This window comes from Melospiza melodia, chromosome 2 (genome assembly GCF_035770615.1).
Source record: "Melospiza melodia melodia isolate bMelMel2 chromosome 2, bMelMel2.pri, whole genome shotgun sequence".
NCBI classification, from domain to species: Eukaryota; Metazoa; Chordata; class Aves; order Passeriformes; family Passerellidae; genus Melospiza; species Melospiza melodia.
In genome coordinates this window covers 21,912,925-21,985,013 of record NC_086195.1, presented here as the reverse complement: position 1 = coordinate 21,985,013, position 72,089 = coordinate 21,912,925, and the positions used below count along the sequence as shown (strand labels likewise).

General features: G+C 36.2%; 1 protein-coding gene across 2 annotated transcripts; it reads right to left on the bottom strand.

The window, feature by feature from the left end:
* Positions 1–34,301: 34,301 nt before the first annotated feature.
* On the bottom strand, positions 34,302–53,780 carry PNPLA4 (patatin like phospholipase domain containing 4). 2 transcript variants are annotated; one of them, XM_063147920.1, is made up of 9 exons: positions 53,655–53,780; positions 52,474–52,760; positions 51,624–51,750; positions 45,962–46,146; positions 41,974–42,068; positions 41,670–41,805; positions 38,409–38,474; positions 37,023–37,175; positions 34,302–35,145 (listed from the first exon to the last, which is right to left on the bottom strand). In XM_063147920.1, exons 2-9 carry the CDS (start codon positions 52,630–52,632, stop codon positions 35,014–35,016), a joined length of 1,053 nt encoding a protein of 350 aa, XP_063003990.1. In that variant the 5' UTR covers positions 52,633–52,760; positions 53,655–53,780; the 3' UTR covers positions 34,302–35,013. The 2 variants fall into 2 exon arrangements, with proteins under 2 accessions (XP_063003990.1, XP_063003996.1); XM_063147926.1 differs by lacking the exons at positions 52,474–52,760; positions 53,655–53,780 and having other exon boundaries at positions 46,057–46,146; positions 51,624–51,672.
* Between the last annotated feature and the right edge of the window lie 18,309 nt (positions 53,781–72,089).

The following is a 72,089-nucleotide window of genomic DNA, read 5'->3' as shown; positions in this document are numbered from 1 at the left end:
GCATGTTCTAAGACTAGGAAGTTCTCTGAGACACCTGTGAGTTTTGCTGAGGAAATGAAGTCCAGTTCTAATCAATTTTTCAGAAATGTTTCTGGGTAATTTCCCTCAGAAACAATTCTGTCTGTGGATAGAGGAGCAACTCTGAGAAATGTAATCACAAAGAGCTATGATTTCTAATGCAGAATCATAAGTTTCCATATTGGCCAGATGGTTCTAAATACATCATTTTCCATGTGCTGCTTTCTAGGACAATTATTTCTCCCCTTACTGTGTAGAGAGAAATTAACTATTCATTTCATGCAATGTACTCCACTGGTCAAATTTCAAATCAATAGTTAAATATGGTATCATACAAGCTACAACATAGCATAAATATCCTCTCTTACTTTCAAGTTCTAATTCCTCTTAGGGAACTTCTATTTAAATGGAAGTTGCATTCTCTGTTTGATACAATAGTGTTGGCTGTGTGCGTAATGTGCATTTAAGTTTTAGGACTAGAGATAAGTATTTTATCCTTTATTTGAACAGGAAAGGAATGTAAATCTTACTATGATATCCCTGATGACCCCATGGTAGCAATTGTGACAAAAGAAAATCTTGATAAAATATACTAATGAAGAAAAAACCAAAATAAAAAGAAATAGAGTAAGAATCAGTTCTTGCAGGTAGTTAATGGATAGTAATGTGCAAAAACTGTGATCCCACCACCAGATGCAATGTTTATCAGCTAGCAAAACCAGACAAACACAAAGCTGTTTACTTAAAAATAAAATTAAACAAAAGGAAAGGAAAGGAAAGGAAAGGAAAGGAAAGGAAAGGAAAGGAAAGGAAAGGAAAGGAAAGGAAAGGAAAGGAAAGGAAAGGAAAGGAAAGGAAAGGAAAGGAAAGGAAAGGAAAGGAAAGGAAAGGAAAGGAAAGGAAAGGAAAGGAAATAAAAATTCGTAACAAACTTTACTGTTAGCTAAAGAAAGTACAGATATTCTGGAACACTTCTCTAATACTGCCTTTAGAGGAATGTTAAATAAGTCACAAGCATGTTATTTGACAAATAACTTGTTCAGTATACTTTTCAAATAGAATTTTCTTGTAACATTTTGTTTTCACCAATCCTTAGCACTGTTTATTAATTTTCTGACAAAAAAAAGCATCTCTGAACTCAAAACTAGTACTTATCACAGAGTATTTATCAGCTATTGACACAAAGGTTCCAGAATGTTATGTGGAAGAAAGGTAACAAACAAACCACCTGTTTGGCGCTCAACTCATGCAGTCAAGGGTGCAGTCAAGGATGTCTTCATCCCACTAATGGCAACGTGGATGTCTCCAGGGAGTGTACATGGATAGTGCAGCCTCAGATGACTGCTGCACCAAACGCAAGTAAATCTTCAAGACAGTATTGAGAACACTAAACCAGATTCCTTAATCTTTGTCTTCAACTATGGCTTAAGTTATCACATTCTTTAATGGTTTCTTCATTGCCAGTATTGCCCAGCACAATGAACAACAGCTGGGAATCTCTGAGATTCAGTATGCTCCTTGTCCTTCACCTGTTTCCTGCACTCCTTTCCCAAAAAAATGACATAGGACAGGGCCTTTATCAAAATATTTCCTGTAATGTAATGCTGAAGATACTTCAGATCTTTGTGGCTGGGAAAGGGGGGAGAAAAAAATCCACAACAGTGCAAACTCAGGAGTTTCCAGTTTGATCTAAATAAGTCAGCAAGTTCTTTAAATATTAAGAGCCACAGCTGTTTTCCAAACTAATTTCCTGCTGGTCACATTGCTTCTGTCAAAAAAAGTGTTTCCTGTGGACTCTCAAGAATTCAGAGTACTTACATGCTGTGTGTTTGTGAACTGAATTGCTGAGAGACATTCTTTTTTTCGGCAAGCAAGGGGAAATATAATCAAACCCTTTTAAAGCCAAAGGGCTAGCTACTGCAGTGAAATGAAAAACAGAGGGATTAATTAATTGTAACTCTTCCAATTTATCTTTTTTTTTGTTTTGTTTCCTAAACCATTTATTACATAACATTTAAAAGAATAAGCCTCTTCAGAGCATACGGAATATCACTTTCAGGATTAATGTTTTATATTTGCACATATTTACACTGAATTACCCATCCCCCCTGTAAAATATAAAGGTATGTTGGCCTCATTCTTTGAGACTTTTTCTCTTCATCTTGTTGTTTCTGTATATAAATTCCAGAATGTAGTTCAAAATGAAAGATGATTCATATAATCTGTGTATATCTGAGACATTCATTCCTGCCTGTAAAAATGCAAGAGAAAATCAATCTTCCAGTTATATTGCAGACAAATTATATATATAAGAGTGCAATAGTGAAACCAAGGCTAAGCATATGTTTGAAAATGACAAAAAAAATAAAAAGAAAGAATGACATGATATTCAGGGAAGAGAAGTGGCTGAGTAGAAAAAGTCTTTTGACAGTTGTTACATAATTAGCAGAACATCTCTTTAATGGTGCTAGTGGAAATATATTTAATAACTATAGTCTGTTCTACTTTTTCCTATGAAGCCTCCATTAAGTGGGTTCCTGGAAGATAAGGCTGAGATAAGAGAGTTTCTGAAAATGTAAAATTGGACATTTCAAAACTAGCAGCCTATTGTACTTTGGATATTTGTACCAAAGCGAAGGTTCAGTCTTTTCACATAACAGATACACTGGGATGGATTTTGTAACCTCCACAGGAGCAAGGAAAGTTTTGAAAACCTATTTCATTTCTTCACCTGCCTCTCTCTTGATTAAGAAAGAATGTGTAAAGGAACATTTTTTGTTTACCTGTTAATTTCCTTTGTCTTTTCCAGTTTGAGGTGCAAACTGGCATAATTCTTCCAGTATTTTTCCATTTTCTGCACAAAAGTAGTCGTAGTTTTGAAATTAACATAGGGAGACATATTTATTACAACTGTTCACATTTCTCCAATTTTTATAATCAGAAATAATAATGTTGTTTCTCATATTCTGATACCTACCAATCCAGGTAAGTTTATGGCATAACTCTCCTTAAAAGACACCCCATCTGACTGGGTTCTAATCTAACTCACAACATCTTTCTGCATCATATTTAAAGCTTTGATCTCAGCTCACTGCAAGACTTGAACATCAAAACCCAAACAGATTGCTACTGGAATAGTAACTGCAATTTATTTTCCATGGTACTACTTAAATGATTTTTTTTTGCTAAATTTAAAAGATTTTGCACCAGCTGAAGTAAAGGATTTAGTTATTTTTTCTGGTCCATGTCTTACCCAACTTTCACATGGATAATTAAATACTGGTATGCTTCTTCTCTCTACACTATGGAAATGTAGGTACCACTATAAATGAATCCTGACAAGGTGGAAAGAGAAGCAAACATCTTGAAATTCATAAGGCCCTGAGTGCATGAGTCGTCAAATCTTAATTTAAACTAACTCAAAAACCGTATGTCCAAAGATTAGAAAACTCTTTGCAGTATATTTTTTTTTTTAACCCTGGAACTCCTCTTTTTATACTAAGCAAAAAATACTCCAAAGGGGATCATTCACTTTAAAAAAAATCTATCCCATATCTGTGCTATAAGGGTACCAACACTTCTGGTCTCATTTCCTTATCAATGTCATTGAGAACTGTCTACTTGATAAATCAACATTGGTGTCATAAACTGATATTCTGGATGGGTAGAAAATAATTGTTATTTCCTGGTTTCCCTAGATGCAAGTGTGTGAACAGGAAGAGCTGTGGGTGTGGCAGTAAAAGATAACACAGTTTATGTGAAGTTTATGTTTTGATGTGGCATTTCGGAGCTGCTTTTCCTGCAAACCTCCTGTAAACACATGCGGTCTTTATCATCCTTGGGCCCAAAGCATGTTCATTACAACTGGTGAATAAAGAAATTGATTAACACTATTTTAAAAAAAGGTGATAATTCCTTGTGCTATTTTCAGTTAAGACAGAATTCAGTTCAGTGTGTAAGTCACAGCACTAGCACTTTCTTTGGGAGACAGATCTCCTTTTAAGTCACTAGTTCTCTGTTTAAGTTTTAAATGACTAGTTTAAGCCATTAGTTCTCTACTCTTCAGCATCATGATCTCATCAGATAAACACAAACACACACAGACAATAAAGTAAGTTCCAATGAACACAAAGGAACTTTGTATTCCTTGGATTATGTTAATATTTTCTATTAATATTCAATATTAATAGAAAAACTACTTGAAGGTTTATATTATTAATTTATTATTTTTTTAATTTTCTAAACAAATGAGAGTATACAATGTAACACAGAGAAATTCTTGTCTGTATCATTCAGTTGCAAGGCATATTATCATACTCAAAATTGAGGGAATGGACAGAAAAAATTACATATCCAAGTTTCCCTTAATAGGTAAAAATTAATGTAGACCTTTAATAACTTTGAGAAAAGACAAAGAACTATTTCCAGTTATATCTGTAAATTGTATCTGACTTAGGAGTAAAGTTTATGTTTCCTAAAATATTTCTGTGTCTTCAATTAGTTTTCTTTTGGTTTGTTCTATTTGTATTTTGTTGTTGTTCTTGTTGATGTTGCTTTTAATCAATCCTGTGTTGCTTTTCTTTTTTACTCCTTAGATTTTGCAATCCAGCTGTCAAATTCAGAACACAGCTTATAACTTAAACATATTTGAAAATAAGAAAAGAAAGCTTAAATGCATGATGATAGAAAAGTGCAAGAAAGGCCTCACATTTGCTGAACTTCAGTTTGTGAACTAAAGAGGCCTATAGGATATAACTGCTCATTCTCAGCAGTTACTCGTTTAGCATGTAAAGAAACTGAATTGCTAATGTTTTAAAATAAAAAACCCCAAAACATAACCAAAAACACCGAACAAAACAATACACAAAAAGAGAGAGAATACAAAGTTTCAGAAAATTTCAGTTTCACAAAGTTAAGGAATTTGTTAGATTGATTTCAAAAAGGTCTTTACTATTTCCTAAATACTACAAATTTATACATACAAAAACTGACTGGAAATTAAGGCTTAAGTCCTAGTCTTGTTGAAAGCAGAGGAAATACTTCTACTGATTAAGTCAGGGAGAAACCTGTCAGTTTTCTTAAAGTTTTCTGACAAAAGTGTTCTTCCACATGATGCAAAGTTCTTTGTAAGTGGACTTAAAAATTTGCATTCAGTACATACCTAATAGCAGAAAATAAAATATCCTCTGCCTCTGAGTAGGAAGGTGTGTCAGTTCAGGTTTTGTACATGTATAAGGAATAAGAATAATAACTGCATTTTTCTTTGTGTCACTTGAAAAATAGAAATCTGTTCAACAAGCATGCTGCATGATTGTATTTCTTTTATGAAACAGATAAGGAGGAAACTGTAATTGTAGGAGATCTGCATTTGAATTTAAGACATTGTGTGACTGAGAATAACAGACAAAACAATGAAGTGATAAATTTTCTATATTCACTTACCTACTGAATTGAAGTCTTAAAATTGAGATGTATTTTGTAAGGCAAACTGAAAAACAAGGGAAAAACGTCTTTCAGGGGCTAAAATGGAATAGCCAGGGGATTTAAGAATTGTGTCAATTTAGATATAGTTTTTGAATAATAAACTTGGCAAATATTTCATTGTCCTTGTTCTTCAATGGTGTTTGGTTAGTGAAGGATTTAGCTCGGCTAACTGGTACTAGATAAGGACCACTTCAAACTAAAAACTATGAAAAGAGAATGGACTTTACAAAATTATTTATGAGATCCCCGTTGGTACACTAAGACAGCAAGGACTGATGCTATCAGGTAAATTTTCTGTTCTTCCACTCAGTAGAAGACAGCAAAGATCTATTCCAGTAATTCAAAAAGACCACTGAGTAGTCTCGTTTAGGAGGATAACAAGCCCAAGAGAAAAAGTCTGGAGCGAGTTCTCACTGATGCTACTCCAAAGCCCACTGCTTGCTTTCCACTCTCTTTCCATTCATTGATTTTCCTCACAGCCTCGAGTCCTGGACAGGGCTTTCAGTGCCACCCAAAAATCTCAGTATTTGCAACCAGAGCAGAAGCAGTGAGTGCAAGCTGAGCAGGTTTTAATCAGAACTGGTGACCGTGAAATAATTTTCTGTACTAAATCTCTCCATCCCCTTCCCACTGGAAAATTGCTCATTTTTTCTTTTTTCTCTTTCTCCCTCTGCAGCCTCTGATCTTCTTTATTCATACACTCTAGCAAATACACAGTTCTATTGCAATGTTTGATATGATAGAGTTTTAGCCAGCTGAGGATTTTCTGCTTTCAAGATTACAGCACGATAGCTTCTAAAACACACAAAGGAGACAAACAGTGGTTCTCCATTGCTACTAATGAGCAGTCCACGGGGTTGTGTTATGCCACTGGCAAGCTTCTCACAATGCAGATAATCTGATTCACTTTAGGTTGACTTGACAGATTACTTTTATTTCATGTGCTGGGGTTTTTTGTTTGTTTGTTTGCTTGTTTGTTTTTTGCTTTCACAGATCTGACTTATACCAGGACATCATGTCTCATGAATATTTCCCCTTAACATCAGATAGCACAGGTAATATGTGTGAGTGAGGGGAAAGGAGGGAGACAGAGAAGTGGGGATGTTTTCAAGGATATATTTTTCTTTTCTGAGGCATGATATCTATTTTGTCTTTGCACCTACTGATTGCTATCAAACTTCAAATGCTACATCTTAGTTCCTTACCTACAGAATATTAAATTATGTAATATTAAGATTTAACTCCATTAGACTTTGGGACAGTCACTTTAATCCTTTGCAAAAGTAAGGCAAGGCATCCCAAAAGGAAACGCTTCCTTATCAAATTCTGCAATAATACATATATCACAGAAAAGCTATTTTAGGTACAGATTGTTCCATATGCTACAGGGTACTTTATTTTGAACTGTGTATTTCTATCACTTATTTCAAGGTAAAATTGGGAAAGATAACATGGAACTGTAATATTTCTGAGTGGTTTTTGTTGTTGGGTTTTTGGTGGTTTTTTTTGAGATGTAGAAAATGCTATTATTTGGTTTATTCTTCTTGGTGCATGCTCCCAAAATGAATCATTACCAAAGCACACGTGATTTAATGACTGATAACATATTCAAGGGTAATTCCCACTAGAATCAACACCTTTAAAATTGACTGCTTCACATTACATCTCTGCAGTGTGACAGTATTTAAATAGCAAAAAAATATGTACAGTAAGTATATACATACATGCATACATATATATATATTTAAAAATACAGGAAGGTTTTATTTTACATGTTATCTTTACATGCTTTTTAAAATTTATTCCAGTAATTGAATCTTTAAGTGCAAAAATGTTTTAGAATGAAATGCGGAGTGTTTCTTCCTGAAAATTTGATGCAACAATAAGAAATAAGATTCTTAAAGTTTTATTTAAAAATTCCTTGTGGCTAGTTCTCATTTCTAAATAAACTATCCAACCCATGGACAAGAGATATGAAGTCCTAACTTATACAGATCCTTCCACATTACAACACTTGAAAATTATAATTAGTCTATTTTCAGAATTAATCACATTTCAGACAAAATGCAGATTTTATTTAAAGATTTAAAGAATTTTGCATTTCCAAGGGGTTTTTGCCTAAATTATAATGACCATATCTCCTAGTGAAAGTGGTTATGTTTTTATGTACAGCCAGGAAGAACTTAGAATAAGTTTTCCACCTTCGTGGACAGAGTTCTATGTGTACTTCACACAATAAATAGCAAGCAAATTGCCTTTAGAGAAAGGCATAAAAGAAGAAAAGAGCAAAGTAACAATATGTCCTTGTTTTCCTCCATGTTTCAATAAACAGGGCTAGTCAGTCCAGGTAATCAATATTAAATTCTATTAATTAAAATGTTATTTAATCCCTAGTTATTTAAGTTGAATCTCTGTGGACAGACAATGAATTGTTATATGTCATACAAACTCCATGCACCTACTTTTGGGTCGGCTTCAGAAGAAGCAGATTGCACAAAAAGCAAAGCTTGTGCAAGAAAAAATAAATATTTATGAGGTTATCAGAAATTAATGGTAATAAAATGGTATAAATTTTATAGCATCAAAATGAACTTAAATAGTGAGAGAAAAATTCAGTCTTCCTGCTTCTTCTGCTTAAAAATATTTTATGACTTCGTGCATCATTGTCCTTTGTTGCTACAAAAAGTTGCATATAATGTCATTTCCTTCTCACACAACACAGCACAGGGAATATTAGCACTGGTGGGAAGGGAATACAGAGAGATGTGTGGGATGTGAAACTATCATTGTTGCAGACCCATGAAAAACATCCACGTTGCTCTTAGACAAGAAAGAGACTGTCATCATTGTGGAGTAATCAAACTGGTAATTAAAGCTCCTTTCATGTTTATATATCAAGAGGAGTAAGTGCTCTAGGAATATTAAATACTAATGTAAAATTAATCTTATTGAATATTAAGATTAAATGGGGGGTTTAGAAGCTTGAAAATGATCATTCTTCAGTTAAATTGCTGTAGCCATGGTATGGCACATTAGTAAACACAGAAAACAAATTTTTTGTTATAGTTCTTCTAGGTGAAAAACAACAATAAACAAACAACACCATTATCATCTAGTAATTAAATGATGACAGTACTCCCAAGGGTAGACAATTCTTCAAGATACAGGATTTCTGCCAAGAATGACTTTAGAGGCTTATATAGCTTGATAGGTGTTGTTTGCCAAGCTGCTGTGGTCTTTCACTGAACTTGTTTCATTAATTTGATGTGTGAGAAATAAATATTTGCTGTGCAATTAACTGGAGATTATTATGGTCTAATCGAACTTCCCCATAGAAACAAATGCTCAGACCTACACATACATAAAAAGGACAGCACTCTTGGTAGACAGATTGAAGCTGTGGGGAAAATAATGTGAAAGACATTTAATTGGGAAATAAAATTGATGCACAGGTAATAGTTTTTGCATTTGCTTAACTGAAGCAGCTATGACAAAAATAACAGCTATCTTGTGTGCAGGTATGATATATGTCAAAGTCATACTGGTACAGCCAGCAAAATTAACAAGCTTTTTTATAGAAACCACATGTCTGAAGTTTTATATTTATCTTATATATACAGTATTTTATAAAACTATTTGTGTCACTATATATTATGATAAATGAAAAGAAAGAAAGAACTGAAAAATATGTGCTGAAAATCATAGTACTTAATAGCCAAGCCTTTTTTTTTTTTTTTTTAATGACATAGCAAAATAAATCAATATATTCACTGTATTACCTAGACTGCAAACCACTGGAAAAAGGAGTTTGACTCTTGCACCAATACTTTTAGCCACTTGTCAACTGGGGGACTTCTGGTGATAGTACAATACAAACCCCATCATTTAAAGGATATGAAGTTTTAAACTAAAATAAGTAACTAAGTAAACAGATTAAAAAGTTTGCTACTTAGTAAGTAGTTAAGGGGGAGCCCTGGGTAGTAGCTTCTACTAACACTGCATTTCAGAACCAGTACATTTATAAGAAGACTAAGGCACCTTACTCAAAGTGAAAATGCATGAATAAAACTGAGAAAATGTCAAGGAGATTGATGTAATTAATTCTACCTCTAAAATATATAGAAATGTTCAGTCTACATCAAGGTACTTTAGGCATTCATTTAGGACCTGTGGTCACCTTTTAAATTCTCCACACATCATTCTGTATTTTACATTCATCTGGGTATTTATGCTCAGTGTGGATAAAGAAGGAGAAACTGTACACCCAATTCAAGCAAAATAAGGTCAGAACAAAAGTAGCATTGAATTTTCACAAATATTTTCCTTCAATAGTATGAAACACAAACATTTAAACCATAAATCCAAATATATGCATCTAAATACAAGTCTATATACATAAATAGACATAGATATTATATGTGTTATAATAAAATGTTTTGGAATATCTAACATTTGAAACTTTTCCAAATGTCTCCATCTTTTTTCAGGCCAGGCACCATCATAGGAAGTTCCCTGAAAGTCTTTAGATCCAACAACAAATAATCCTTACCATAGAAAGAAAGCTCAAACATCATAGTATAATGTAGCCAGAGAAGACATACAAAAGTACCAATCCCATAATTTTTGAAGATTATTTTTGTCTGAAGACTCCCTTGTTAGTGCTCTAGTCAAAGTTAAAATGCCAAGCTATGTTAAAACATCAGCCTTAATAGGTCTAGATCTGAACATCAGAGGTGACAAAATTAATAAAGCAATTAGAGGTGTCAGTTTTCTTCCTTCTATTTAAAACTTCTGGTAATATTGCAGCAAGACTTAGATTCCAGTTCTAAGGGCTTATAATCCTTTATTCCTGTTTTGTTTTGTTTTCTTTTTTTTTAAGTGAGGCCCTGCTGTTTTCCTGCTGTGGCATTGTAAGCAACATGCATGCCTTGGGATACATGTCCAGGTTTTCCTGGGAAGCAGCTCCTTTCCTGGCTTTAGCCTGTTTTATCCTCAGTCCTGAACTGAGGCCATCTGCAGGACCAAGGCTGGCTTTCAGCTACACAGAAAGTGAGAGGTGACAAAACAATGAAATCACCCCTCAAAACTAAATATTGAGGTAAGACATCCTCCAGACCTAGAGATGGGTAACAATAACCCAGCCAGTGTTTTATTGTCCCTGGGAGTGCCCATTCAGTTTTGTTGATATTTCTGAAACAAGTCAGGATTACCACACTAAACCTGAGTGCAGGGTAAGGTCCAGCAGTGAGCAGGAAAGTTATTGATTCCTGGGATTAGATCTCTGTGGACACACAAAAAGCCACACACACTGATTCACCCTGACATTAAAATAAAGCAGTAATATCTCTTTGTAGTTTCTGTAGTTCCTCCATAATCAGAATCTTACTCTGAAGTGCCTTGCAGAGCAAACAGCAACTTCACAGGAAAGCTCCATTATGCAAATTATGCAGCAGAGGTACAAGGATGTGCAAATCTTAGAGGGCACCTGTGTCTGAAACTATTCTTGCTAAAAAGGAGAAACAGAAGATTAATTTGCTATGGTATTTGCCACAAAATATTACAGTTTATGACTGATAACTGAACATCTTCACTGATAAAAGAGCTAATAGATAAAGTAAAGCAGATATTATATAGGTGTTAAGAAACATGACGATTCCCCTTAAAATAGTATTCTGCCACATGACACAATGAAAGCCTTTGTGATGTTACTCTTTATGATAAAGTAGCCCCAAAACCAATTCTGCCACTTAGGAAAGGAGTCATTCTTCTCCCTGGCTTTTTAAAAAAGCCTGTCCTGCCAACCATAAAAACAATTATCTTAGTGAATAGATCAAAGGAAGGCAGCCTCATTTAAGGCCCCATGAATGTCGTGGTTTCTTGGGTTAGATGTGTTATTTTTGAGGTTTCCCAGACAGGTCTATTTGCTTTCTGTTTACATTTGTTGCCACTGGGAACGACATACCTCTCATATCACAACTTCTATCATACAACAAAGGTGGGGGCAGGCTGCCAACTAAATAAGGCAGTGACAGGACTCATTAGAAAATTCTAGGGCAATTGTGGTGATGATCAAGAAGAAGAGGACTATCATCATAAAATTATTAAATAATCCTTGATGTTATTGATAACTAATGCCAATAACATTACAACAAAAAAGGTGACGGACAGAGGGTAGAGGGGTGAACTGAAATTATGGGAAGTGGACATTTCTTTAAAATACAGCTGTCTGGAAAATGTTGCCACCTTCTGAGTAGCTCTGGCAAGTCACCCTCATAAAACTCCTTGCACTGAGAAGGACAAGCTTGTCTTAAGACATGCCAGATTCTGACCAATTGGCTCTGCCTTTCTTTGAGAGCCAAATTCTAAAAGCCAGATAGATCTCTAATGAAAAATAAGACTCCATACCTAACTGTATTCGAAAAATTTGTTAACGCTTTTCCAGTTTTATTATTGCAGAGAAAGATGGAAAACATAAAAAGACACTTTAAAGCATTAAGCTTACCCTTATTACACTGCACAGACATTTAAAACTCACTTTGCTACTTCTTTCTTCAGCAGTGGGCTCTGGTAATTTCAAAATTTCCCATCAGCCTCCATCATGCATAACACACTTTACAATCCCCTCACTTTACTTTCTTTCTATTTCTCCTTTTCTAACTTTTTTATTTCCCTCTTCTCTCTACCTTTGCACCCTCTTCCTTTCTCCCTCTCTCTCTCTCCCTCATCTTCTCCTACTTCCTTTACCTTTACCTCCATAGACAAATACACTTTTTAAAGACAAGATCAGAAAAGTAAAGTAGGAATTTTTCACATAGATAAGTTTTTTGCACTTTAATTAAGCTTCTACTTTTGCAGCATACATGTATCTGCAATGAAGTCTAAAATTAAAGAATCTTGGGCAACAAACACCTTTTAACACTACAGAATATGATCATGTGGCAGGAAAAATGTTCAAGATTTTGTCATTCAGAAGTCACAGAGTCCATCTGTATTCACCATGCCTCTGAACCATTTTTTTTTAATATGAAAATCATACTGCCTTCCTTGACACTTTAACATACCTCTCATCAAATGATGCTGGGGCTTATACTATTTGACTAGAAATCAATAGTCTCATCCTGAGACTATCTGTAGTGGCTATCATTCTGCTGATAAAGATTTTTAGTCATTTACTTGAAGAAAACTATTATGAACAGTATCTGCAAATTGACTTCTAAATGCATAAACCAAACATAAATAAATTTTGGTGAATCACTTGTTATTTATCATCTTATATTTTCATTAAAAGACTCTTCCACACTGAACAAACAAAAGAACTAAATTAGATTTGTTTTATGTCATCAAGCTTGTAGAAATGCTGACAGATGCTGATCTGAACTCTGTTTATTAGGATCTGACAGGTGGGTTAGTTAACATCTGCCATCATTTAGGGATGTCACCTGAGAGTGCTGTTACTGATGCGTCACAAGGGCCAATGGCTGCTGTTTTAACAACACTTTTGTTTAAACAGCAAATGGAGGCAGAACAGGAATGAACAAATCCTTCAGCTACTGCCCCTGCTGCAGAAAACTTGGCTCCTAACGTGGATGGTTATATTAAGTAATAGTTCCTAAAATTCCTCACATTTCTCATGTGAGAAGAATATTTAATTCAAGTTTCAAATACAAAAAAAATAACTGTTTCATTTATCACCACAGCAACAAATTAAATACTGTGACTATAAAATAGCAACTTCTAAGGATTTCCTGTAACTCCTTTAACTTCCTAAAAGTACCAAGCTTTTTCCTTATGTTCAGTGCTCTGTCTTACAACATGGACATCTACATTTTTACTATTTCCTCTTTACTGCTATAAGTGAATGGGCTTTTATTAAATAGAGTTCCTGCAGCTCTCAGTGACGTTCTTTTAGGAGCTTAAACATTACAATGTAACTGTAATGTTAACATATTTAAACTTCCAACATATAATATGTTATAATTGCTAATTTAAGACTCTAAGAGTCTCCTCCCGGCCTACAAAAATAAAACCAGCAAAATCCAAACAAAACAGTTACATAAAACCAACAAACAAAAAAACTCTGAGAAATTTTACATAGCTAAAAGACTCGGTGACAGTGTTGGGGCTGCTGGAGAACTGGCTTTTGTAAAAAGCCAGACTTAGCCTGCTTCTACCTGAACACCTTTACAACTTTGTCCAAACAGAGGCTACCTATAATCTTCAGATGTCTTAGTAACACTAAAATGACAACACACCAAGAACATGAAAATGTTTCTCTCTGACATTGTATAAATAAACGAGAGGATGCAGTTGCTGGTCTGACACCCCTTGGAAATCTACAGAACAGAAAAAAAAAAATCATCCCTCCTACTTTACAAAAGGTAAATTGAGACTCAAAAGTTTAAATGGTTCTGTAAAGATTATGTACTAACTTGTGCATTAGTTATTTGCTTGTGATGAAAATGTTTTTATATACTCTCCACAGCTAATTATCCACATTTCTACAATACTAAACTGATTAAATTGTTGTAAATGAAGAAGAAAAAAAATTAGATGTTTCAGTAAATAGAAGCCTCTGGATCTAATTCAATACACATGGTCAATAAAAGAAATTAAACAATGCAATGTGCTTATCATAATCTAAATATGGTATAGGTGACAGAACTGTCTGAAAATGTGAATTGAAGTTGTATGTCATTAATACTTGGTTTGTTTATGTTTTCAAAAATCAATATAATTTAAAAGCTAATGATGTAAGAGACCAGAATAAGAGAACTATGTGCAATTCCATTACTTTTCTCACATTTGATTGCTCAAACATGACAAAATAATCATATAAAAAGTACAAAATGCAATTGAAACAGAGTGGAAAGATGAGAAACAGAAATTATAGGTTGTCTACATTCATCTTTTCCAATCTCCTCAATCATCCGTCACATGATTACCTTACTTTCTATTGAATAGATAACTCTACTATTAAATGCTATTGAAGAGAATTTCAATAATGCTCGAACTTCCTCTTCAAAAGCAGGATTTGAAAACATCAGAAGAATCTTTGCCTTATCTTCTGAAGCATAAAGAAAAAAAACCAGATGCTGACAGTGATTTTTACTTGTGGAAAATGTATTTGTACTCCTCATAGAACAGAGAGGTATTGCAACAGACATGTAAAACTTCATCATTACTTCTTCATTCCAGATTCACCGAGTGTGACTGCCCTCAAAGATTCAAAAATTGTATCAACTCTGATTCTGGAACTATCTGCCTACTCTAAAACTAGCCAAAATCACATCACAGAGTTTTGGATATTCAGATTTCTGATAGATGGAAAGCCCATTAGACTAGTAGTGGAAAGCATCCATTTTCCTGTTGATTTTTGCTAGCATTAAACAAACAAACAAACAAAACAATCAAAAAGAAAAAAAAACCCTAACCAATGAAAATCCCCTACACTAAGAGAGCAAATGAAAAATACCAAGCTTTATCTCTCCAGTCACTGTCAGTGGTTTAACACAGAGCATTTTCACTGTTTCAGTTTGACAGTGTAACACATAAAACAATTGCTGTGTAATGTAACAACCAACTACTCTGCAGTTCAATCTCGTGTGTGTATAAGAATTTGAATTACCACTCTTGCTATCCCATCTGTTTCTCTGATTGCAGCTGGCATCTCCACAGGGATAGAAAACAGTCATTTAGTTCCCTCACTGTTAACACCTGTGATTGCTGCTGGCTGAGTACAAATGTGCTGGGCTGCTGAAAAAGCCATACCAGCTTCAAAGTCCTTACTCTTAGATGATCCTTAATTGCTGGATGACGGTAAAAGGTGGCCAGCACTGTAACCTAGGTAAAGTTATTAAACTAAGAGACAAAGGCAGGCTGGGGATTGGAATTAGTTGATCTCTAAGGTCCCTTCCAACCTTAACCATTCTATGACTCTATAATATAAGCCTCTGTATATCACCCTGCCAATATAAAAAATATTGTTAGGAATCAGAGCCTTTATTCTCATACAGTAAAACAATTCTTATCAGGTGATTTTATTTGTGCATCTGTAAAGAACATTAATGACTTTTACAGGAAAAAGTCTTTTTTTCTGTCTGGGAGCTGTAGACTGGGGACCACTGATCTAAAGATACATAAATGCATTTGGGTTTTTACATATATCTTTTAGATGATAGATGATCTCTTCCTCTGTTTTAAAATGTAACATTTCATTCCTCTATCTCTCCTCTTTGCATGCTTTATTTCCATGCATGAAATATACTTTTTGTAGAGATAGAAACCCATGACATGATATACAAGTGGTAAAATATCTAAATATTGGTATAATGTGAGTGGAATTTGAAGTGCACAAACACAGGGCTAAGAGTGGTTGTCTTGTTATACAATCATCCATCAACACTGACATAAGCACTTAGAGAAACTATCAATACTTCAAGAACAGAGTTATATTTCAGACTTATATCCTGCACCTCAAGTATTTTTTGAAGTTAATGGCAATTAAAACAAAATTAAAACTGCTAGGGAATGCTAAGTAATGAAATGACTTTCAATTGAAAGGGGAAAATGATAATATTCTGTTAAAGGAATTGCTCAAAAGAGAGTTAATATGTCTCAAGGTGAAACCAATAAACAGAAAGATCTCATAGTATTTTTATTCTTCCGACCAACAGATGAAGAACACGTACATTAGGCTTGGTAAGTGTGTTGCTTACTTTTGATACGAGAAAGCAACTGTTGACTTGGCAGTGAACAGAGCTACTTCTGAAAAGGCTTCGTCTTTTCTGTTTCAAAGTTTCAAAGAACAGTTCTGATAAAAATGTCTTCTTTTGTATCTCATGTAAGCATTGACTTACTCTTCACTTAGTCTTTTCTCTGGCCAGTGGGACTGTGAAGAGTAAGAGCATCTGCTCCAGAGTTTTCACTGTGGTGGCAGCATTCATGAGACTGAGAGACTGTTACAAGGACTGTTACAGGAAACTTTCTGCAATTTGAAAGGGTAAATTAGACTTCCAGATCTGGGGATCTCTGTTTTAAATACAGATGAGACCCAAGGGAAAAAAGATGGAGAAAAAACAACAAAGGAAGGGTGTTTTGACTCTATAATAACTTGATTTTTACTGTGTTCTGATGCTTTATGAAATGCAAAATTTCACCTTGGTAATCTGAGGAGAGACTGTAGCTTTCATTTCTTAAGCAAGTGCTGTACAACATCAGGAAAAAACATGTTCATCACATATTTTTTGAAGCAGTTCAGAGCTGACCACGCACATTGAGAATACTCTGAACACATATCAGGGACTGGATCTCTACATGCAGTCTTAGATGATCATATATGATTAGTGAAACTATGGAATTATGAGTTTCAGGTATCTCCAGGATCAGAATGTTGAACATTATGCCAGTTTCAATAGAAATATTTTGATTCATGCAGCCTGGTAGAATTTAGTGCCACTATCCAGGTTGAGTGATTTGTTAGATTTAACAACTGTTTTGGATCTCTCTGTGCTGGATTCAAGAAAAGAACCTCCAGGACAACTAAGTCATCTTGATATATTGTGGACTCCTATGAGCTGGGCAGCTGAAGTGTCTCATAGTCTCCCTTACATGCAGTGGCAGGATCTCCAGTGACTGTGGTGGCTGCTCAAATACCCTGTACACACACAGATAGCCAAATGAAAGTGTTTTAGTCTAAGCCTGTTCCATGCCTACTCAGAGAATATGGAAGAAGCCTCCAGAATGTGGAAGCGTGCTTCATCTAGAGGGAAAAGCATGCAGATGTGTCCACAGAGAAATGGTGACAGGTTCTACATAGGTCTGTGTAGAAAGTATCATATTGCTTATGTCAAACTATTCTGATTAAACAAGCAGCCAAGATTCCACCCAGTAATGTTCATTAACAGTCAGTTTTCTTACTTGGATAACATTTCTTTTTAAAATTCAATCAAGGTATTTTCTTTTGATGATCTTTGTTTAAACAGTAGATACTTTAAAATTTATCAGTAACACATAACACTTCTGGGGTAGATGACTTCACAAGCAATTTACTCTAATTTCCAAGCTGCAGATCCACTACCCACATGCACTAGTGGCATCTCTATCCATACCTGCTCCTCACAGAATGGTCTGGGCTGGAAGGGACCTTAAAGTTCATCTAGTTCCAACTCCCTGTCATAGACAGTGACACCTTTCACTAGACCAGGCTGCTCAGAGCTCTGTCCAATCCAGGGATGGAGCAACTGAAGGGAACACTGCATAAATTTGGTCTGCAGATTGCAAATGAATAGGGGTAATTTTAATTCACAGTGGTTAGTAAAGAGATGTATACACATGGTAAATAGTCTGGTGTTCATGGCATACTCTCTCTTGGCTATAAAAATCAGAAATTGCTAAATAATTAAAATAAGCTTGCAAATTGGGTCAAATAAGACTACATTCCCTTTCACATCCCGTACGTGTTTTCATCCATTTCCTCTCCCAGTTTGAATGTAGGGTGCCATTAGAGTATTTGCTTCTCCCTTCTGAATTTCATTTATAGTCCTGTATTTTCCTGTTTTTCCTTGAAAAGGATTGTGTAGTGACTTCAACTTCTTACTAGGACAGAAAATGTGTTGTTATGGAGACACCCAGCAGGAGCTTACATCCTTCTCTTTAACTGGGGAACCTGCAGGTTTGCTCGGAAGTTTTCAAGAACAGTCCCTGGTCATAAAGCAGCTTTGAAGTTATGTAGGTTCTCTCAGTCTGTGCTATTGCTGCCACTCTCTCTCAGCTTGTACACCTGAGTAGAAAACACAGAGAAATCCTGAAGCCATACACACTCAGCAGAAACAAATCACATCCTCAATCATCAGACAGTGCTGGATCCACATAATCTGTGTCATTTTTATCTCATCTTTCTCAAATGTCTCCAGCCTCACCAGAGCAGCTATTCCAGAGGTCTTCTGTTTTTCACCATTAGGAAGATTTTATTGTGTTTGCCTGCTTTGTTGGACTCTATAATGAATAAATAATAAATTGAATGCAAGTTATGCTATTTGTTTAACATATGCTAAGGAGATACCTATTTTAAGCTGCTCTATATTGTAAAGAAGCTGTTTTGGGCTAGTTGTCAAACTACAAGGCAGTTTTATTTCATGAAGCCACATTCACCTCCACTTTTACAGACTTCATAAAATGCTTGATTATTTCTCATAGAAAAATACCTCCAAATGAGGATTGGTAAAGGATATTAGGATCTGAGACAGACTTATTCCTCATGTCTTGTTATCCTGTTTCACTGCATCAGCTGGAAATTAGCACAGCATTTATTTTCTCATCTCTTAGTGATACAGTTATCAAAACAAATTATGTATGTGTTTTTCATTTAGCCACTACCTAACTGTGCCACTCCTCCAGACTGCAACCACAGAGCAGTGAGCCACTCAATTACATCCTCAACTATCACATAAGTCTTGGCATAGTGGAAAATAATGCTGATAATGGAGGGGCTATAGTCTATTCATTACATGGATCCATGTTTTTCTCCAATCCTGTGGAAGAACAATAATCACATGCAAATTAAGGCCTTTTTAATATCTATTGACATTTTTATGAGTCTATATCTAATCCTTGTTTTAGTAGAAAATTAGAACTGTACTTTTCAGGTAATCTGACTCAAATTTCTAAATTTCCTAGAATTACAGTTGAAGCCAGAATAAGAAACCACACAAGGACATGACATAAAATCTAAATGTGATTGTATTTATATGTTAGCATGTCTTTAATATCATCATAGACCCAATTCTTATTTTCATCATTGTGAGATGGTCCTGAAATAGATCTATGTACTGATCCTTAGGTATCTCAAAGTTATGCATTTATTTTTTAAGATTACAATGTCATTGCCCCATTCCTAACATGTTGGAAGTTTCAAATCTTAAAATCTTGTCTGCCAGCCATTTAATGCACAGGAAAAATATAAAATATTTAAAGATTAATATCACTTCTGTGCTAGAGAGCAAAAGTACTTTTTTTCAAGGGCATTTTAATAGTTCCTCTTCTATGCCATAAAAGAGCTTTTTTATATTTCATCTTATTTAAACTCTTCTTTATTTCAAATCTATCATCATGTTTTCTCAGCCACAAATTTCCCTTGCATAGCAAAGTACAAAAGTGATCTGATTTCTCTTCCTGACAGTGCTTATGCCACATGCTTATCACTCCTATGGGACACAGCTTCTTCTCAAACATCTTTAATGAACAGAAAAAGAGACAAGCACAAGCTTGTCTGTATGAACACAGATCCTGGTGAGCCTTGAGGCTATGGCAGAATTTCAGCTCATTAGTAATTTTCTCTAGTATTTTAGAAAGATATTACCTACTTTTTGCCTTGTATACCAGTAAAACAGAAACTTCAAGCAATTAAAATAGAAATTTTTAATTATTTAGGTAGTCACAACTGTAGGTAAGCCTTTCTGTTTTCTGAATATTCAGCCAATAAACCAATGTTTATTTATAGTCTGAAATTCTACTCAGTAGTATAGTTCAACACTATTGCAATACATATTATTAAGACCATGTTAAACTTTATCACGACCAAATTAATTGAATCAAGATACCAAGATAAACAATGAAGCAACTTTGTTGCTGTATCAATAATTAAATTAATTTTCAGGAAAACAAAACAAAAATACCCCACCCCACTTGTTCTGATACTGAATAGCTGCTTAAATGCACATGTGAATCCCAGGCTGGCTTCATTAATTTATTTATGCTTGTCTTTGATCAATTTTCTCTTCTTTCCTATTCAAGTCAGTATCTTAAAGGGCTTTTGTCACTGTTTTCCAAAACGTTATAGATAAAAGTGGAGTGTTATCTGAGGAGTTACAGTCTAATAACAGGAAATTTGCTGGTTTGCACTTCCTTTTGTTTCTCTATTTTACCTGGTTAGTTTCAGATATGATGAATTAAAAGCATATCCAATTAGAAATTCTTATATTCAAATGTTGGTAAGAATAATTAAATACATGTGTTCATCTGCTGATAACAAAATGAGGTAACACAGTTGAGTTTTTTTTTTTTCCCTGGGATGTACCTTTGAATAAATGTAAATTGAAAGAATTTAATTCTTTAAGACATAAGTGAAAATTATTATTAGAGTATACAATCAGTAATAGAAGATCGGTTTAACAAAACAACTCTGAAAGTTACCACTGAGGAGACATCCTTACACAGCATCTGCTGGAAAACTGGAGGGTTTGATTGTAGCCTTAATTTTATTTAAGGAATTTGCGATATTCCCATACCACATAAGAAAGCAGTGACTCTGAAAAGATACATTCCAAATAGAAAATCAGTTTACAGGGAATTCCCAGTAGGGCTCTTTGGAGGAATATTCTTGTATCTGTAAACAAGAGATGGAGGGACAAAAAAATAGAAATTCAATTCTTAACCCTGAATAAAGGGGTTTTAAAGGAGTCCTGCTTTACATCACAACAGTTGCAAGACATTTTGGTTTTTTTTTGAAAAATTGTATCAGAAAATTATCCTATATAATGTATAAGTATCACCTTAAAAAAGGGGGGTGTGGGTAGTAAAGGGCTATAAAGGAGATGCAAAGCTATTTCAGTGATAAGAAGCTGAGGACAGAGCTCAGAATACAAATCAGGGCACATCCATTCCTGGTGACAGTGATTAGTCGTTGCAGCAGCTGACCATCAGCGTGTCGACTCTATCTCTCTATCTCTCAAAGCCTTCAGATCAAAGCTGGAGAGTCTCATGGAAGTTATCTCTTAGCCAAACTCAAACATTTAAATCTGTAGGCAGCAAGGCTGGGTAACAAGTTTTAACTAAGCTGAGGAATAACGTTTTTGGGTAAAATTTAATAGTCTATGTATGGAAGATGCTACAAGGACATTCACTAACCCAGTGGGCTCCTGTAAATCCAGAAGGTATATATTAGGAGGTTAAATATATTGCCCTCTTTGCCACCATATAGGTCTTGGCAGCCAATGTTCACATGTCCTGGACTGCAGGATGATAATTAGACATTCAGCATCACTTCAGCAAAGAGAAATAATGTTTCCTCTGAATCATTCCTGTAGCACATTTGACTTCTCTAATTGGATCAATACTAGATAAAGCAAAGTCATCATGTGGTGTTTAAGGTGTAAATTGAACTTTGAGGAAAAACATCAGAAATTAGGTGTCTATTGCAAACTTTGCTGTATTATACCATAGGCACTTCTCCCAACCTTAGAGAGTTTTAGCTTTTTTTTTCTTTTTTTTTTGAGATGCGCAGTTTTGAGAAAATCTACTCAACAAAACCAATCCAATCCTAGTCATCTGAATAAAATTCTCAGAATGGAAAAAATAAACCCAGGGGAGTTAAATCTGGAACTATATTAGAAGCTAAGATGTTGCAATGTTCAAAATGCCTGATGGTACACAGGTAAATAGTTACAGTGACTGAAACCACAAGAACCTCCCCTTAAAAACAAGATTAAAAACATGTTTTTAGCAGAGCTGGAATTCACTTTTCAGCTACTTGCTGAAAGCTCTGTCATCAGTAGTTTTGGATGAGGTTTTAAAATCTCTGCATTAGCAATATCAAGAAAATGATGCAATTTGGTATATTAATTATGACAACTTACTTCACTTACTTTGCTGGTAAGTAGGGATTTTTATCTTTATTTATTTTTTTTTTTAATCTTTATTTATTTTATCCCAGAATTCACCAAACCCTAATTGAGGAACAGAATGCTAATTTAATAATCAAGGATGAAAATGTCATTTGCTCAGTTTTAGTCCTTAAACTCTTCAAAGTGCTGTTTTATGGAGGAAAATAAAAATAAGGGGGAAAAAAAGTATTAAAATACTTAAAGTAGTAGATAGAAATTAAAAGTGCATCTGAAGCAAAATTAAAATTATATCTGAATGAAAAATTAGAAAATATGGATTCATAGATATTTTTTTATAATTAGTTGAACTAACCAATATATTATTTCAGAATTTTTATAAAACTGTGTCTTGGAGAACTTTTAAAAGTTCATTTAAATGTAGTCACTTAAACCAAAGAATTTAAAAGAAAAAAAATGTAATTTTTTTAATGGCCTGATTAAAATGCAAAAGATATTTCAGATATGAGCCATCTTTTTCACTTCACAAAGTTATCTACCTATCCCTCATTCAACTGAGATGAGATTGGTTTTCTACAGGCAGTGAAATATTGCTTTTGATGTGATATATTGATGTTTTAAGATACTTTTGCCCAAATTAAAAGAGTGACCCAGAAACTTTTCTGGATTATTATTACTATTTTAAAAGATGTTTCACATTAGCTTCCAGGAATCTCTTTCAACAAAGACCCGCAGTTTCTGAAAACTTATTTCTTAGTAATTGTGTTCAAATTACATGCCTTTTCAATGGCATGTAGTGATAGGACAAGGGGTGACAGTTCTAAATGAAAAGAGGTAAGGTTTAGATTGGATATTGAAAATGAGTATTTTACTGTGATGGTGGTGGAGCACTGGAACAGGTTGTCCAGAGAAGCTGTGACTGACCCATCCCTGAAAGCATTCAAGGCCATGTTGGATGGGGTTTTGAGCAACCTGATCTAGTGGAAGGTGGCCCTGCCCACGGCAGGAAGTTTGAACTAGATGAATTTTTAAGTCCCTCCCAACCCAAATCAATCTATGATACTATGAAATGACAAAAAGTCTAAAAAGGATGACTATAAAAACCCAGGAGTAACCAGACATTTAAAAAATCTTATCATTTTGTTCTTATATATTTAAACAAAGTTTTATCTGCTCTTAGTAATGATTTTCCAATTTTTCATACTCCATATAAAAATTCATATGCAACTCAACAGACAAACCTGTTTCATTTGAAAGTACTTTTACAAATTCAAGGACATTTACAATGGAAACCTGGTTTTGTGGCTTCTCATAAGGCTGTAGCAAAACTGTTTCTTGCTTCACTGGAGTGCACCTTTCACTGTAGATGCCTGTAGCTGTGTATTCCTCTCTGTGCATCCATGTGTTGGCCACACCCATGTTCCCTGCTGGCCAGGACCACCCTGCTGAGGAGAGATTCCTCTGTTTTACCTGCATGTGCTTTATTTACCACCCCAGCCAGCAGCGGGCCGCAGCTCTCAGTCATGCAATACCCTGGAGATGCCAGCGTGCTCCTCAACTCCACGGTGTGGATGCTGTGTGTGTTTGAGTGCCCCAGCGAGGAGAACGAGGAGCCAGTGGTCTACTGGAGGAAAGGTCCTGACTGCCACAACCAGCAGAGCCTCCAGTCGAGCCCCAGCACAGGCGGGACACAGGTGCAGATAACAAAAAACATCCTCAGGGGGTTCTCCATCTTAAAACTGAGCAACGTTGACCAGAACGCCAGTAACTCCTATTCCTGTGATGTGATGCTAACAGAGAAAATACAGGGCAAATGTGGAAATGGCACCAAACTGACTGTGCATGGTAAGGAGCGTTTGGGAGTACAAAAAGGGGAGTGATAGAAAACAGAATTGATGTGTGCAAGAGGAAATAAATTTTCCTTCAGCCTCACTGCCTTCTCTGCTACTGCTTGTGTCTGCCAAAAGACAGGTGTAAAGGAGCAGTGTACCATCACACAAGTAGGGGAGGGTAGGTACAACATTTGTTTGGTGCTATTTATACAGCTGGACAGACTTCTCAGGGACAGTGAGTTTCTGTGGATCTAAACCAGTTCAGTTAACTGGTTCATATCTTTTATATATCAAAATATATATCAAAATACATGATATTTTGGTGTCTGTATTTAGGCATTTCTTTTAATATTTTTTCTTAATAGCTCCTCTGCAAACATTTGCTGAGTCTTTATGCCAATCTTATAAACATCCAAACCAAGCCCCTCATAACCACTTTTATAATTTTCTTCAGTCTTTATAAACAAATGGTCTCTTGAAAAATGTAGCTTGGGCTTTCTCTTCCAGTTTGTTAAAAATGTATAGTAAATTCACATAGCAGTGTGACTGTTTTTAGAAACTGCACACAGAAGTAGGGATATGTGGCAGCAGAGTTCTCTTTCCATTTTGGTAAATGGTAAAATATTTTTGAATAATTTATAACTTTCCCCCATCTTCTAATTATGAACTGAATTTCCAGAATTCCGCTGAGCATATGACCTCAGTGACTGATATACACAACTTCACATGAGCCAAATTTCCTTTATGTGAACTTTCCAGAAAATCTGGTTAGCAAGTGCTAAAATGCCACAAAGCAGTTTTCTCATTCTAGATTTCACACTGTATTTGAAAATTGTCCAACAATTCTTCAGGGTTCCTGAAAAAAACAGTGATCAAGGAAATTGTATTGACAATTACACCTCATGCATATGTTATTTTTAGCCTGAAAAAAAAGGAAGAAAAAGTTGTGTGAGACTTGGTAAGATAACTGTCTTTTACATTGCCTTTTCTACATAACAGATGTTTTCAGATATCCCACTTCTACTAAACAGAGAATCTTATTTACTTTCCATTGCATAAGTAATTTGCAACAGGTTCAGAAATCTCATGTCTGGAGTTAAAAGAGAGAAGCTTAACTCCTGAAAAAACAGTAAAAGAAAATGTGATGAACACAAAGACAATAGCCCTTTGGTCAATTTTCACTAATTCTTTCAAATATTTAATTTTCCTTCTCTTTGGTCCAGATTTGAAATGCAAAGACTGTACAACATCAGATAAGATCTGGTGGGTTTGGTGCCTTCTTCTTGGATATACCATCTTTGTCACCACATTTATCATAGCTTTTGGTGTAAGTAATAACTTCAAAACCAAATAATACAAACCTAAAGATGGATAGCGTTCTCTGATGGAAAGAAACAATAAGCAAATGAGCCTGAATATTCACCTGTGAAAAAGTAAAAAGTCCCTCTATTTTCTGTTAACTAAAGAGTTAGAAGTATGGCCCCCACCGTGTTTTGAGGGCACAGCATGAAAAAAAAAGGGAAGCTGTGACATACAAACAAATTGCAAGGGTTTTTTTTTCTGAGCTTGCTGAAAACAGAGAAGCTATTTTCCCTATTGCTGGCTGATCTTTTTACTTTTACCTGGAAACAAAAGAGGAAACAAATCCCTAAAGTGATTAGTAGTTTGAAACTCATCCTGCTTGCTTCATGCTTCCGAACACCAGCTTCTACTTTTATGATCTCCTCTGGACACATATCACTATCTTCTCATCTTTTATCTTACTCATGTTCTGTCCAACCAACCAGTCATGCCAGGGCTTTTTGCCCAACCCCACCCACTAGCTGGTTTGGGCCACTGCTGGACATTTACCTGTTGGGATACTTGGGAAAAATTTTGCAAGACAACAAAAAAACTTTTGTTGGTATATACAAAAATGTCAAGATCTGGGGTGAGTTTTTATGCTTCCCATTGTATTTTAAAAATCCTTCACTCTTTTTTTCTCGTCGTTCAGTTCCCCACTTCAGGAAAAAACTTCATAGTAATTTTAATCAAGTAATTTTTATGGAACAAAATCTTAAAAAGACAGCTAATGAATAGTTCTACTTTGATCCTACTTGGTAATAATCTTCATGTAAATGAAACTATTTGGAAACAGGCAGACCTTGTGGAAGCCAGCTGAGCTGTGCCATAACGTGAGGCAAATGAGCAATCACAAGTCCTTGAAAGCATGGATGACACTACATTCCTGCCTAACCCTCAACAGTACAACATGCTCTACTTAAGTTTACAAGATCTTTACCTGGAAGTGTAATTACAAATTATAATTGATGTGAGACCTCAAAAACTCCTTCTGCTTCACCAATACCTCTCCTCAAAGTTACTGTGGTAGAGACCCTTAAAAGTTAAAAAGCATGTGCTAAATTGGATCAAGAGGGAATAGCTACCAAACTTACACAGGCTTCAGAGAACAACTCAGCTCTGGAGGAATTACCATGGTTTAAACCAGTAGCTCTTCGAACTCTAGAGAGATGGATCTTTCAGACAGCCCAATCCTGACTGAAAGGCAGGATTTTCTTCACTGCTCTGTCTTTCTCAAATTGTGCTGCTTAAAGGTACTGCTACTTCAGTTTTACTGAATCTGGTATTATGGAAACCGTTCTCTCTCTGCTGATACTGCCAGACAGCCAAAGTCTTCATTATCACAGAAGACTCAGCACCAGTGACATAACTTACAAGAATTAAAAGACATTTAGGTTATCTGATTGCCCTTCTAGGACAAGGTTTGGGTTTTGTTTTCCTTAACAACTGGTTGTTAAGTACTGTTACCTCAAAGCCACAACAAAGCGAGAAATGTTCACAGAACTCAGGCAGTAGGCGACCAGACATGAGTATTGAGTGGCACAGTGAACTCGTTAGAGAGATGTGGTAAAAAGCCAAACCTTGCTGAAATACAACCACAGCACAAGCCTGACAAAGAATGTATTGCATCTGAACATACAGGGCGTGCCAATCAAGTCTCTCCTGAAAGTAATCACTGTGACCACAATTAGCAAGCAGCAGCAGCAGTGACCTGGGATGCAGCTTGCTATCTTCATAGTAGTCCAAATGGTGCTGTTTTGATTTGTGGTTAAAACAGTGTTGATTATCATGGCAGTGATTTGGCTGAGCAAAATGGTTGAATGGCATCAAGGCTTTCTCTGTTTCTCACTCTGCTGCTCCAAAGAGGAGGATGGGGGTGGGCAAGAGATGCTCAGCAATAAAAGCTGGACTAGGGGAGTTGCTTTTGAGTCACCTATTGCTCCGAGACTGGCTGGGCATTGCTTTGCTGGATGGAGGTTGTGAGTGATTTCCTCTGCATTACTTGGGGTGTTTTGTTGTTTTGTTTGTTAGGTTTTTTGCTTTCTTCTTTTTTTTTTTTTTTCTTTTTCCTCTCTCCTTCACCTGCTAGATTGTCTTTATATTGATGTGTGAGTTTTTTTGTTTTTGTTCTTGATATTTTCTCCCCAGTCCCAATCTGGGGATGGAGAAGATAGCAAGCAAGGCACTGTGCAGATGCTTACCTGCTGGCTGGGCTAAACCTACAGCATAGAACAACACTGAAATTTATAAAGTTAGGAGCTTTTAAAGGTCATTTCTTTACTAAATGGCAAATGTTTTCTGTCATGAAAATGTACATTGTGTCAAAACCAGAATATAAACTAATAAAAGTGAGACTGGGTGACTCAAAGGTCCTTTTGCCCTTACAGTCCATTGCTTAAATCCAGTGTGTCATGGCTGGTTAAAGGCAGCTTCCATACACACCTCAAAAACAAGTCTGGCCTGCCCCTTGTGAGTCTAAATCCCATTCAGCTGTTCCCTTGCTTCTTACTTCTGCTAAACTCTCTCAGAGCTTCCAAGTCTAGAGCAGGACACAGCAAGGCACCATCCCAACACCACCTGTGCCTGACAGCTGCATCATTACAAGTGTTTGCTTGGGGATCCTCCCCAAAATAAGACATCTCCAAAAAACCCTGTCTGTACTACATAATAATCAAGAATGAATAAAAATATCTCTCCATCACTCCCATGCCCTATTTTTGCCAAAAGTAACAGCACACAAATATCTTGAAGGGTAATATTGGAAAATGGAGAAGCATTACATGAAGCCACTGGTACACAGTCAGACACACTTTCAGCCCATTTCTTGTGTACAATATGAATCATGCTTACTCTGCTACCTGTAAAGGCCTGGAATTCATCATATAAGATGCTAATTAACTGAAATTAATTAATCTAACACTGTAAGATATTAATTCTAAATAACTTTAACCCAAAATGTACCATCAGTATTCTGCTGTATCATCATGGCCCACACCTGGCTATTTTCCACTCTTTTAGTAAGTTAGAACCAAATAAGCTATAAAACAATAACTACATAGGTATTGTTAACTTAGCTTACATATTACTAACAATTTCGCTACTAAAATAATAGCTATTAACAGTCTATAAAATTAATGAAGGTGTAGTTAAAATTAATTTTCACATTTCATTTTGACTGTAATATGCATGACAACTTTTAAACTAATTCAGAATAAACATTGGACTGATATCCTAGTGAAGTTAGCCATCAGTTCTCTAAACAGATGAGGTATCTGATGGAAACATTTCTACTGCCTAACAATGTATGTTGTGCCTATTGCAACAGATTCACCAGCGCCATACAAAGTGCAATAATAAGTTGAGAAACAAAGATATCAGCACTACCATGCAAAGTGAATGGATCTACGACCAGCCATCACGACTAGTTAATAATGGGTTTAGTCAACTATATGAAGATATGTCAATAATAAGAAGTCTATGTGACACGGGAAGGGAGATGATATGAAAAAGAAAGTGCATGCAGCTGTAACCAAGATACGAGCACGTGTGATGATACTTCTATCAAGGCAGAAAAGAAATATACATAAAAATCTCTCCATTAACCTGGAATACTTTTTGTTCATGTATTTATTTCAAGTTAAAGAACTTTTTACTCCACACAGCTACAGATGAAATCAGCATTAATGTATGTAACCAGCATCGAAATACTGTGAAAAGCTAAAAGTATTCAAACTCTTTTCAATGCCAAAATATCAGACCATATATTGGGTTTTTTCTACTTCAGACAAAAGCACAGTTATGATTTTGTTTTTTTCCAGCTTAAGGCCGCTTCTTTGCTTTAAAAATGTAGTTCTGTAAAACAGTATCTGTCCACTGTAATGACAGATTGTCACAGAGGAATTCTTCACATGCTCCCAGGGCACTGTCTGGCATTATTTCTAACTCCTTTCATATCCCCCACATTAACAAATCTCTGCAATTCCTTCTACTCTTAGCCATTTAGCCAGCTATGCCATCTTGTAATGCACATTTTCATTCCAAATTAAAATGCCTAATGTTGTTTTAAAAGTCACAGCTTATATGTTTTTTAAAGAAATATTAATTACCAAAATAATCTTGACAGGTAGGCTACATGGTATACTGCTGTAGGGCTTATTGCCATATCTGGGAACTGCACAGAAATTATTTAGATTAAAAATATGTATTTTAAACTTATCTTAAAGTGTTTAGAATACTTGTGGAATCTAAGGAAATAATATAAATAAGATGCATAGAAAGAGATTATCATAATTTGCATGTACTTGAGGAAACGCAGTCTTGACATAGTTAAGTATGTGTGACTTGAAGGAAATGAATTTTTTTTCACAGTCAAATACTGCAAGCTGAATACTGTGTTTCAAAATTGCCTGCAATTGTAAATATGTAAAAGGAAACTTCATAGAATAACATGGGAGGTTACAGCCTTACACTTTAATTGTGTTGTAAGAACTGATACATGCTTCTCACTGGATTCAGCTTCATCACTAGCTTTATTTTCTGGAATTCTTCCTTTCTGTAACAGTAAAAATGCCACATAATTTGAAAAAATTCATCTGTGCATTTGTTTCCTTTTGGTAAAAGTGCTGGCTACCATTCTTAGACAAAGTGAGACATGACTTTCAGAGGGGTTGACTGCAAGCATTCAGATAGGGAAGAACAATCATGAAGTATCTCTTTAAAAATTATTATTGCTATGTTTTGGACATTGGGAATTAAACAATGGTTTTCCTCCTTCTCTATTTAAACTGGGAACTGTCTCCATTTGCAATCATACATATTCAGGCTTCCAGAGTCAGTAAATCGAATTTTAATTGTGGATGTATATATGTTGTTAATTTCTTTTCCAGCAAAATTTATCTCTTAAGAAGCACTTCAGAATTCCTATTTTGAAACTCTTTAAAAATGAAATCCTTATTGCATATAATACATGCCTAATTTTTAATTTTAAAGGTAAAATTATAAATTGGGTTAAATATTAAGGGGTTAAATACCCTGAATGTTTATACATTTAGCATAAAGGGCAGATATAGCCATCCCACCATTTTGGATGTGAGGTGTGAAGTCCGTCTGAGGCACAGATGCAGTTCTTTGAAGAAAAGAACTGAAGGCAGCAGTCACTGAACCAGTCACCGCCAAGTACACAAAGCACAAAGAGGTCAATGCAGAGCCTTTCAGCTCCGACATTTTGTCAAAAACCGACAACAGTTCATACGTAATCCAGCACACATCTAGAAGGTGCATTTAAAAAGCCTCTAATTCAGATAACTCATATACCTCATTTGGGCTCTTTTCTTTACACTTGATAACACTGCCTCCACTTCTGATCAAATGAAGGCCCTTCAAATGAAGGTCAGTGTGATTTCTGCAGTTTTTCACATGCTTCTCAGAAACGGCTGAAAGTTGCTTTGAAAGAAGTTGGACATAAACTTCCTGAAAGGTTAAAAATTCAGCAAATTCTGGGGAACTGAAAAAATGTAATATCTAATATGTTCTATCATCTGACACCAACAGCAAAGACACTACTTGTTATGCTCCAGTCAGACATCATGGGTTTTTATGGAAGTCTGCCACAGAATGAAACATCAGGACCGATTTCAGAATTAATTTAGAACACAAATTCTTAATATTAAAAGTATGAAATATCCTTTTTTTTTTTTTGATTTATGCTTTTTTAAAAAATGCATATTGTAGTGTTAAGAACATTAAAATTTATATGAAATATAAATGGACAACAGTAAGTCAAAGAATGACAGAACCACTGGTTGCAGGGGACCTCTGAAGATCATATATTACACCCTTACTGAAGACAGAAAAGGTTGGCCAAGACCTTGTCCAGATGGCTTTTGAGTCTCTCCAAGGTCAGAGACTTTCCTGATACTTTGACAGACCCTTTTGTGTTTCTTGTTGCATCTGATCCTGTCCCTGGGCACCAGTGAACAGGCCCTAGCTCTGCCATCCACAGATATTTATACAGATTGATAAGATTCCCCTGATCCTTCTCCAGGATGCACACTCACAGCTCTCCCAGGCTCTCTAGTCCTTAATCATCTTCATGGGCTTGCAGATGACTCACTCCAGAAAGTCCATAATATTCCCGTCCTGGGGAACCTAGAACTGGAGAATGCATTCCAAATCTGGTCCGGCATCTTCCAAGCCCACAGCAAGGACACTCATCCTTGTACTGCTGGCAGTGATCTGCCTGATGCAGGGCAGGATGCTGTTGGATCCCTTGCCATGAAAGCACATTGCTGGCTCATGGTCTTTTTGTTGTCCCTCAGTACACCTTGGCTAAGGTACATCTGTGCAAAGCAGATGCAGGAACTCGCCCGTTTCTTTGACAAACCTGAGAGATGCTCTTCAGTGCAATTCTGCAGCCTGCCCAGACCCCTCTGGACCATGAGTACATCTTCAGCTACAGATGACTTAAAACAAGAACCTCAAGTTCTTGACCCAGTATCTGAGCCATGGAGTGAGTCTCAGCCCTCCAGGGACTGAAGGAGACAGAATTCCTGATAATTTTAGTAGGACTCAAGTTTACCTTCAAATCACTTAAATATATTCTTTCAAAGGAAAAATGCAGATAAGCTAAAGGAAAATAGTAATTGAAACAGTAACTTCCAATGACTTTGTCTGGTATTAAGGATTATTTAACACACCCTCAGCTTGACTTTAACAGTAATTACAGATATCAAGATGCATTCTGTGGAAAACTGGACAGAAAACATTTCATTAGACTCCAGAAAAATATATATAATAATAGCATGCGTGCCATATAGTTTCCCTAGAGAAATGTAAGAAAATGGAAAAAAGGATTGAAATTAATGTTCATAAGAGTGAGATAGGAGGAACAAAAGTATTGATATGCATATGAAAAACTGCTCTTGAAGAAATAAAATACCTGTCCAGGCATCAGACAGCCATGGATGTACCTACATTTGGATGATGGCATTATTGCTTGGCTTAGTATTCCCAGCCAATTAGTATTTGTGTTAACTAACAAAGTAGCTTGTCTATTTACACAGTGATCTTCATTTCCAATCTCTGCACATCAACAAAGGTGACCAAAGTTTTCAAGATCAGAGCAGAGTTCAGAGTCCAGTCTTCTAGGAAAACAGAGGTCTTAGAAAATATAGAAGCATTGCATTTCTGAAATATAGAAAATTATGAAATCCAAGAATAAGACAGTTTCCTAGGATTTGCATGTCTTACCTCTTTAAACACACTTCAGAATATATACAAACAAAAATGTACCTTAGCATATCACCAGCATAATCTGAAGAAATATCAGCACAAATATGAACATGTGCTTTGTAATAAAAAGTATTTTCATTCTCATGAGAAAATATTACTTTAGACTGTCTCATCTTCTAGATTTGACTGTGCTTGCACTAATGATTTTCAAAAGAATTCAGAAAATCTGAATAAAAAAAAAAACAAACCCAAAACAATGGTTTCCCAGACAACACAGCCAACAGAACTACCAAGGTTTCAGCAAAAATGGAACCTTCTATTTAAATTATAAGTATTGCATGCAATCATCTTCATTGCAACGCTTATCAACAACATCATGGTACAAAGTTAGTATGGATTTTTGCACATTCCATCTCCTTTAGCTTTTTAAGGTATTAGTAACATTTTTTTAAAAATAGTTATGCAGCCTATTTGTATAGCAAGTCCATCAGAAGACAAAATTCTGTTGAGTGTAGGTTTCAGCTTCAGCCACACAAGGACTACACCTAAAACACATCTCAAAGAAGAGAAACAACAGAATCTATCTAGGAGGTATTCTTGAAATTAAAAAGCCAGTTATTTCATTGGGGTTTATTTTGACAAAGAGGTCACTAACTGATTTTCTACTCCACTTATTTAGGACTCAATAAAAAGAACTCTCTAATCTTAGGCATTTGTGAGAAAAATAAGGTGGCAAGGTTCCTTTTTCAGCACATCTGATTTATGATATTCTAACAGAAATCCCAGATATTACTCAGGACAGTTAGCTAGGAAAGATCTCTATTAACAGAAGAACTTGTAAAGTGGTAAAAACCCCCTGAACTTCCCCCATTCAAAGAGGATCATATTCACCCCTTGAAGAATACAACTATTGTAAACAGAAAACAAAATCCAAGAGGCTCTGATCTTCTTAGATATCTCAGTTCCTCTGAGTGAAAATAAGCTGTTTCAAGATTTCACCAGAATTCTAGGACAGTTATTACCATTCCATTGAATCAGAGACTTTGACCACAGCAGATGAACACGAAAGAAATTTTTTATAGCACTATCTACTGCTGCAATTCATGCTGGAAGCTATGCTCTGTACAACTGAGAATGCAAGTGGGCGAGGCACAGGTTACAAAGGCAGCTTCTTTCTAGTTTTACAGGCAAAAAATGCTATCCTAAGGTCTGGAAGTCATGCAAGCTATTCTGTACATCACTATCACTGTACACAGAACCTCACTCACGCTGTTCTAAAATGAATGTAAAGTGCTTCGCATCAGTCTTTTTTATTTTTTTATTATCAAAAACAGTAATAAAATAATTAAATCCCTGCACTATGATTCCTAAGTACATATTAATATAAATCTGGTGGTTAGTTGCTGAATAGGCTCTCAAACAGCTATAAAAGATTTTTTTTCTTAGCCACAGGTTTTTCAGTTTTTAGAAATTCTAAATTTCATACATGCTTGAACCTCCAATTTTAACTTTTTTAAACTTTATAAATCAACTTAAGCTCCACACTTATAAACCAAACACGCTTTGCTTTTACATAAAAAGTTGCAGATTTTAGCATTTAGGCATTGAGACTGGAAGTCCTAAACTTAAGGTAGTCAATACAACACGAATGTTAAAATAATAAGGTCTGTGAATCCGAGTTCATTACCCACTGACTCTCATCAACTACTCTCCAGTAGACTGACAGTAGATAATAAGATCATTACAGCATTCCAAGACACTTGTAAATAAACTCTTGACAGAAGTTTCAAGAAAATATATTTATTCAGTTTTGGCAGAGGAAGAAAACAATAAATATAACAATTTTTACACCCTTTTTATAAGTTATTTTTATATCACATTTCTGCTAAAAAAATTCAGGTAGTATTTAAAATTTTAAAAGAAGACATTCACTGAAGAAAGAACTTTTAAAGTGAAAAAAATACATGAGAGTGCAAATGTTTTATCTTCCTGTGTCTAGTACTTAATTTTCAAGACCTTTGGAACAGTGCAAGTTACATTTTAGTTCAAGAACAATGTGAGCATTCAATTAATATGCAGAACTAATACACAGAAGTCTGTTACGTGAATAATACAGATGGTAATTTTTCATTATATAACATCAATTGTCCTCTCAAATAACACTGAAAAAGACCTTTCCAAATTTCTGTAATTATGACACTTTTTACAAGCTTTTTATAAATCCCACACTCAAGTCCCCAGCTGAAGCAAAATGAATCTAAGTGGAACCTCCTCAAAACAAGACATCCACCAGGCACGTCCAGCTCCTGTTCTGACATGTTTATACAGCTCCGTGGAGTGCAACTGATACTTTCTCAGCAGCAGCAGATCCAAATCCATTGGGATGCTTATTTTCATGAACAGCAACTGGGGCAGCAATCCCTGAGATTCTCTAGGATGCCTGTAGGTGTGTTTTGACATCCCTCACGTTTTGCTAATTTTCTGTGAGCTGTCTACTCAAACCAGTTTTCTTTCAATAAGAAGCGTACAGCATCATCAAAGCCATTTTGGTACAGCGATTCCATTTTCTCCTGGTCTGGTGGGAACAAAGCTTGATTAAGCCTTATTAGGTTGGCCAGAGACAGCTGCAACAGAGCAAGAAGCTGTAAATTAGTTTATTAATGCAACTTATCCTGATGTGACTGTTGTGTCATCTGTTTCATGGAGCATATGGAAAATGGAAAGATTGGCATGGCTGTGTCTCCACCAGGAATTAACCACGTCCAGGGTCACTGTGAGCGCCAGCGCAGACTGGCACCAGTGCACACACACAGAGTCAAACTCACAGCATCCAAGACAGACTGGCTGCCGGTAACACTGTCCAAAGCTTCTGAAACACTTTAGCTTTGGAAACACTCCCAAAACTGTCTCACAGAGTGGTAGCTGGCACATGTTAAACTTGTGCAAGGAAAATTTTGACAACTTACTAGTGCAAACAAGCACATTCTTGGGAACATTCCCAGGCAATGTTTAACGTATGTGTACAAACGTAGCTTCTGCTACCAACAAATTAAGAACTACTCAGCATCTTAAGTGGTCACTCTGATAATGTAAAAGGATTTTGGAGCTTTATTCTTGAATAGAGATTTTATTAAATTGTTTACAACAAACTAAAGACATTATCTTTAATAACGTTCTGAACAATTTCTTTACATAATTAATACTTAGCCACATTATTATATACAATTTTTCAAAACAATACCAGAATCATCTTCATTATTTGAAGTAAGCAATTATTCAAATTCTGACACTAGGAGATGGAGAGACAGAAAACTATTCATATTCATATATAGATATATGAAGATGTGCAACTCTGCAATTTATGCAGATTACAATATTGCTGAAATGAAATTGTTCTTAGTCATCATTTCTACAGCCCTAAAAGCATAAGTGCTTAAATTTGTATAGTTTTAAATGTTGTGCCTGGGATTCTGCACAAGTTTGCACATTACCCCAGAAGCAATGTAACTGTACAATTAATTTTCTGTCTCTAAACTAAACTAATCACAAGCTCATTTTTCAGCCTCTAGATACAAAAGACAACCAAGAAATATACAGTAATTGCATATACTTCCAAGACACATGAAATCAATAATTTCATATTTTATGATCTTTAGCAAGTATTACCATGCTTAATATCTCTCTGTGAAATATTATAGAGATTCAAAAACTGGTCCAATTGAGAAAGGCATTACGTAACACTAATTTTAGTAAAATTAAGTAAACATTAAAAACTGCCTAGAAAGAAAGTTTTAAACTAATTATTATTGTTAATCTTTCTTTCTAATGGAATATTGTTGACCACTTGGTCTATCACTATTCAATATTTTCTTTCAGCATGTAAAAAAAAAGCAAAACTGTGGTTAAAGTTTGTGAGACAAAGGTTGCAAACACAGAAATGAAAATAACAAAAAGGCGGCAATAAAAATCAGTCTCATATTTCAACGTACAAAAATCTTTCTCCAACTTGTAACAAAGCTTCTGGAAATGCATTGTAGTCACAAAAGTTCTCTTGAGCAATGCAGTGACAAGTCACTGTATATACAATTTTAAATGTACAACTTAAACTTGTATTTTAAATTTAGTTAGAGCAACTGATTTCAGCAAGTATGAGGAAATGTTCTGTAGCTGTCCTCTCCTGAGGTATTCCACTTTATTTTTTTCTATAAATATCTTGTGTAGTCAAAGACACCTGATATGTAAAGCAAACCAAGTATTATTAACACTGAAGAGCCTGATATAAATTGCTCAATTTTGTACTAGATCAATGCTTTTCAAACTTTCTTCTTTCATCTATATTCTCCTTTCCTTGTGTTTAAGAAAAGGTTTACCTCCATTTGCAAAACAGAAAATGCCAAAACTTTATATAAGCTGATATATGAGCACAAAAGAAACCCTTAAATAGGAACACAACTTCAGAAATACTTTTTAGTGTTTTTAAGTTAATAAACAAGCAACTTACCATCATATCTTGTTTTGCTAATTTGACATACAGGTCCACACGCCCTTTATCTTGTGGACAGATATCCAACCGACCGCTGAAAGGGGAAATCGTCACCGTTCTTCCAACAGGCAAGATAGGAAGGCCATTGGTAAGGCCACCATCAACCCACTTCTATTGGAAAACAGAAATATTTTCAAAGTAACACCAGCACAGTATGATCACAATGCAATACTTTACCCTTATTGACCCTCCCTCCTTCACTCTCAAGAAAACTTACATGTTTCCCTCTAAGAATACAATGAAAAAGCTTCTGTATGTGTCAAATATCAAAGAACTGACAATGCACACACAGAGATTTGAACCAATGAGCATTTTACACAAGGTACAAATTTGGTGTAAAGTATTTATCAAGCTACTTATAGACGTTTTAGTTAATTAAAAAATAAAATGCCCCATATGGAATTTTTCTCAATGCACATGTAAAGACAAGACTGTTAATACTACACATAATGTAACAGATATTAATTATATAGCATATACTCTTCTAAAACATTATTCTGATTGACAGCAGGAGCTGTACTGTCTGTATGTGCCAGTACTCTGACTGCAGAAGCTAAACCACAAATGACTCCTCTCCTCTTCTGTGATTTTTCTTCCAGAGCCTCATTTCTTCTTACATACACTGCACGAGACAGCAGTAGCTGGAAAGTGGAAGGTAAAGGTGGAAAGGAGCTGAACAACTATGGCATAAGAGGGAGCAGACCTAATCCTGCTGCAGGAGTTGAGCAGAGTGAAGAATGAGATCTAGGGGCCAAATTCCATTCCAATATAAACAGGACAGCTGTGACATCTCTTGGTAATGTATTTATACCTTCCTATTTCTTTCTGTGTTACAGGCATAGCCCAAAATTCAACAGGGGTCTGCTGGCTAATTGGATTCACTGACACCATCCATGAGGTCTGTTGAGCAGATGCATCACGCTGATCAGCTGATATGTATTGCTGTATCTGTAATTACAAAGCTGACAAGCTTTCTGATATAATGACTGCCTAGCTAGCAGCAAATACATATGATTTTGTGGGGCTTTTTGGCAGGGGGTCTGTGGAAGTTACTAAGGTTCTAGAGGCATCATTTGTATGAATGGGGAAGTGAAGTATCCTCTATTTCTCATAAGGAAGAAATAGCCATTTTCACGCTTTTAAAATTATTCCTAAAGTGTTCATATGTTTATGTAAGAGAAACAAAGAATCTGTAGGAGCTAGATTAGAGTAAAGACAACTGTTAAAAGATGTTCATATAAAAATACAAAATATAGTATTGAAGTTGCTTTCCCTTAAGATGAAGTAATTACACCATAAATGAAAAACATTTAAAAAGAAAGTTCATAGCTCATGAAAAATTACCTGTCCTTTAAATTCCACTGGCTTAATTCCTGCATACACTGGTATAAAACTACTTGCTAGCAGGACCTAGAGCAAAGAAAGCAGAAAGAATAGAGAAAAAAAAAGGCAAAGGAATTTAGAACTAATACATATTTCCATGCATATTTACCAGTCAATATATTAGTTTTACATAAATCCACTGTAATCTCAAAATGTTGTGGTATGTCAAAATGTGAATAAAATTATTCAACAGGGTTTGATTTTTTAAGACTTCACAGTGATAACTGTCTAAACAAAATATCAAACATTAACTCAATTATTAATGTGATTTAAGAGGGGATCCAACTTAGTTTTGCCTAAATTGAAGTAATCTGTGGTTTTCAAGAAATTAAATATGCAGATGATGAAAAAAAACAGTTTAAGAAGAAGCTGACCAACCCATTCTGCTGGCATATTAAAATAGTGTTTACTTTTCTAGTCCGATTTTCAAAGTTTCAATAACACCATGAATATCCTGGATTTTCACATACGTATTGGTTTTTTTTACCAATGTAGTATTAACAGACTACTATTTCCCCTGCTGTAAGGCTTCATTGCTGTTTATAGCCATTCTTGATTTTTATTTTTATTTTAGACCAGGTCACCTCTTATCTCATGTACAGCTGTGCAAATAAATATACCTTTCTATGAATTCATAGCAATGCCTCTGAGACAGTGTGGGTATCTCTATACCTGTCTATCCACCCACACATATATAAGCAACCAGCATACAGTATTTCCAGGAGAAAAGGTAAATGCATGGAAAAAGTGTAGTATGTCAGAATTTTTCATTCTGAATTTTTCATTCACTCAGATAAATAGGGTGGATATGCACATGCTTGTGTGGTGGCACTGATGACCAATCTGGGGAACAGAAGCAGGTCATAAACTGGTGCATACACTGTGTGAAAGATGAAGAGGTGCAGAAAAAAAAATCACAATCCATAGAGATTATGTAAGAAAATGCCTGAGCTTTTTTGGCTAGAATTACTTTTACAAAATTTAAGCTATTTTAATATCAGGCTCTTCTGTTTCCCTAACAAGTTTTTAATAAAGACTGTATATGTATATGAAGTCTTCAACTTCCACTCTGAGAATGGTTTTCCTGCCTATTCATCTTCCTAGAGATGCAGAGCTTTGTCTGAGCTCATATAAAAAGGCTCTGTTTTCTAAAGTGAAACTGCAGCTATTTCTCTACCAAGCAGGCCTTTCGCTCAGGAAAGTCTAAAACAAGATTCCCAAGGTCCTAATATCAGCCTATTCCCCAGCCCTGCACCTTTCCTCCTCTCTTCCTCGACTTCATCTCAATGACTTTGGTCCTTCTAAACTAAGAGAAATGCAGAAAAAAGATTTAGTGAATGGAGTCAAAACCAGGTGACTCCTGCAAAGTTTGATTTCTTTTCAAGAGGACTTGAAGAAAGCAGTTGCTCTTCTTAAAAAGTCACTGAGATCTCCTGAGTGAGGAGAGGCAGGACAAGTTTGAAAAACAAACACTTTCAGTATTTCCCACCAGTGTGGACTTCCAGGCACTATCTTACTTTCCCAAACTAAATATACCAGAGTTCTGTGCCTTGCTCTCCCACAAACACACAAATCATGATTCTCTTCCCCCTCAACTCCAGTTTAAGAACTGCAAGCCTACAAATGCTGATACAAGATGATTGTTTTATGGGAAGTCTACTTAAAAAATAAGAGATTACTACCTGCCTTTCCAAGTCCACAGGAAATAGCAAAAAAAGATAAAAGCTTAACATTGCAGCAACACACATTCATTTTAGTCATTATGAAAGACTTTTGGAATTGTAAGGCTTGGTTGTTAAGCATTGAAGTTGAAAGATTTCTGGCAGGGGGTGCAGATGTTTTGCTGCTTTTAAAACAATCTGCCCAGCAGTACCTTTATCCATGCCTTGGCTGTAGGTCATGCCTAGGCATGATACAGTAAAATAACCTAACACAAACTCTACTCTCCCTGATCCTGTGGCAGCCACCAGCACTCAGAGAGGTGGACTCATGATACAGACAGAGCTGAAGGCATGCACAAAAACAGCTATTAGGAGCTGGACTGAAAGATCAGACAATATGAATATATTCCAATGAGCAGTTATGTGTAATTTTATTGCTATTATTCCAACCCACCCTACTGATATCATTGAGAACAAAAGAATAGAACAGCAATGGCTACATCAATGAAAGAACTATTGAAATATTAGTAAAATGTACATGTTTCCAAGGTCATCCTGATGCTTCTCATTGTCTCCAGGTTAGAAAATTTCACTGAAAAAGCACATAAAGAATAAAAATCTCCACACTTGCTGCTATTGCATACTATAGCTAGAAACAACAGTGCATAACTTGAGATAAACTCTTCACATAATTATATTTGCATGACAAAGTCCAGTAAATTGAGGACTATCCATGTAGAATATAATAGGGTCAAAATTTTAAAAAAAATATACTTTAAAGGCAAACTCCCAAAGCACACTTTGAGGTTTTGTTAGTAAGTGTCATTTTTTTAAAGTGGTAACTATAAAGAATTTGCTCTAAGTATCCACGAGGATAGAGAAAGAAAGAATTCCTTCTTATACTATTTCATCCTTTATTCTGATACATCTTATTATGTCTTCCACTAAGATACAATCAATTACTAGAAAGAACGTCTGCTTCACATGCATCTGAATTGCTCTTACCATCTCTTTTCAGCTTATGCATACAATCCTCATCCAAACTTAAAATGTGGCATTCAGATGAAGAGAAGGACAGTGAAAGATACACTTTCCAGCTTATATAAAGTACTTGGCATTACATTATAGGTATCCACAAGCACCTGTAGGAATTGTTCAATTTTTTTAAACTTCCTTTACTTTCTTTTGTGATGAAACAATGATATCAGTAAAGTAAGAGATGCAAACATTTTTACAATATTTTGAGATTTTCTACTGCGTTCTCATATACTGGCAACAATTAGCTACCTGTTACTTTCAGAAACACTCTGCCTACAAGATAGAGCTTGAATAACCAATGAAGGAAACACACACAAACAACAAATACATTTTAGCAAAATTTGTGAAGCTATAGGATCGAATTCTGCTTTAAACATTGTTTATATTATGGTTTTAGCACCACTGGGAGTAGCATGTTTACCTGAATAAACCAGTGATTTTATTGTACAATTAATAATACACCCTTAAGCCTTGAAGAAATCTCTGAGTTTGTATTTACAACTGCCACATTCAACATGATTACCTTAATGACGTCCTCCCTGGAGGCAAAATTTGAAACCAAGTGATTTTCCCCACTCTTGGAGTTGGTGACTGACACATAGAGCCGGTTCTCAGCTATCTCATGAACATCAGGAGGAAGAATAGACTCTATGCCCTCCCTAGAGGAAAGAAAATGCTCAGCATTACTCACCACTATTACTTAAAAGCCTTGCAAATGCATTAGGGGCGAGCACCCCACAGTACAGCAGAAATATGCACCCTCTCAATTTGCATTTGGAGAGCTCTCTAACACAAAAATGATCTTAGAGAAGCATTAAGATAGGTACCTAAGTGTTTTCATAAAATCGTAACCAGGCGTTACTGCACCAAAGTTCAATCTTCTGACTTCCTGTGCAAATCCATAGGCAAAGTGCTTACATTTCTGGAAATGAAAAGCATTAACCATTAGGGATGTTTAAGTGATGGGAATCATGTTTAACTGCAGTACCTAAAATATACTAGAGGCTAAAGCTTTAATAAAAGAGTTATTAGATCAAACCGAAGGATTGTCCCACGTGTGCTTGGTTTGTAACAAGACATGCATAACAAAATGTTGATCTTGTGCTAAGGATTAATTTGTAAGAAAAAAAAATTCCCTATTGAAAAAAAATAAATAAATAAACTCTGAGAATAGCACTCCAACAATCAAGCAAAGTTAAAAGCTATTTTTCTATATACTACCACTGCTAAATAATCAGTTCCCTAGATTATGCCATTACAAGAACAATCACTTAGTTCAAACCCTAAAGCCACCTTTTATTTTAAGGTCTGTTTCAGAACTTAAAATAGACACAAGTACCTTAAGATGCTTATAAGCAGTAAGAAAAATAAAAAATACAGCAATTTCTTCTCACTAAAGCAAAAAACAGGGTACTAGCAAATACACATACGTAATTAATAAAATACTATGGAAGTATTTAATGAATGGAAAACTCAGATGGGTGATACAGAAAAAAAATACACATCAGAAAAACAGGTAACAGATTCCTGCACAGAGAACCTTTTACACAAGCTGAAATGCCCAGCATTAATGACTGCAAAAAAATAGCCTTAAGCATGAGTCACAAGAATTCCAAAGGGACAGTAAAAGAATTGGTATAATTTATTTTCAGCCATAATATTCTGCAACAATTAATTATGATCCTAAGTGCTTAACACTCACTATTCAATATTTGTAATCCTTTTCTTATCCTTTCATGCAGGCTTTTCTAATGATTTTAGAGACTTGGAAAAAAACTAAATTCAATCTCATGCAACCTTCTGAAATTGGTACTTTATAAATTCACCCACATTCACCCATATAACCACACAAATAAAAGATAGTTTGGGTTTCCTGGATTATTAGGTCTGTGCATAAAGAACAAATATGTTGTTAATAACAAAAATCAATGACTGAGAGACTAAGTAAAGGATAGGAAAAAAAAAAAAAAAGGAGAGACATGAATGTATCCCACTGAGGAGGAGAATACAGAATACATTGAAAGAAAAACAAGGAAGGAGGTAGGTGAGGATTAACATGTGATCAGAGCCACGAAGAAATTAAATTTCCTCACACCACATGTATGACAAAGCACTCAGCTAAGCAAAAGGCAGAAATGTAGTTCTTGCATCCACTTTCTTTATAGAGCCTTTGAATAAATGCATCAAAAAGTTCACTAAGAGGTGCATACCTCTTAAAGAAACAATTATTTGTGATACTTAGCTTCACATTGGTTGGATTTGCACCTTTACCCCAGGAGATACTTGCCATTGCCAGCTTAAAGCCAAGTAAGGCAGATTCAGATACTTCTCTCTATGAATGCAAAATAAATCCACAAAACCCTACACAGAAGCACCTCAGAACTACTATCCCTGTATCTAAGATGCTTAAACAAGGTTATGGGGAGCTAAGAGTACCAAGCTAGGGAAATGACAGAAAACTACTTTCCACATTACAAGTTCCAAGAATGTACTGTACCTAGAGTCTCAATTTCTGCTCTCAAAAGGGACAACTTCTTACAGCTATGATTGTTTTAGAATCTGAGTGCTAGAAGCTTTAAACAATACATCTACATGTTAAATAATCACTGAGGTCATGTTTAGAAATTGTAACTGCTTGTATTGAATTAAGTAAACTTGATATCAAACATGACCAAGGTAATTTTGCAATAAATAGTTATTTACCTATAACTAAATAAGCCTACTTAGAATTCTCAAGTCCCACACCTTTACAAACAGTGACAAAAATTCATTATATGACAGAAAAACATTTGGAAACTGTCTTAGAACAGCAACAGTCAAAACAATAAATCTTCAGCGCTACATTCTCTCCAAGATAAGGACAGGTTGCATTACAGCTTTGAGACTAGAAGATACAGAAAGTCCTAATTATGGCTTACCTAACATTGTCATCTCTGGGGGGGAAGTGATGGAGGGAAGACATAAATAATTTACTGATTAGGAGCTACACTTGTAGATCTAAAATATTTCAAGCTAGAATCATAGTAAAGATAATAATATAATTATCCTGATATTAAAAGTTAATTCTATTCAGTAAAGAAAACTGCCTTTACTTAAATTCCATGAGAATTAGAATTATTCCCACTGACAAAAGAACTCTCAATTTCCCATTTAAACACTGTAACAGAATAATTAAAAAGTACACAAAAAATAAAAGGACTAGAAAGTCCATGAAGCTTTGTTTAGCTTACAATAATATGACAAAATTTCAAGGAAAAATACAACAGACTCAATGTAATATACACTTAGCTTCCACATACAAAACCTAAAAACTATTCTAATATTTTTACTTAGAAAGATCTTTGTAAGTTGGACCAGGCTGAGAATAAGAACTCATACCCAGGGTCTGCAATAAGCAGAAAAATTTCCTTGGGCTAACAAAGGGCTGCCATGCTCACCACAGAGGAAATTAAAGTCAGAGGTATACATTATACCAGGCAAACTTGAAACTGAACCACCAGTCAGAGGTGACAGAAGGGGAGAAATGCCTGCACAGAATACAATGAGGTTTTCTCCACAACAGAGAGGAACTTGCCTAATACCAAGTCATATAAAGAATGCTTGCAGGGGAGTGGGATGGGGGAAAGAAGCCAGGGAAAAACCAACTGCTGAAAGAAGTAATGCTGCAAGCTGAGTTCATATCCCAGCAGAAACAACCAACAAACAAACAAACAGAAAGATCAGTGGCAAAGTGGGGTTTTGCTGGGACTATTATTTGAATCACATAAAATGAAATAAGCAAGGCCTAGAGGAATTATCCAATGCTCACTTGGAACAAAATATAAGTGTAACTTAGATGAAAAATCTAACAGCCTGTTTTTCCCACAATAATGAAAAATAGTAAAGAAATATTTTTCATTTGGCAATCCTGGTCCTCTACATTTATTAAGGCAAAGTCACTACCGACAGTTCAGGATGGCAACGCAGCCTTAACCTGTGGGGAAAACCAAGCAAACAGACACAAAAAAAAAAAAAAAAAAAAAAAAAAAAAAAATCCCTAACGCTCTCCAAGCAAACAGACACCAAAAAAACCACCAATGCTCTCCAAGCAAAGACACCCAAAAACCCCTAATGCTCTCCATGGAATCTGTAACATTGCAATCACTGAACAGAACCTTGGTGTCTCTGCAGGACACCAGAGGCACTGTGAGAAAGGAGTGGCATCTCTGGAAACAAAACAACCCAGATGCATGTCAGAACAAAACGCTGTGAGGGTTAATCCCACTGGCTGCTATTAAGGCATGGGCTGAACTGAGTCTAAAGGAGATGCAAAAGCCTTTAATACTGTTCAGTGGAGAACAGGCACCAAGAAAAAGATCTGAGCAAGTGGGGGCTGTTTATGAAGACACACTTCATCTACCATCTTCACCTCCTTTCACTAAAGGTTAGAAGGGTGGTGCTATGCACTTGCTTAGCAAAGCCTATCTCTAACTAACAGAACAATGATTCACTTTGTAATGTACCATCATTAAGTATACATTTTGGTATATTAAAGTATATCTGTTGCTTACAAATTAAGATTTACACACATGAGATTTATATTTACCCAGCTTAAAATATAAGGTTCATATGAAATATTTTTATCATTAACATTTTTCCTCATGAGTCACAGATACGGTTAATGAAAACATGATACAAGAGTCCGGTTCCTAGCAAGCAACAAGAAGAAAAAAAGAAAGACACAAAACATTTTAATAAACTTAATGGAAGATGTTCATACACAAAAATGTCCTTTGAAAATTATCATGGCCTATACCTACGAGTTTATTAATTTACCTCTATATTTTCTGGCACTGCTAACAAGACAGCGGCAGCCAGAGATCCCGCAGAAGCTCCCGCAAAAGCTTTCACATCTCTCAGTAACTTCTTACCATGCCTGTGGAAAGCAGCTGCTGCCCCCAAGTGGTAAATGCCCAGAAAGCCACAAGCTGCAAAGGACAGGTTGATGTGTCTCATCTGGGCTGTGGAAATAGTGTGTCACAGTCAGTCTTTTGCAATTTCTCTCGCAATGTACCGTTAATTTTCTTGCATAACGTACTCTAACTATATAAAAAACCGCAAGTTATTTGAGAACAGTAAAAGCTTTTGATTACTAAATATATCAAACCATCAGCAGTTAGTTTAGCATCTCCAAAACTGAAAACAACTCTAAAATAATCCTTAGTACCCTTTTTTAATAAATCAAAAATATATAATTTATATATAGCATAAATACATACTTTCATCTGATTTGTCAAAGAGTAGCTACACAAAAGTTACTAAAAAATACCTTGAAGGAACAACCATTGTTAGCCACCTTTATCAAAAAATCAAATTAATTATTAAACTGCTGGTTACTGTCTCATCATGTAGTGACAGGACTGGGAAAACAGATTCAAACTGAGAGAAAGTTAAGATTTGGATATTAGGAAGGAATTCTTTACTGTGAGGGTGGTGAGGCACTGGAACAGGTTGCCCAGAGATGGATACTCCATTTCTGGCAGTGTTCAGGGCCAGCGTGGATGGAGCTCTGAGCAACCTGGCCTAGTGGGAGGTGTCCCTGCCCATGGCAGGAAGGTTGGAATGAGATGATCTCTGAGGTGTCTCACAGCCCAGGGCATTCTATGATTCTATAATCACACTCCCCCTTACACAAGCAGAGTTCTGAATCCATTATAATTCTCTAAAAGAGGAATTTTTTCCTGTCATCTTTGAAACTCATCTCCTTACTAGAATTATTAAGAGACTTTTTTTAAACTAGTTATTAGTTTAAAAATTAAACAAACATAAAGAATATTTTTGCTACTATTAAAGTAAGAAGGAATTAAAAAAACCCCACAAAGTAAAATACAAAGTACTAAATGTAGGAAAACACACACACACTCCAAAGGTGTCCAGGATAGAAATTTAAATTTAACAAGAAAACCCCACAAATAGGGAGCATAAGTTCAGATTATCAGGGATAGTTAATTAAACAAACAGAACACTGTGCAATTCATTAGCTCTTCTATTTCTGTAAATAACTACATAATGAAAGCAAGACATTCTACAGATTGTATTTTACAGATGTAAGAGATACTGTACACATTATCTTAGTATTGAATTAAAAATAACACCCTACTGTACTTGGGCTCATCTCAATATGAATGGGAATAAAGGACAGAAACTGTTATATCAGTCCCAACGAAGAGAGGCAACCACCACGTTTTTGTTAAAGATACCTCTTCATCTCTGAAATGGGAAGGCCAGGAAAGATGAGGAGAAGAAACAGCTTCCAAAACCATTAGATAAATGCCAAACCCAACTGCTTTACCTACAGCATGATTAAAATCAGACCTTATGATGTGACCAGGGTTTGCTATTTTACTGAGACAGCAACTCATCGTGCCAGGGAATTATTTGGTGCACCAGTTAGTCTGCTAAAACTCACACTTTATCAACTGTGCTGGAAACGCTTCCATACCCACTTGTAAGTAGGAATACCTGTAACCTGTAACAAATCTAACATATTTGTACTCATAGAAAGTAATAGAGGTTGGCTCTTGCTGTTACAATAGGAGAGAAAGACATTTAGAATGAAGAAAGTGATAAATTGATTTACTATTTTTGCAGAAATGGATCTATTAATTTAAAGAAAAATCTATGTACTGAATAGAAGGTAAAAGACTTCACTCAAGATGCTACAGGAAAATAACAACCGCAACTCTACTTTGTTGTTTTTCTTTAATAGAGTGGAAGAAAACTAAAACAGTCTTTGAAGTATGATACCACAATATGTTTCCTTTCAGGATAGTTAAACTCTTGGGAGTTAAACCAGCTGCTGCAGCTGACTCCAAACCTTGTACAAATGAGGAGCAAAGATGCATTTGCACCACAGGCCACTCTGACAAAAAGGGGAAGCTGGTTAAAGCAACTGCATTCTTATGCAGGAATTGAAGAATCAACTCCCATTTCTACGCAAAACAGATCTCAAGATCAAGACACTTCTAATATGAAGCACTATATGAAATAAAGATTATGTTTACATAGCTGATTGGTCAAAAAGTATGCAAAGTACAAGTTCACAAATACAAAGAATTACCTCTAAGGGACCCATGTAATGTAACTAAGAAATGCAAATGTAAGATAATAAGGTTATGTAAATCAAAATAAGTATATGGATGCTTATGTACATGTAGACACAGATTTAAACCTTCTAGGCTAATACTGCAAAAAAGTACCTCTCCCTGCTGGAAAATAATTAAATGTTCACAAATAAAAGAGAACCACAAAAGAGTATCTAAAGCGTGGTTACAGTAAAAACTTAAGATTAAAAGCCTTTCTTAAAAAGAAAAATACCCCACAAATGTGGAAGAAAACTCACACTTCACTGTGTAAAGAAGGGCCGGGTACATTTTCTCTAAAGCAAGAACAGAAAAGGAGGTTATGTGAACTGAGGAAACTATTTGAATCTCAGATCAAAAACCACAGAACTTATCTGACTAAAGTCAGATATCCATACCTCCTCTTACACACCTTCATGAAGAAATTATAGTCTCTTAGACAAGCTCTGGTCTATCTAATTATCATCTACTGGGAGTTACCACTATTCTCTTTTCAGTGTCTGGATACATGGCATTCACTCTTTCATGTGAGTTAATTTCCTACCACTTAGATCCCACATTTTCCTGACTCCTACCCAAGAGACAGAAAAAGATTATTGAATGAGTATTCACATCAGTTACTTGACTGACAAAAGGATTCAGTGAGAGAACACACAAGAAGAAAAAACAGCACTAAGATTTCAAGTCAAGGAATACAGTTCAAGAATCCTGCTTGTCTACACTCTGTGAAGAGTAGATTAATTTCAAGTCCAAAAAGATTAAATTATTACAACGTAAAAAAAAAAAGTGATTTTTTTACTTTTAGTGAACAGAAGTACTTGGCCCACTGGATTTGGATGGCATGCAATTCAGTGTTTTACAGAGTCCCCAAGAAAACCTCAAATTAAGAGTAGCAATAGCATAGCTGGGTTACCCAGACTAATTAGGATAAATCCCCAGGTATACATTAAGCATTTGTCATATACAAAAAAAATTTTAAATTCCTCACTGCAAATGTTAATTGGCAGGTGACATTCATGCTCAAATGACAGATCCACTGGTTACATCTAGTTTCATGACTGAGAAATGGGGTATGCATATATACCCATCAAACCTTTTAATTATGTAAATAATGAGTGGGAAAAAAATCCTACATCAGTCAAGTGACTTCTTGCCCAACATTCTTATGCTTAAAACATGGTCAGCTATGAGATCAAATTTGGTTGCTCAGGGCTTTACCCAGTTAACTTGAAAATCTTGCCATGTTTAGCTCCTAAGTGATACCTAGCATTTGTCTGTTGCTGGGTGAAACAATCAGGTCTTCTTTCATTTGTTCAGAATATTAAACTCAGCAGAGTATTGCAAATATCCAGCATTACAGAGAAGAAACAGAACATTATTATCTTCAATCCTGCATCCATCTGCAGGTAAGTGGGTGGAACTGAGGCCTCTTCAACAAACCTGCAAAAAAGCACTTAACCTACAAAGGATGCAGATGACAAAGATGAAACAGATAAATAAGAATCATGATTCTATAAGGAACTACTGCTCCACAGATACAGTTAAGCAATGCTGATTCACCTTGCAAACAGATCTCTGAATAAGAGGAAAATATAAGAAAGCATTTTTAGATTAATGTCTTGTAAAATCAGAAAGGAAAGTAATAGAAAACTGGACACTTCAAAAAGAATTCTTGCAAATACATCATGGCATCATTCGATTTGCAAATTATAATGGTGTATTTCAGTCAAAGCATGATTCAAAAATCTCTTTTGCTTTGATGACATGAAAGATCCCTGCCATAATCATACTATACTTTTTTGATCAAAAAAGTATAGTATGATTATAAAAAATCCAAAGAGAAAAAAGAGAGAAATTTAATTAAGTATACATTATGACTATTCCCTGACATTTTTTTAAAGAATAACAGAAATAGGGCATAGTCACATGTGGACACAAGCCCCTTCCTTCACCTGCTGGAGCAGAGAGCAGAAGTCTTGCTGTCTTAGAAAGAGTATGAAACACCTGTTTCACAAGACTTCAAAACAAATATTCTTAGAGTTTAACATAAATTGTGACTATTAAGGATATTAACACAAAGTTGTCATGTTGGCATGTCTTAAGAAAACGTTTCAATGAACCTTGAAGATGGACAAGTACATTTCAGCTGGACAGTGCACATAATGTATGACATAAACAGGACAGAACAAACACTTCTGCCACTGCTTTTCAAAAAATATTGCCATCTTACATGATTGGCAAAATTCAAAACAAAGATTTCAACAGGCCAAGGGGATAGAAATGCTTCTGTTGTCTGCAAGAGAAAAAACAGAAGCGTAAGAAAAAATATGTACACAAAGAACATTGGGGCTGTTCAGTTTCATTATTTTGCAGATAATGCAGGAGCATTCAGGAATAAACATAAACCTAAGAGTTCCCTTTAAAAGATTACCACATCTGCAGGGAAAAAACAACCCACTGGTGATTAAAAATCTCTGAGGGGTGGGGGCGTTTCTATTTACTCAGCAGTATTGCATCCTTTTGTAATGCAAACCTTTGAGGGAATGTATGTAAAAAGACAAAGCTGTACAGAAAAATTATGATACAGTACCACACAGCTTTCTGAGGACAACTTATTGTCTTCCTGATCATCATGCACATGAAATAGCACAACAGTTTCTCATAGGGCTGCTTCCTGAGCAATGTAATTAAATAAACATTGTACCATCCCAGTGTCTTAACCTGTCATAACCACCTCCATGTCATCCCATTTGTAAACAAAAGCTGAAAATGCCAAAGCAACTGAGTACGAACACCTTTACAAACAAAATCTAAATATACATAGAATACAAATGACCAAGCACCCTGAAGCACAGGAGCTAAAATGTATCATGCACAACACCACATCTGAGGATAAGTTATTAGCAAAGAGTGACAAAACAAGCAGAGTCACAGAAAAAACAAACAGCTTAGCTCAGCAGCACTGCTAAAATAAAGGTCATGAAGGTAACTACTAATTTATCTGAATCAAAAATCACCACTGACACAAAAATCTTTGTTTTTTCACATTTCTAATGGGGGAAAAAGTGCACTACCACAACAATTCACAGCCTTCAGTGAATATAAGAGTTTGATGAAGTTGAAGAAGAAAAATAATAAGTACATAATCTAACCAGCCATTAAGAACCTTAAGAAAAACGTGAATCTTTGCTATAACATTTACATATAATCCCCTTAAAATTAAAAAGAGAAAGACATCACACAACACAGAACTTTCAAATTAAGATTCTAAGATTCTAGACCTTGACACTTAAGATGTCAACAGAGGGGCAGGGAAGGCTGACTTCCCCAGAAGAGGGAGGCAAAAAGTTCAATACCTTGTAATGAATGTTGTCTTCCATCACATACTCCACTGGGACTTTTTCCAACAGCTATTTTGGTTTCCTCTGCACTAGTATCCATTTTGCTATCAACTAGGGATTGTTTATCATTTACCTTGGAAACCTGCAATCAGAGAGTCGGACATATTAAGATTAAAAAGGAAAATAACAGTAATATTATTTGACAGTAATACTATTTGACATTATTTGACAGTAACTGTTAAGTCATCTAGATTAATTTCGCAATTGCTCAGCCAACACGAAATGAGTTCAAACCTCAATGTTCCACAACTTATGTCTGCAGCAATTTATATTTTAAAGATGAATTTCAACAGATATTGAAAAACACTGCCAATTGGATATGCCAGTATCAGAAATGAGATTTTTTCCTTTACCACTATTTTTATTTACATCTACAGATTTTTTTATAATCAAACTCTTCTGTTTTTATCCTCCCTTACCAAAACACTTCCTCCCTAACCTCTGTTGCACAACTTGGCATCTGTAAGTAATTTTCCAGAGAATTCTGGTCCTATTCCTCACATAACGATTGTCACTAACTAATCAGCCTGTCAGTTATCCTGCTCTACTATCTAGAGTACAGTTTGAAAAAAGGGAATGTTTCTCCCCAACTCAGAACTATCAGACTCAAAAATTCACTCTGAAACACTGGTACTCCAGCACTTATGGCTGCCTGCCCCTTTACCTTGATAAACTGAAGGCACCTTAAATTCATAATTAATGCTGCAAAATCAAAAGCTTAGCTCTGCAGAGTCTGAACTAAATTATTTTATCACTATATTTACGCACACCACTTATGTCTTTAGAGAATCACAAAAATACTTACCTGGAATTTAACCCTGTTATGTGGCACTCCTAAAGTGCAATAGCTTGGAATTCCAATCCAGAACTGCCACGTTTTGGGAAACATACAACTACACAGTTGGCCTTCTTTCATCTGGAGCAACAGTATTTGAGCACTGCAAAGCCTTTTGGCAGTCCACATTTTAGTAAAAGTGATCTCTGGATCCAGATGATATGGTAATCAAATAGATACTCGCAGTAGCTGGTTTACTATGAAGTTACCAAAGAAGCCATAAAAGCACTCAGCAGAAACTTTCTTTTAAGCATAACCTGTTTAAAAGACAGTTAAAAAAAAAAAGAAAAAAAAAGAAAAAGTAGTTGAAAGGCTCTCATCAAGGTCCTGATATTGTAACAAGGCCCTTCTCACACCCACCAACCCGAAAACACAGAGGCATCAATAGCGAAAAAGTTTTGTTCAGCAGTTCCTCTCTCTCCCTCTCACCAGCCCCCATCTGGTACCGTGTTGTTCACCACCGACTATAAAGTCAATTGTTCATTTCACAGATAGGAAGAACTAAAACTGTTAATAACAGAGAACCCCAAACAAACAAACTCTCCCTTAAGATTAACAACATGAATACACTGCTCCGTCTACCTCAGCTGAAAACTGTGTATGCAGTGATCCAGCAACTTCAACTCGCTCAGTAAAACAAAGTGCCGATGCCAAGATCCCAGTAAGAAGAGACTCTCCAGCATGCTGGCCGGTACAAGGCGAGCCTCGTCATCTTCTCTGTTACTAAGATAGCACAGGGCTTACTCACACACCCGGTGCAAGCCTGGACCATAAAGAAAAATGTACGGAATTGTGCTCGTTCAGATGAAAAGCAGGTTCCTGCCTGACCACCACTGCAAATAACCCTATTGTGACCCTGTGGCAGCGAGCTCTCGGCGAAACACTGCCAACTTCCAACTTAACCCCAAACAACAGGGAAGTGACTTAAAGGCGCTCTGTTTCATCTCGTGCGCCTGAGATCAAGCCTGTGGTGTACCTGGATTTCTCCTACCTCCACTTTTGTGCCGCAAACAACCAAAACAAACAAGCGAAACAGCCGCAAAAGCGAGACAAGTTTTTTTTAAAGCTAGCAAACACAGAACGTGAAGTGACAACCGCGCGGCGCACAACGCAAAGTGCAGCCACTGCGCCTTCCAACCTTGGACACTTACAGCAAGCGGGCGATTCCTGGGCGGGACACGGCCCTCCAGAGGCCAGGCACCTCAACCCCGTCCCGATCGCCCGCTGCCTCCCGCAGGCCTGCCCGGGGGCTAACGCGAGGCAGCGGCGGCACTGCCCGGCGGCACCGTGCCCGCCTCGGCCCCACCTCCCCGGCAGCGGCCCCCGCGGCACCGCAGGACCCCGGCCAACACCCCGAGGGCACGGCGGGCCCTGTCTGGCTCCTACCCCGAGCGCGCCTGCGCAGCGCGGGCCCGGCAGCGCTGGGAGGAGCGGCGGGGCTGGAGCCCGCAGCCCGTGAGGCGGCATCGCCCCGCCCTCGGCACCCGGCCGGCGGCGCTGGGGGTGCGGGCGGGCCCGGCCCGGCACGGCCCCTCCGGGCGGTGTTGCTGCTGTCGTGTGGGCGGTGTCCGCACCCTCAGCGCCGGGTAACAGCCTGCTTTTGCTGACAAAGTGGCCTCAGGGCAATAAAGATTATAAAGATTACGGTGTTTTATCCCTTTTAAAGAAATTTCTTTTTCATTTTTTCCTTTTTTTTTTTTTTTTTTTTTTTTTTTTTTTTTTTTTTTTTTTTTTTTGGTCAGGGTTTCCGTTTTACGAAGGTGAGTGCGCTCACCCTCCTGTCAGGCCTGAGCCAGAGCAAGCAGGCACCCAGATTGAAGCTGCAGATGGATTCTGCAGCCAGCAGTGGAGGAGGAAAACATGCTGAGGGACGGCAAAGATGCCGGTGGAACAGAAGTATGGATGTGTGAACTGTCCCTGGAGTCTGGCTGACTGGGGTTCAAACTAAACTTGTGAATAAACACTGTGTTAGATTTCACACAGATTTGTCTCCTTCACCTGTGGCATCCATCCGTTATCCGTGCTTTTTCTAATATCTGGGAGATGCTGGGATGGATTTGGGATAGAAGGAGGTGCAGCTGTGTTGGTGGAACCTTGACACCTTCTACAGGGTCTCTTCAGAGTTTAGCCAGCCTTTCAACTGTTAAAGGGCAATAGTTACAAAACAGAGCCCTCAGACTGTCTTACAGCAAAGACAGCCTCTTGTGGAGTTACTGCCTGCTGATTTCATAATCCTGCACTCTTTCCCCATGTTTACAGGATGGGATTTTAGATGAGAATTCCAGATGAGACCTAGAGGTCAAAACACCCACTTGCCTTAATTATAGCTGGAGTTCTAATTTTTAGTGTTCAGTACTGTGATTAAGGCCACATTTGCATCTAAATTAATACTCAGTTGACAGCTGTGGCAAGTCACAAACATGTCAGGCGGACCCTTATTCTTTTAGATGTGGACTAGTACATTAGATGTAGACAAGTACATTGCTTATCCTCTTGTTCCTTCTGTGCTGTGTCTGGTCTATTAATGAATTGGAAAATATGTGCTGTGGATGAAGCTTTCTGAGTTGGTGACAAACCTTAAATCGAGGTAAGTTACAAGTGTAAACACAGCAAGTCATTGCAAAGGACAAGAAATGAGATGGTGTCTCACATAAAGCAGCATCTAGTCCGATCCCCTTGCCAAGGCAGATTCACCTGAAACAGGTGACACAGGAACAAATCCAGGTGGGTTTCTCAGAGAGGGAGACTCCAGAACCATCCTGGGCAGTCTGTTCCACTGCTCTGTCACCCTCAATGCAAAGAAGTTCTTTCTCGAGGTGGAACTTCTTGTATTTTAGTTTATGGTTGTAAAAGAGAAACATTCATGCCTCCTTTGACTTTAAGATTTCTTAAGGGCATTGAGGTGGTGGAGCATGTACAGAGAAGGGCAACAAAGCTGGTGAAGGATCTGGAGTTCATGTCCTGTGAGGAGTGGCTGAGACAGCTGAGGATGTTTAGCCTGGAAAAGAGGAGGCTCAGGAGAGACCTCATCACTCTCCACAACTGTCTGAAAGGACATTGTGGCCTCTTCTCCCTGACAGCCAGTGACAGGATGAGAGGAAATGGCCTTGAACTGTGCCAGGGAAGATTCAGGTTGGACATCAGGAAGAATTTCTTCATGGAAGGGGTTGTTAAGCATTGGAATAGGTGGCCCAGGGAAGTGTGGAGTCAGTGTTCCTGAGGATGTTCAATAAAATTCTGGGTGTGGCACTCAGTGCCGTGGTCTGGTTGTCACACTCTGGTGTTTGGTCGGAGGTTGGTCTTGATGGTCTCAGAGGTCTTTTCCAGCCTCATCAGACCCTTATCCTTCCTTCAAGTGTCAAATCTTATTTCATCTGCTGCATTTAGGTAAATTTTTCCACATTCAACCTTTATATAGGATGACATGCATCTTTCATTCTTTGCTCCTTTAGTAGTTGTTCTTTGGAATTCTCTGACATTTTCTTAAGAATAAAGTGCACCAAAGAAATCTTAGATGAGCTACATAAATGTTTAAGTGGCTTTAAAACATGGTGTTTGTCAGAACAGGTTTTTTGGAGCACCCATGTATTTAAGGAACAAGGCATTTAAAAGTGTGTGTAAAATAATTTCCTCAAAACAGTTTCAGCTAAAGGAGCAAAAGGAGCTTTCAGTAACAGCACTTTAACTTAGTTATATATTTGGTCAGCACAATTAACCTGGTTAGTGCTGTGACTACTGTACTGTGTCTCTGCCAGTAAGACTGAATTCTTACTTCAGAAGTTTGAGGCCCACATGGAAAATGAGGAGACACAAAGAAAATTTTTGAGAATCAAGCTTAACTTAAATGTTTTCTTTTATTAGTGACAAAGATGTCGCGTGTCTACTTAGTTCGGAAGTAGACATGTAAAAATATATCTCTTCAATAAGCTCTGCAGAATAATTTTTAATGGAGAGGATGTAAGATTCTAGTTATGCATAGGTTTCATTAAGGGATTTAATGCAGTTTTTGACAATATTAATTCAAATTGGCCTTTATCCAAATGCTGATTGAGGTATTGAAATGTTTGAGGAAATATGATGATTTATGGCATTACATTAAGGTTTATGACAGAAATGTATAGTGGTGCATCACAAAGAAAAGATGAGATTTTTTATAGGATAAGCATAAGAATAGTGCTGAGCAACTGATACTCAAAGCTATGGGTTTGACTGGTGACCACTGAAAACTAATTCCTTTTCTTATCACCCTTGTCACCTTCATTTCAGTGCCAAAATGGAGTGTGGGTTCCTCTGTCTAGAAGTTCATGTAAGTGCCTGTGCCTGAGGATACCAGGTCCATTGCTGAAGGTGTGCAACCATGGCTCAGAATTCTGAGGAAAATGCTAAGTTGCAGGAGAAAATAAATAGCTGTCAGAAGGTCTGAAGAGGAGATTCATGTGAGATGAGAAAGGTGAAATTTCAGACAAGGCAAGGCAAGGGAAAGCACTGACATAGGCAAGTATAAAATCATCAAGAAAATACAGTGTCAGAGGGAGGCATTGACCCCCTGTGCTCCGGAGAGCTGTAGGAGCTGAGCTGCCCTTTCTCCTTCCTGACTTTTGCCTGCCTGGCTAGCAGAGACTCTGCTCGTGTCTTGTAAAGGGTGGTGAGCACATTCATACCTAACCTAGTAGTGATCATCTGGGTGTGATAACCAATAAATAATTTTTAAACTTCTGAGTATGCCCTGCTCAAAGAATCACTTTGTGCTTGACTAAGGTGTCCAGACAGGAACACAAAGAGGCATGATTACAGGACACCAAAGTTGACAGTTAAAGCATTTGTGGGAATTTTACCCCCAAAAATTCAGTTCAAAAGAAAATATGTGCTCCCAGATTAAAAAAAAAAAAAAAAGGTGGTTTTGGTTTTGGAGGGAGACTAGTGACACTTGATCCAGCCAAGCAGTCAAGAAACTTTCAAAAAGCAACCAAACAACGAAACCACAAAACAAAACAGAGGTTCAATATTGCCAAGGGATTCATTGGGGAAAAATAATCAATTAAAAACTTCAAGGAATCATTATAAATATGCAAATATGAAGCAGATTTTTGTCATATGTTGAAAATTTTCTTTAGACTTTTCCTAGTAATCTTATGATCTGTTGAATGCAACATGTGAATATTTAATAAAATTGAGAACAATCACAGCAGGGGTAGTGTGTGTGCACTTTTGTTCTTTTTTTTTTTTTTTATTTTTATGTTTTTGCTTTCTTTTATCATAGCTGAAGCCACATATCTAATTAAGAATTAATTTTTTTTTCAGGCAATCTGAAATTGCTCTGAGTTCTTTAATAGCCCGCAAATAAAGGGGAGATTTGCATCCCAGAGGTATGTATGTTATTTGATATTGAGTTACTTTCTACAAATGTTCATATAGCTCATTAAAGAGCCCAAAAATTTTTTTTCCTTGTTTCTTCTCATATAACCAGACAGTTTGATATTTTCCCTCCTACTTTTTGACATCTTGGGTGGGATTTGTCAAAGGAATGCAGGCGTGGGATACAGTCTAGACATGGGTATTTGAGCTAGTCATTCTAAGCTGCTTCAATGGTCAGCAAAGAGAAAAAGACTTTTGGAAAGGAATTAATTTCAGCACAGAGTACATTTTTGAAATATGTTAGATGCATCATTCTCTAAAACTGCTTATTTTTCTTTATTGACATTGGGAAAGGTCTGAGAAGACCACCTCAGAGGTAAATGATTGCATTTTGCAAAAGGAGCCTCTGTCCTGGCAATGGTTTAGACTCTTTTTGGCTGCCAAACGCTGAGTCCGCCATTACTATGAAATTCTGAGGTGAGATGAATTACTGTCTGGAAGCCAGAGAGCAAAACCTGAAACCATCCATTAAATAGAAAACTCAGTCAGAAAATGGACACTATACAAAGGGAATGGCTCAGTGCTTTTAAATCACTCCATCTGCTCACAATTTGTCTCCTTTCATTTCCTAACACTTCATTTAAAGCGTCTACTTTTGCATTTCATCTTTTTCCTCTTGTCACAGCCTTTGGGGATGTCTGTGTTCAGGTTCACAGCTGCCATGCCCATGAAGAGTTTGCCCAAAAAATGTGGATGCTCCACCCTGGAAGTGTTCAGGGCCAGTTTGGATGGGGCCCTGAGCAGCCTGGTCTAGTGGCAGCTGTTCCTGCCTGGGGCAGGGTGATTGGAACTAGCTGGTTTTTAAGGGTTTTTTGTAACCCAAACCAGTCCATGATTCTATGATTTTATTGCTCCTTTTGGAGATTTTAATTTGTTGTTTTCTTCTGTCAAATACAAGCTACTTGAAGTCAGCACAGGAATGAGAAGAGGTGTGTATGTAAGCAGTGAGAGGACTTAATCATCAGTGTTGATATATAGGCTACCATTAGTTTCCAAGTTCCAGTTTGATATGCAAGCACTTAAGGTTTTTTTGCATCTTTCACAGTCTGTAATACTTCAGCTTTAGGAGATTGATAAATTGCCACATTTTTGCCTGATTCCATATGAAATTATCTTTTTCTTCCCCACAGTCCTGTACTAACTTTGCAAAAATAATTTTTATTGGTAAAGATTTGGCTTGGTAAAGATTTCAAAATCTTTATACTAATAATAACTTCCCTGTATTGCATAATCTGTTGTATATTCAGTTAGCAGGAGTTCATATTTTTTCATGTAGTTTTTTTTATCTTATCGCCATCTCTCTTCTTTTGAGCTGTTATCTCACCTTATGTACAGATAGGCTTACATCATATCTGTACATAAGTATTTCCCATGCATCTACTACATTTAGCATGAGATGTTTTTAGTGCTTTTTGTAACAACATCTTTTGGTGACTCATTAGGCAAATCATCACTCAGTTTGTTTTTTGTAATATGCCTTCTATCAATTTATTAGCGATTGTTAAGCTTATGAGAACAGGAGAACAGTAAAGAAAATTAATCCAAATAAACTAATGGTGTGAGTATAGAATGAATTAGTTAGGCCCCATTAATTCTTTGTACCTCCTGATTCACAATCAAAAGGTCACAGCTGAGTTTGTAGACATAAAAATGTTTGGATATTAAAATAGAGTTCTCAAGACATAATAAAGCATTTTCATCTCTGTTTTCTATTTCTATGCATGAAAAGGTCAAAAAACCAGATGAGACTTTGATTCCTGTACTTAGATGGGAATTTGAACTTTGAAAAAATTTTTTAAAAAGTAATTGAGGTAAAAGACACACTCCTGAGTGAGGACATGAATGATTGCTTCAGCTTTTTGTGGGGAGATTTTTAATCTTCCTATGATCTATTATCTCCCCTCCATGTGGGAAGCTCCCCTTCAGCTTTGTATTTCCATTTGGCTGTGTGTGATGAGACCAGACAGCCTCAAAGGGCTCACAAATGGTATTTAGCAACTGAAGGGACCTGTCCTCTCTTTCACCATGTAACTCACCTCAAGTGCACATAATCTCTTTTTACTATCTGCAGATACTATTAATTACACTGTCATTGACATTTACCTGAAACATCATCTTTTCTGCCTGAGACAGCATGAGACTGCGAGAAGAAAGGTATCTGTTGATTAACTATGACAAAATATTCTTTTTTATCTAAAAAATTACCGGAAAATGTGGCAAATTCTGTGCAAGATGAGAAAAAATACTGGGCAAGGAAATAGAAAAGGACTTTGAGCAACTGAATAAGAATTTCTGTAGGCAAGAGAAGACAAAATCATCTCATTACCAATTCATATTTTGATCTGTTTGGACATGTATGGTGTTGGTCAAACTTTTAAAATATCAGATTTATCTCTTCTGTGGCTCCATTGCTGCTTCAGCTCTATATTTCATATTTTATGCTTTTATATTTTAACCTTATTAGCTAATATCACTGTAAAATGTGTAAAGGACATTATTACGTTGGTAATTGGCAGCATCATTATAAGCTATAGAACAATTTTAGCATAAGGAAAAAACTTGTTAATTGAAACTTTTTTGCATTACTATAGTACATAAAGGTCAGATTTGATTTGTACTCTATGATAGAGTGAAACCATAAATATGATGAGTTTGCATGACCTTTCTTAAGTATCTACCACCAGTCTCATAGAATGACTGCAGATTTACAGTAATTATCTGGTTAAATTACTTGAAGTTCCAGTAATAGACACATGCATAAATACAATATAGTCATGCAAAAAAGAGTTTAAAAAGGGAACAAAGTAGATGTGATATTTCTGTCCTTCAAAGCAACCTGCCTAAAGTTCACATGCTGAATGATTTGTGTATGTCCTCCACTTCCCAACCATGACTCCAAGATAACCATTACCAGACTCAAAGAAATTCAGTGAGGTAAAAAAATCTTGAAATATCACCAGTTTAGTAATGTTTGCTCTAAACTGTCTAATGGTTACATGGCTCAAAAAATGGCAAGTTGAATCTGAATCTGCCACTCTGAAATATCTTTTCTAACCAAGACTGCTGTAGTAATATTTTCTGACAGATCTCACTGAATTTTCCTGAAAGGTAAAGGTGAACCAAGTGATTATTTTGATAATTCTATCTACCAGTGGCTCAAGATTTATAGGCAGGGATTTTGAGAAAATATTATCCAGTTTTCTGCCTGACTTAGTATATCCTGAAACAAGTGGAAGCTTCCTGCTGGGAATACAGGTATGATGAAGGTATGAGAGTTTAAATCAGAATTGTACGAAAACAATAAAAGAACATTCTGCATCCATTAATTAATTTGTTTTGATATGGTTTTATAAATATTTCTAAGATGTGAATTTTAGACATAAAAATTCTTGCTTAGTCATACTATTTTTGATCTCACTTATGTGAGTTTGAAATGTGATTCAATTGAATGGACATTTAAATAGGTTAGCACCAACAGAAACTGTGGAAATATACCTATCCTGAAATAGCTAAGTGATGGAAAGCTCATCTGAGTTGAAATGTTTTCCAGATGGGCAAGAGCTGGGTTTAGCATTAAGACCATTATCTAAATATGAAATCACTTGGTGGGAGGCCACTCTATACTACCAGAAGTGCCATCCTTGGAATTTTTTCTAATGAAATGTTCATTTGAATTGTTTATCTCCTGTAGGTAAAACAGAATTGTTTGAGAAATTCTGGTGTCTTTGCATGTCAATGCTGTCTGACTATAATTTCTTGCTATGTATCCTCAGGAGCCTTTGCACAGGCTTCATGGCTAATGCATAAGGGATATCACAGTTTTCCACTGGAGTGTGGGGAAGGGATCAAGACTTCCTGAATCCAGGTTACATGTGACAGCAAGCAGCTACAGCTGCCATCAAATGACAAGTCTCTGACACTGCTTGTTTGGAATCCTAAGCAGGAGCAATGAGATCTGCCCATGAGCCAGGACTTCTCCCTTCTCAGCCCAGACCCTTCTCATACCGGGACAGGGCTTGTCCCTCTGTAAACCCTGGGGGAGACTGGAGAACTTCAGGAACTATAAAATAACTTCAGAGTGCAGGAATTCTTACAGGTGAAATCAAACTAAAAATATTTCTTTCCTTAAAGCACACTTTAAAATATCATAGTACTTTCAATACAATTTACTCTTTTATAACAGTTTTAAATGCTATAGATAGTTCCTGATGACTTTTGGCATCAATGTGTTGTAAGTGCATGATTTCTGAACATAGCTTAATGTTAGGGTATTTTGCTCTAACTGGCAGTCATCCTTTTTAATATTTTTTCACTTTTGATAGTGATCCAATTTCCAATTTTTTGCCTGTAATGTTTAACCTGGGAGACCTTCATGGACAAGAGGTAGTGATACCTCTCTGTTTAAATCAATGTGTGCCCTCACTGATGTTTTCATAGGAGTTAGACCATCTAAAAGGAAGATGGCCTTTTCCAGTTGGTGTTTATTTACAATCTCATAGTTGCCTTCATCTGTATGTCTCACACACACACTGGTTTGAGTAGCTTTGATTATAACAGTCCCACATTCAGATTATACATATGCTTCTGGAAGTTTCTGAAGTGCAAATTGTCAGATACTGAAATGCTGTAAATTCATCATATGGTCGTACAGGCTTTGCACTACAAGAAGGTTAAGCTTGTTCAGCAAAAAATCTGTGCCATTCTTGCCACTATCTGGGGCAAAAATCTTCTTTTTTCATATTACCTTTTTTACTTGAAGAAATTACCTTTTTTACTAGGTTATCTTAGTTCTTTTCTCTTTGAGCTTTTTTTGCTACAAAAGATTTTTGCTTATCATCCTTTAGAGTCTGATTTATTGCATTTTAAATTGAGATTACAGGTTTTATTTTGACAGTTTCTGGATATTTATGCTTTCCAATATAGTGAATCCAGGGGGAAATCATTCTTATCTTCTAATCTTGAGTTGTACAAAATGAAGAAATTTGTGTATTTTTTTCAATCTATGAGTCAAAAATCCTCAGATGGGATATCCCTCAATCATTTTATTCTGCTTCTGGAATAGCTCAAACTGTGTGCTAGTGTTCTGGGATAAATTTGATTGCAATTTTCAATTTCGCCATTGTATTTTCCTTTTCCATAAAATTAATCCCAGCCTGCCTAATTTCTAATGTGTAGAATGGGAAAACTTTTATGACACTATAAATTTTAAAGACAAAAGAGAACAAAACTTTGAAGAAAAACAGAACTGAGATTAAGTTGTAACATTTAATACGTATCTGTCTAAAAAAATTTCCCTCAATAAGAAGGTCAACTAAGAGCAGAAATAATAGCAGTTATTTAATTTTTGATGTCAGAAATTGATCTGGGTATGATACAGTGCAAAACTGGACTAAAAGCAAGGAAAGCTGGTTTACTGGAACATATGAGCTCAGGGCTACATCGCTGGGTGTTCTGAAAGGGTATGAGAATACCTTTACCAAAGTCTCAGTTTTCTCTGTCTTTCTATTTTGAATGAAAAATTTGTATAATTATAAATTAAGCCAAGGAAAAGTTAATAGGGTACTAGATTTCTAATTTTTAAGAAATTAACAAAAGGCCGATGCTCTTTTATCATACTAGATCAAGACTTGTTCTTATTCCAGTTGTTATCTTGTAGCTGCTCAGTCTTGATATTCTGTGCTTATAAAGCTGGAGAGAAACATTTTCTAAGGTGTTTGATTAATTTTTAGCATTTTCAGTCAGAAAGAATGGATAGTTGCCTTTAGGCTAATTTCACTCAGACATGCTGCATTTTTTTGCTGATTTTTTCAAAGAAATGTAGTTAGGCGTCTTTCCTCCTTATGAAATGAAACAGCTCTTGAGCTGTTTGTAAGCAACAAATCAGCACATTTGACTTACGAGAAAGATATTTTTTCAATTGTGCCCTTTCTGTTGTCAGTATGCTATAATTACTTCATGGAACTTCTATTTAACATATTTGCAGAATTTAACAGGTAGGAAACATGGCACTTAACTAATCAAATATTACCTGCCAACAACTGCGAAATCTCCCTGCTTTCTCTTTTTATGCTTCCTTAGTCAAGCTCCTAGCCTGTGAACAATTACCACAAATCCTTCAAATCACCTAGATTTAACAGTGCACTTGGTACAGAGCAGCAGTCACTCTGATCATACCAAGCCCAGATGCTGCTGAGGGCACCAGGCCCACACCTGGATGTCAGGAATTCATGTGTCCTCCGTCTTTCTGACTGTCTGAAACCTGTCAAAGAGCGATGAGCACCTGCTATTTGTCACAGCATCTTCTGTAGGATAATGGTAATCACATAGTCAGTGGGTTTTCTTTTTTCCTTTTTTCTCCTGTTTTCTACATTATGAATTGGTTTTATTGTTTTGGGTTTGTTTTGGGTTTTGGTTTTTTTTTGGTTTTTATTTTTTTTAGCTTTTTTTTTTTGGTTGGGTTTTGGTTTTTTTTTTTTCTGTGATTCAAACAGTATTTTCCAATTAGCAAGGGTTTTGGAAATCATAGGTTTATCAGATGAGATGCTTCCTCAAAGGGCTAAAGGAAATGCTGTGGAGCAACAGAGGATCTGTTATACCTGCAGGGGGCATTGCAATACAAAGAAAGGAGCAATGAAAGCTTCCAACTGAATTGTCTGATAACATTTTATGACATATGACTGTCAGATTTGGACTTTTCTTGTCTTTTCTTTCAAAAGATGTCAAGGTTTTTTGAAGACATTAATTAATTTTTTTCATAGTTGTTTTGAAAGAGGTGTTAAATTACAATTGCAAGGATATTTTTCAGTGTTTTTGCACTTACTGATAGTGATGAAGAACATTGGGACAATGGTATTAAAATGGGACATAAAATGCCAGTAATTTTTTCTGTGGTATAGAAAAAGAGTTTGCAAATGATCCATTAATAACTTTTAAACTTCTTCACTAGTTTAATGAGTCGAATTAGTCTCTAATTATCATGAATCTCTCTCTATTTTTTTTTTTTTTTTTGCATGAGTACTTTTATTTATTAAAGGAAATGAGGCATGGCATCTAAGCTGGCCAGAAATTCTAATATGAAATTTTACCTATTGTGCTATGCACATATTTGAGAGTGATGTTGGCTATCTTGTCATTCCTCATAGAATTCATTAATTATTTTTGATGAAGTCTTGTCTGTAGTAGTTTTTTTATAGTTTTATAATCTATGATGAGTGAAAGCAAGATGATATGTAACTTCTGTTTCACACATGATAGGTGGAAATTTATAAATATTGGGAATTATGGAATCACTCCTAAGATTAAATATGTACGTATATTTCTGTGTACAGCAGAATATGATTTCAATCCTTTGTCAGCAATACCTCAACCTGTCTCTTCTTCTCAATTATGAAAAATTTCCTTAGCAAAGAAAATCTGTTAGCAAAGAAAGGAAGATGACCACACTTGAGATCTGTCACTGGGAGGAAAATCATGATTAGATAGAGTTACTAACCACTCATAAGGAAAAGACTTAGCCAAACTCAAGTACAGTAGACTGGCTGGTTTTGTAACTGCATGATTGACAGTACTTCTATGCAATTTCTGCTTATTTTACTCCGTTTCACTCCTAAAATGACATTTTTTTGCCTTTCTTCCCTTCTCCCACTAGCAATCACATGGTAATGAATAACAAGGTTTAGTTGCAATGTGATTTATGATAGCAAACTGTTATTCTTTCAGAACGGAGTCAGTCATCTTTGCAAATTTTTTTGGATTCTGTTATACCCAAGTAAAATGGAAGACCTTTTTTTGGTAAAATATTCATAGATTGAAGGCTTAACTGAGAAGACATTATTTTATTTCTAGGATTTATCAGCAAAGTGCTTATGAATGCTACTGATCTGTTGACTGCTTCTTTGTAGTCCTAAAGTAAAGATTTGACACCATGTTCCTGATATTCTGCATTTTTTGATAGATTCCCTGCATTGCACTAAGCATTATGTTCTTACAGCAGATCCTTATCTCTAGCTTTGTCAAAATTGAGTTCAAGGCCATTAGCATCCACTCACTGTATTTTTTTTCCTGTGTGAGTTTTCAATACTTTTGTTGCAGTTTCTGTCACACTGTAAAAAAGAAAACAGTGGTCTGCTTTTTTGTCCATTTTCTTATCTCTTGACATTGTTCTAGGAAAAAGAAAAAACAGCATTGGAGTTGAATTGCTGTTAGGCATGGCAAACCACTTTATTTTCATATAATCTCCTCAAAAAGGAAAATCCTCTATCCACACTAATAATGTGACATTATCTATTTCAGATGTGCATTCAATTTATACAAATTTCTTAACTGACCTAACTTCCACATTTTTTGCCAGTTGTGGAATTTTCTTACAGCTTTCTTCACCAGTTCGTTCAGGCAGGACTGTATTTTATGTGTAAGTACTTTACTTGTCATCTGTATTACATTAATAGCAGTCTAGAATGAAAGCAGATGTATTTTCTTTATTCTTAACAGAGCAACTGGTCATTCTCATAATTGTAAATGCTATGATGATCAAAAATAGGTTTCTATGATTAAGGTATCAGTTCCAAAATGAGAAAAATTATGAAGGATCTCAATAGCATTCACCAAATAAAAGCTAATGAAATAGTGAACAATATGAAACAGATTAATTCATAATTAGTTAAAGATTTGCTTGCTTCATCTGGACATCACTTGTTATTGATGCAATAAGGCTTGTGCTTGGGAGGGCACAGATACTGCTAAGTTACTTAAGATGACAGAGAGAAGAGTCATCACCTTTTGACACATATTTGTTGTAGTTTCCCTTTTGGTCTAGGAAGTGTTAAAGGTCAGGACCCTGGCATTCAGAGCAAATCCCAAGAATTCATACTTGAAATTTTGACTTCAAATACATTTTCCACATTTACTGTGATTTGAAAACCCTTGCAAGGGTTATGTGAATAAGATAAGTAGTGCTTTCTTCACACAGGAATTGCAAGATCAAAAATCATAGAATTTTATGGACTCGAGGACTGAACATATACATCTGCTTATTTCTATTTCAAAGAATTTAGAAGGGTTTCAGCTATTATTTTCTCCTCCCATAACAAAAGGCTGACAAAGACAAATTTTCTTCACTTTTCTTGGCCACTTTTGGATATGTATCTTGTTATCAACACTTTTTAATTGTAAGTTACCTAACAAATTCTTCAATATTCAAATTTATTTTGCTAGAATAATGTGTATTTCAAAGGTACACAGATCAGGAAAGATGATTGGCTTGGGATGGTAAAAATGTCATTCCTTTATTACTGAATGCAAAAGGAATCTGAAAGCTCATGTTATAAAATCATCATGTCCTTAGTTAGCTATAAAATATTTGATCACTTGATGTGGAGCCAGATATGTGCATTCCTTGCCTTAGTCACAGGGGGCAAACACACAAAGGCAGATGTGGATTTAATTTTCTAGTGACAAGTGGTTTGTTACTCCTAGATATTGCTCTAATATAATGTATACATAGAAAAACAATGTCAGACAGAAAGTTTGGGAAAATTTGGTTAAATTCGTAAACCTGGAGTTAACCAGATTAAACCAGTTTAGTTTGAATAACTAAAATTCCCTCATCTTAATACTGCCAGGACTCTGGGAGAGATTCTTTTGTACCATCGCACAGAAAGATCTCTTGCAGTCAAAAATTGTCTGTCTCAGATGAGACTGAAATATGAACCTTATTGCCGTTTTTAAACACCTTATTTAACAATTTCCACACAACTGCTATTGCTAAGGATGCAAGAATTTGCCACAATGGTGAAAAGTGATTTTCTATCGTGTTTTTTACTGACAGCATGTTCAAATAACTAGTCTGTCTTGGTGGTGATTACAACCTGGTCAGATCCTTACTTTGGCTAGTTTTCTGCAAGCTATAAAAGATAGCTTTCATTCCCAAGGTAGGGACTTAGCAGCTCCTGGGTTTTTTCTTCATATTTTGTGAGAATTCAAGACAGACTTGATGCTGGAAAAAAGATTTTTTGTGCCTTCAGCCAGACTCAGTCCACTGAGTTTATTACTTCCTTGTTACACTGCATTGCACTAGGTGGTGGTGGAAGCCAAAACAATATCTCTGTCTTCACTTGGTATCATAAAATATCCTAGTGACTTGGCTGAAGGGAAGGAACATAAGTAAAAAGATCATTTTATAGCCACAAACTTTCTGCTGAAAGATTTCATCTTGTTTTTGCAAACTGTGAATAGAAGAGATGGTCAGGATGTGATAAAGTTCTGAGGACTGAGTGCTGAAACAGGCTGCCCAAAGAGGTTGTCATGTCTCCCTCACTGAGATACCCAAGAACAGTCTGGATTAAATTCTGTGCAGTGTTCAGGGATGACCCTGCTTGAGCAGGGAGATTGAACCAGATGATCCACTGTGATCCCTTCCAACTTTACCAATTGTGATTCTGTGACCTGGCATGAGGAAAGGTGAGAACTACCAAAGGCTTGACAGGGTTAGGACATGTCAGATCATGAGAAAGGGAGAAATTCTTTCTTCATCCTAGTCTCTAAGCCAGGTGTGGAATCAAGGAAATGAATCATTCAAAAGAGTTCTCAGACACATGGCTGTTACAACTCACTTGGTGAAAGATATTACTTTGTAGTTTGGTGCTGATGAGAGAGACAAGTGTAGACATTCCTGGCAGTCCAGCCCCTGCTATTTTACACCAGCACGGAAGGTAACCCCAGACTGCCCAGCTCTGAGTATTCATCTCCAGGCAACTAAACCCTGCAGTCCATCAAATTCTCTCTCACTCAAGGAGACGATAAATAGAATATCTGTTTTTTATTATATATTGTTTTTAAAGCATCTTCATTAATTTCTCTGCTCTTCTTCTCAGTTTTCATTTAATCCATTCCTTACTGTACAAAAGCAGGATCCTTCTCCCAGATGGAGTGCTCCCTGCTGAAAGCACCCACTACCATGGGGCAGAGTAATGGAAATGCTTCAGGTACAGGTACAGGTCCAAGCACCAACAACGTTTCTCCAGGAAATCTGAGAGGTTGTGTTTGGTGAACCACTTTTCAAGATAGTAGTGATTCCTTCATTCCACCAAGAAAAGAAAGAGTAATTTGTAATCAGAAAGTGAAAGTGCATATTGCAAGGAAATTTCATACTTTGATGAGACATATAGTCTTCCCTCTTAAAAATATAACTAGATATTTCATAAAATAAAAAAGAGATTTCTCTTGTTCCTGGAATAGGTAGTCCCTTATTGGCCTTAAGAGCCTACTCTAGAAGGAGAACTACATTATGACCACATTTCTAAAACTCATTCTTAAAGCTTACAAAGCTTTGTAGTATTTGTCTTCCATACTAAGAATTTATGTACTATCAACTGGTAACAATTTTCATAAAGAAAGAGCTGACTTATGACAGGCGTATAATTAATAAGTTTGCCTGTATATGATTTGATCTTATATTTTAAAATTGCAATTATTGTCTCAGATTGTGAGGGACAGACACAGAAGAATACAGTCAGTTTGTGATTGAGTAGGAATAGGGTATTCAGAAAAACAGGATGATCAGCATTCACACATTTACATGAAAGGTGTCACCTTTCCAGTCTAATTTTCAGGAAGACTTTCTCTTCAGAAAGGAGTTAAAACTTACTTATTACTAGAGACAGACATTTTGGCAGTCACAACTCATAAAAAGTATTTCTTAAGCATAAAATTATAGAAAGAGCAAAATTACTTGCATTACTTGTGGTTGAAATGAAGAAAAAAATCCCTATTTTTGAATCTTACAATTGTTATAAAAATGTTATAAAAATATTTTTCACACCACAATTAATTTAGAGAAGTGTTAGTTTCTTTGCATTGTCTAACTTAGACTTCTCAGGGTAATGGTCTTTATTAATGTTGAACCCATATCCTACATACATGAAAGAGGAGAAAAAAACTTCCAGTTAGAATATGACTGGTTCAATTTGGAAGGTATATAAACTGTAACATCATTTCTTCTCTGAGATTATTTTCACAAAATAAAAAAATACCATACAGTTCCAGATATCTTAAGTTCTTATGGACATTTAGGCCTTTACAGGCTTTGCTATTGAACCAAGTGAAACTGTAAAATATTTGAAATATATTAATGACTTAAGACTTCTGTTTTCAATTAACACTGACTTTTCAATTGGCTGCCACATGACAAGAATTTTTTGTCATTTTAAACTTGTGGAGATATCCTTACCACTATTTCAGCTCAACATAAACAATGTTGATAAATAAAAGCTGCATCTGGCAGCTGATATTTAACATGGATGATGTTGAGAACACCTGCATCCACCTCAAGTTTTTTTCCAAAGTGCAGTCTTAGATTCTCAAGGCAATATCAATAACTTTTGTCCATAAGAAAGAGGGAAGTCATCTGGCTGCCATCCGAGGACCTCACTGAGACTGAGGTGACTGTTCACTCTCATCTGTGTTTACTTACCTGAAACAGCCTTGCAATAGTCAATTCCTGTTGTCCAAAAGTATGCTCACTCAGTTTCTTTTCCTAACAGGTTTTATGGTTAGGGTGCAGCCAAGTTAGCTGAGGTTGGGAACAGCAAGTCTGGGCCCTCCATTATGAAAGCCCCATCTCACAGAACCCAGTGAGGAAGCAATGCTGGAATTAGTATGGGTACCATGACCAACCCAGAGCACTGTGTCCATCCCAGAAGGTCATGGTGACAAGGAGGGCTGACTTCATCTCTCTAAATCAAATTCTTCTCTGAATTTGGCAAATTAGTCTTTAACTCTTGGTAACAATTTTAGGTCCTTCAGATAAACTTGCTATATGAGAAAATGATGAAGCAAATTTCTGTGGGGAGACTCAAAGGTACCTGCTTTATGAGAAAGTTTTGGTTTTGGATGTTCATCTTTTCTTGGAAAGATAACGCTTGAATTAATCAGTGATTTCTTCAGAGCTTATGGCTCCTTATACTAAATGCATTTGCTGTGACAAATGTTTCATATACATTGTGGAAGTTGTCTGTTTAAGAGAAGGACATTTCCATGATAAGTGCATAGTAGATAGGTTATTTTTCAGGAGGTGGCATTTTTAGGCCACAGTGGTTGGTTGAGACTTTGTTGACATCCAGGTGTTGTTGAAGAGCTAATCCAGTTGTAATGTGTGAACGTGTAATATGTGAGCCCTAGTTAGAGTGGAGTTGGTGGGCTCTAAGGGTGGACTTCCCTGTGCAGGAACCCCCCAAATTCTCATGCCCTCATGACCTACAGCCACTCATGCACCACGGCTGTTCTTGGGAACCTTTCACAGATTTAGCAGCCGTACTCTTCAGGTTGGTAACTCTTTTTTCTCATGACCCATCGACCTTTGGGTCCTCATGCGTTATGAGTATCCATGGGAACTTGATAGGCTGTTATCCTCACACAACACTTGGCCTAGAAGGTTTCTCTGAGTACTGTTGGGCAGTACAATGTGTTCAGCACTGAAGATTGACTTACCTTTCAAAACAGAATTATGTGACAATGATAGGATTATTTTTATCATGTCTAATAGATTGATATAAGATGAACTTAAAGCAATCCATATTCTAGAAATATGGTGTTCTCTTAGGCAGCATTAAATATCCCTGTTTATCTCCCAAGAAAGGAAAAAAATTTGGTTTTCACTTTGGAAGAAAGAAGACTCATCAGCATATTATCAAAAGATGAAAAGAAGAAAATAATTTGCTGCCTCTTCAGCTTTTTAGCCATCTTAGTGAATATTATGACATGGGGAATGAGCCGTACTACAGTTTCAATTAATTTTAGTGGAGAGATATTACTGTCTTGGGGATATTTAAGAGTTTTAAAGAAATAACAAAACATTTTTTACACAAATTCTGAGAGAAATACCATTCTACTGTCTTTAGTGAAGCCTTTTTAAGAGCTGCTTTTCATTAAGCATTTATACTATCTGCAAATTGTTGTAGGTTTTGTTAATCATCTCCATTTCATTGCTTATTTTCACTCCTGCAGCATTAATTATAGACCAAAATATCCATATAATGAAACTATGGTAAGGCAAAAATTACTTGTTTGGGATTATTGACCATGATATGTGGATCTGAGCTTTACCATTTCTTCACTTCCATTTGTAGAAAAGATTTTGCTTGTTAACAATGCTGTTTCTTTACCCTAGTTATTAT

What these genes read in the sequence shown, in the direction of transcription:
- PNPLA4 (XM_063147920.1), bottom strand. Translation starts at nt 52,632, where the DNA reads ATGTGGACTGCCAAAAGGCTTTGCAGTGCTCAAATACTGTTGCTCCAG. An exon ending in CAGTGCCAGAAAATATAGAG is followed by an intron (nt 42,069 to 45,961) that starts GTAAATTAATAA and finishes TTTCATTTCCAG; the next exon opens with AAATGTAAGCACTTTGCCTA. An exon ending in CCAGGGAGGACGTCATTAAG is followed by an intron (nt 38,475 to 41,669) that starts GTAATCATGTTG and finishes TCTTTGCTCTAG; the next exon opens with GTCCTGCTAGCAAGTAGTTT.